This window comes from Diceros bicornis, chromosome 10 (genome assembly GCF_020826845.1).
Source record: "Diceros bicornis minor isolate mBicDic1 chromosome 10, mDicBic1.mat.cur, whole genome shotgun sequence".
Classification (NCBI taxonomy): domain Eukaryota; kingdom Metazoa; phylum Chordata; class Mammalia; order Perissodactyla; family Rhinocerotidae; genus Diceros; species Diceros bicornis.
In genome coordinates, this window is record NC_080749.1 from 13,372,263 (window position 1) to 13,443,156 (window position 70,894).

The window sequence follows — 70,894 nt, forward strand, 5'->3', positions numbered from 1 at the left end:
AGTGCCCTTAGGTTTAAACTTCTCCATGCTCTGTTGAAAATGAACTCAGTTCCTTTGGGAAGAGATTAGGAACTATCTATTTTACAGCCTATTTCTCTACCCAGGAAAAATCTCTGAGCTAGGGCTCTAGAGCTGGGGATGGGGACAATGACAAGCCTCTCTCTGAGTCATACCCCTGCTCTAGGAGCTGAGCGATCACTGGAGGATGGTGGCAGCAGCCTGAAGTCCCTTTGGCTTGCCTCTTCTGGCATGGAACCACCACCTCATGGGCTGGGGCAGGGGTGATTGGGGCCCCAGTATTCTTAGCATGCTGTACCCAAGGTAGAGCCTCTATTCTACAAGAGGGGGCTGAGCAGAAGGGAGTCCCCCTTCTCAACAACACTTGCTTGGAATTAGCCTCAGCAATAGGCAGCTGGAGGCAAGATGAGAAATGCTGCAATTCTGCTTCTCTGGGAAGAAAGCCCTGCAGCTGGTACCGTGGGGAGAGGGAGCCCTGTGTTCTTGGCGGCAGCAGTGGAGTCTTCACCTCACTGAGCTGGGAAGGGGAGGGAGGGAGTGGTCTTGGTTCAAATACCACACACTCTTGCTTCTCTTACCAATTTTGGGGGTAGATTTTCTTAAATATATGTTTCTTCATTTGCTATTTGCCCTTAGGACCATTTCCAGAGGCTTGAAATGTTTATTTTAGAAATAATTCTCACCAGTTTCACCGGGGAGTAGGTCAGTGGACCTCCTCACACTGTCATGCCAGAAGCTGATCTCCCTCTCCTTCATGTTTCAAGGATAGTTTTGTTGGATATAGATTTTTTGGTTAACTGCCTTTATCTTTTAGCCCTTTAAATATATCATCTCTCTGCTTTCTAGCCTGCATGGTTGTCTTAATCAGCTCAGGCTTCCATAACAAATACCATAGACTGGGTGGCAGAAACAACAGAAATTTATTTTTGTATAATTCTAGAGGCTGGACCTTTGGCTTTGTCCATCCTCTCTACTGATCTCTGTTTTCTTTTCTTTCTTTCTTTTTTTTCTTTTCCTGAGGAAGATTCGCCCTGAGCTCACATCTGCTGCCAATCTTCCTCTTTCTGTATGTGAGCTGCCACCACAGCGTGGCTACCAACAGATGGATGGTGTAGGTCCGCACCTGGGAACTGAACCTGGGCCACCGAAGCAGAGCACACCAAACTTAAGCACTAGGCTACTGGGGCTGGCCCCTGATCTTTGTTTTCTATTTCACCAGTTTCTGCTCTTACATTTAGTATATCTTTCTTCTTACTTTTTCTGGGTTAGATTCTTAGTGAATTAATTCATTTTTTTTTTTAACGAGAGAAAAGAATACAAATTTTATTATCATGTGCAGTGTGTACACATGGGAGAACTCAGTGATAAGTAATTCTTAGTGAATTAATTCCTATTGAGACTACTGACTTCCTTCTAAGTAATATTTTTGCTGCATCCTCAAATTTTTAGATATGGAGATATTTACCATTCAGTTCTAAATTTTTGAAAAATTTCCATTATAATATCCTCTGTGATTAATGATTTATTTAGAAATATATATTTTAAATTTCAAAATTTATGAGCATTTAAAATATAGCCTTTTGTTCTTGATTTCTAACTTTTTTTTAAATTTTTTTTTAAATTTTATTTATTTTTTTAAATTTATTTATTTATTTTTTCCCCCAAAGCCCCAGCAGATAGTTGTAGGTCATAGCTGCACATCCTTCTAGTTGCTGTATGTGGGACACGGCCTCAGCATGGCCGGAGAAGCAGTGCGTCGGTGCGCGCCCGGGATCGAACCCGGGCCACCAGCAGCGGAGCGCACGCACTTAACCGCTAAGCTACGGGGCCGGCCCTTGATTTCTAACTTTTTTGCACCAAGTTTAGAGAATGTAGTCTATGTGATATTCATTCTTTGAAATTTGTTGAGATTTGCTCAGGTCTAGTATGTTTTCAATTTGTTTTCTCGAGAAGAATATAATTTCCCTATTTCTTATGATATCAAGCTTGTTGTGTTATCACACACAGACACATGTAATTTTTTGTTTGTTGCACTCTCCCAGTACAATGATGATGTCCACATTTCTTTTTTTTTTTTGCTTTATGTATTTTGAAGCTATATTGTTAAATGCATACAATTCTAGAATATTTAAATCTTCCTTTTATCATTATATAGTGACTCTCTGTATCCCTAATAACGTCCTTTGTGATAAAGTATACTTTATAGATAATAATTTAGCCACCTCAACTTTCATTCGGTTAGTTTTTGCCTAACACATCTTTTACTATACCTTTATTTTTCATCTTCAGGTATGCCACTTATAAATAGCATATGACTATATTGAAAAATCCAGTCTGGCAATCTCTATCTTTTAACTCAAGAGTTTAATCCATTTGTATTTATTGTAATTACTGATAAATGTGGATTTGTTTCTGACATCTGCTGTTTTTTTTTCAATGTGTCCTACATTTTCAATGCTATTTTTCTCTTTCCTTGCTTTTCAAGAATTGAAATTTTTGGTTGTTTTCTTATTTCCTTTTTCCCCTCCTAAGGATTTGGATGTTATATATTTGGCTTTTAAGTGGTTACTCTTGACATTTTCCAGGCTTACTTAACAAAATCTAATTTAGTCCATAATTTGTCCCTACCCCCAAATATAAGGGTCTCAGAACAATTTAACTCAATCTCTTACCCAATCAACTTACATGCCATTTTTGTCTGGTCTTTTAGTGTGTCATTTTTTTTTTAAAAACCCACATAAATAGGTATTATTATTATTATTTTATATAGACAAGGTTTGTTTAGATTTACCGACATGGTCATCATTTCTTTGCTCACCATTCCTTCTTGTTTTTTGGATCCCCCTCTGGGATAATTTTCCTTTCATCTGAAGTGTCCTTTATAGAAGTTCTTTGGATAAGAACTATTGGTAAACTCTCCAAATTTTTGTATATTTGCAATATCCTTATTTTACTTTCTTTATTGCAAATTGGTTTTGCTGGATTTACAGTTCTAAGTTAACAATTATTTCTGCTGTGCACTTTCAAGATATTAAATCACTGTTTTCTGATTTCCATTGATATTGTTAAGTCTGTTATAATTTCACAAATGTAGGTGATATGTCATTTTTCTCCGGCTGCTTTTAGGAGCTTCTTAGTGTGTCTAAGTGTGGTTTTATTTTTAAAATTTGGTTTCCTGCTTTATGATATGCCTCGCACGTTCTGCTTTTTTGCATTTGTCTTTCATTACTTTTGGAAAATCCTCAGCCTTTATCTCTTTAAAATTTGCCTCTCTACCATTTTTTCTTTTTGGAACTCCAGTTATTTGTATGTTAGAATTTTTCATTTTAATCTTTATCTCTTTTAACCTCTCTTTTATATTTTCTATCCAATTTTCTCTTTTTTTGCATTCTGGGTAATTTCTTCAGCTCCATTTTAGAATTCACTAATTTTCTCCAATCTGCTGTTAAATTCATCAAATTAGATTTGTTTCCAACAATTTTTCATTTCTGAAGGCTTTATTTTTTATCTTGCCTGATCTTTTCATAGTGTCTTATTGCTTACTTATTTTTGTGACTCTATTTTGTAATTCTTTAGATGTAGTATATCATTCTATATTTGATAATTCTATTCTTTGAAGTCCTCAGGAGTTGTGTTTCTGCTGATTCTCACCTATGGTTTGTTGATCTTAGATACTGGGCTCCTATTTGGTTGATCTGAACTGAGGTTGCTTTTCTCCAGAAAGAACTTGAATTTGCTTCTGCTAGGAACCAAGGAGAGCATTGTTTTGCTTGTTTGTTTTTGTGTGCATGTGTGCTCCCACTTATTTTCTGCCCTGGTGATTTCCCTTATCTCTTGAGAGTTCAGCAGTGCATTAAAAAGTATGTCTTTCGTCCAGGAGCTAGTTGCTTTGTAGCAGGAAGACTCTTCAGGAAGTGAAACTCCTAATGAATTACCTAGTTAGGGAAAAGTTTTAACTGCTAGGTAAAATTAGATTTTCAAGAGTAGGCTTTGCATATGATGTAAATTATAGAAATAAGCTAGGTTGCTGTTCCAATAAATGAAATCAACACTCAATAAACAAGGGGTTGATTATTCACTTTATGGGAGGATTGGCAGTGGACGCTTTTTGGTTGCTAAGTGCATCAAAGGTTCAATTTGTGACTGTTCATTTCTGAACAGAGAAAACAAAAATGAAGCCAAAGCATTCTGAGTAAATATTAGAGTTCAAACTGAACTAAGATAAACTATCTGGAATTATTACAGAAATTGGTGGGGGAAAACAGAATTTAACTGAACAAAAACTCCACTTTGTACATTTCCCAGGAAACACAATTAGTATATTTCACCCTGGACAAAAAATGTTATAAACAAGTTTTTGTTGTTGTTGTTAACCCCACCATGTTTCTCTGGTCAGTTCCCTTTTGACTTTCTCCAACAATTATTTTTAACCTTTTCCTCCCTTTTCCACCCTCAGAGCCAAACTTTCTCCCTTCTCTGTCACTCTCAGCAGATGGCATTGACTTTTTTTTTTTTTTTTGAGGAAGATTGGCCCTGAGCTCACATCTGTTGCCCATCCTCCTCTTTTTGTTTGTGGAAGATTGTGCCTGAACTAACATCTGTGCCAATCTTCCTCCACTTTACACGCGGGGCGCCATCACAGCATGGCTTGATGAGCAATGTGTAGGTCCGCACTCAGGATCTCAACCCACAAACCCTGGGCCGCCAAAGCAGAGTGTGCGAACCTAACCACTATGCCACCAGGCCAGCCCTGACGTTGACTATTTTTTTTACAAAGGATGTAGACATCATCAGAAGAGAGCTTCCACACCTCACATCACCAAAGCTAAACCCTCCCTTCATTGGCATCTATCCTTTGCTCCTAATTTTAAAAGACAAGCTGCCCCTCCTCCTCACTAAAGCCACCTGTGCTGTGGACCTCATCTCTTCCCACATCCTCTAGGACTTTAATTCCCATTCTCTTTATCTCTCTCTCTCTCTCCCCCCCCTCCCTCTCTCTCTCTGTCTCTTTCATCTTCAACCACTCCTGTTCATCTTGTTCTTTTCCAGAAACATCTAATGCATGTTTAGGGCAGAACCATGGAAAAAAATAACCAATCCTCCTCCTATCCCCTTATAGCTCTCTAATTACCAACCCTCTCTCTCCCCCACTTCACAGCCAGATCTCAAGAGTTGTCCAGAATTAGTCTCCATTTCCTTGCTTCTCACTGATTCCCAATCTTGATTTTACTCCCAACACTCCATTGAAATTCTCACCATAAAGTTTCCAATATTTCCAAATCCAGTGGAAATTTATTGGTCTCCACCCTACTTGACTTCTCCACAGTATTCACCGTTTCAAACACTCACAGTGTGCAGATGCGGGCACTCACACGTGCGTGTGCACAGACACACACACACTTCTTTAGCCCTTATTTTAAAATATAAGTTATAGAGGGTCAATGTCTAGTTGAATATCATTGCATTTCTCTTAAAACCAACTCATTTATTGTAAGATTATTATTTTTAATAATCACTATTCATTTTTAGTATTATACATATGCTTTAGTGTAAATATCTTTCTTTCTACTTTATATTTCAATTAAGACCTTAAATTGATTTAAAAAACTATGTGCATAGGTAGGTTATATTATTTCTGAATTTCATTTCAGGTTAGTAAAAAGGGATTTTTGACATATTTGTTAGAAAAAGTTGGTGCTGGTCTGGTGGGACTGAGAGTGTCTGCTCTAGTGGTGCCAACTTTCTTTGTAAGGAGACCAGGAAGTGACCCAGTGCAAGGAGCCTCTGCCCTTCCAAGGGCCCACTTCATTGTTTTCGGAAGAGAGTCAGCTTGCAAATAGCTGCATGATAATTCTTCTCTTTAACTAATATGATTTTGGTTGCTCCTCAGTTCTTATGTGAGCTGCCTGAATAGTGGGTATTTTTCATCTATTTTACCATTTCTTTTTAAACTTAACTCTCCCAGTGTTGTGTGTGGGAGGACACAGTAGAAAAGCAAACCTCCAAGCACAAGACTTGTTTCTGTTGAGAATTATTTGTAGTGAAGTTGTTTTCTGGCCATGGTTCTTTCTTTGGAAAATCCTTACCACAGATTCAAAATGGCAAGGCCATCTTTTGGTTATTGTTCCCAAGAAATGGTTTCTAGCCACTAGCCTGCTTTCTGCACATGGGTTTCTTTTTTTCTTCCCTATACAGTTAGACAATTCTGGTTGCTTCAGTGGAAGAGCTTGACTGCATGACAGGTGGGTGTTCTCTGAATAGAGTTCCTGTTTCCTGATGGACTCAGGTCCTGATGTATGGGACCACCCGGGGGGCATCCTGTACGGAGCACACAGAGTGCAAGGCTGTGGCTCTGGTGGAGTGTTTCCTCCCTCTGCCTTTAAGAGAACAAGGGGGATGCAGCAGCATTGGCAGTATGCAGGGGCATACCTCCCCAGGGCAGCCAGGGACCAGGGGCCAGGGGAAGGTTAATGGGGCAGAGAGATCTGTGTGTGTTGATTTGGGGGCTGTAGACTACAGCATAGCAGAGACAAAGGACGCCATCTAAGGATGTCTGAGGATCAGCAACTTCCATGTCACCTGGGACCTTAGTAGAAATGCACAGTCTCTAGCCTCACGTGGACCCGTGAATCGGAACCTGTGTTTGAACAAGATCTCTACGTGACTCCCTTGCACATTACAGTTTGAGAAGCCCTGCCGCTCTAGCTACACTCAGGGCCGCAGCCTTCAGACCACAGCGCCGACACCGCTCCCTTCACGAAGCCTTCTCCACCCCTCTGTGGGTCTTGGGTGCTCCTTTCACATCCCCCTGCACTTTGTCACCTGGATCTCGCCTGTGTCCTTACTGGCCTGTCGCTGGAGGTCTGCATGTCTGCCCTTCCTTAGAGGTGCGCTCTACCCCAGATCATTCTATTGCCTGACTCAGAGCAAGCTCCAATCAGAAGGCTCATGGAGGCAATGAACGAAAAAGTGGGCAGGTGATCGACAGGACACAAATAAAAGCCTGAAACTCACTGAAGGTTAGGTGTTTATTTTCGCTGCTTCTTAGACAAGCTCTACAAGGTAAAAACAAAATACAGACTCTTTCAATAGCATAGACTTTAAACGTCAACCTCAGACCGTGGCATTTAGGATTTCCAGAGCATGTTGGTTCAGGCACTTTTGTACCCAGAGGCACAGAGAATTTACCAGGCTCTGAGGGAATTTACTTGCTCTCTGGGGAATTCTGTTGCCGGCTGCCTGGTGAGGTAGGGAAGGGCAGCAGCAGACATAAGATCAAGGTCAGGCACACAGCCCACCCTGACTTTCATGAGCTGATTGTCCAGTTGGTGGGTGGCCAGGTCCTCTACTGCACCTGTTCCGTCCTGTCACCCACCTTGGAATCCCTTCCCTCTTGAGGAGCACCTGCAGCAGGAGGTGGGCGGGAAGGGGAGGGAGCATACTGGACTTTGCTCTGTGTCGGCATCTTTGGTGTGAGGAACCATCTCCAGGCCCAGGGGGGGCCAGAGAAGGAAGGCAGCCGATACCATCTAGGGTTGGCGATCCTTGGGGGGGTACCAGTTGCCCATGTTCTCCCTGCTTCCTATCAGCAGGAAATCGATGGGCCCCCCTTTTGCCTAGCAAATGCTGAAACCTGCTTCACCTGCCTCCTTTTCAGTGAGCCTCTCTGAGGGCCAGGCTGCTGCTCCATCAGGGCCAATTTAGGAGACAAGCCTCTGCTGCTCAGCCTTGGAGCAGCAGATGGAAAACATCTGCAGGAAGCAGACAGCTTCGCCTGTGCTGCCTCCCCTCCATCCGTCACTGGCCTAATGAGATATTCTTGCACTTGGTTTTTTTTTTTCCTTTTCACTAAAGGACCCTAATGTGCTCCACAGACATGAGCTCACGAAGCCTCCCTTGGGGAGCAGGGGCATCCTCTCCTTGTAGCACTATCTGGTCAGCCTTTGCTGGCTGACTCTTTGTTTCACCCTAAGATGCCCTCTGGCCCAGGAGAACTAAGAAATATAAGCATGACCAGCAGCCCCCATTCACAGTAGAGTCAGTGTGCGTCTGACTGATGTCTTCCATCAGGACCTCCACTGCTTTGTGGTCAAAGGGGCTTTTTTGGTGGAGATGGCAGATCACCCTGGTTCTGCCAGAGGTTGGGGGCTCAGCCGAGAACAGCTGTTTCTCCGCAGGGGAAGTAAAAACAGTTTCAGGATGAATCAGTGAAGGATGGCATATGATTCAAGGACACACGTCCTGTGGCCCTGGCTGTCGTCCAGCCTCTCGTGCTTTGGGGCAGCAGCGTTTTGAGTCTGTAGCTTTGGCGGAAAAGACTCTCCTGACTATTTTGAAACGTAGCCCTCCGTTAGGAGGAACTTGGAGCCAGTGTGGTTTTCTGGGTGCTTGGGAGGCAGGTTCTCTGCCCAGAGAGGTAGCAGAGGACATTTGAAGAGGTCTCCAGTGTTTTTCCACAGGACCAATTTAATGAAGGCAATCAGTCCTTCAGCCCCCCAGGATGGTCCTGATAAAGGCTCAGCTGTGACACTGAGCATGCTCTGCGTTCCCCTCCCCCTTGAACTGACTTTTAGAGGGTCTGCTCTAGGCCTTCCTGGAAGACAGTCAAACTAATGATCTAAAAGGTGAGAAGGCACAGTGGTCGAAAGAACGGTCATCACCAACTTAAGGAGGGAAAGAAATTACACTTGTTCTCAAGACGGGGTTCATTAGCGGCTCTGGCAAGGAGGTAACTTCACACTCCTGCAGGAGGATCAATTTGCAGCTGCCGTGGTGACTTCTGACTTTCAGGAAAAAATCTCCCCAGCTCAGGGAGGATTAGGGGGAGCAGCTTCAGCCCCAACCCCTCCCACTCCCCACCTGGCAAAGAACAGACCTTCAGTTGGCTCTCAGGGCACAGATACCAGGCTCAGCCCCTAGTGCCCTCGCTCCCTGGCCTGGCATCCTGCTGCCACTGAAGATGGACGAGGGAGGAGCCATAGCCCCTGCTCACTGGTGACTCTTCAGCCCTGTACACCCAAATCGGGCCCCAGAGCTCCTGTCTGCCCTGGCACCTGAGAGCCCCAGCCCTGCAAAAGCCTTGGGAAAGTAGCAAAGAGGGATGGGGGGGCACAAATGGATCGACTCTACCAAGGAACAAGCCTCTCACTGCCTCTTCTGTGCAAAAAGCGTGTGAATATCTCTGCAAACGTCACAACAGCGTGAGCTGCTGTTCTCCAAACATCTGGCACTTGCTTTTAAATCTACAAGTTGAAATCTCAGGGACTCAACTTTTTAGCTAAGTAAATATAATTGCAAATCCTGTTATACATATGAAATATATATGAACATATATATCACACACACGTGTGTGTCACTCTGAATATTACCACATACATTTGCGTTCCAGGAATTCAGACCTCAAACCACCAATTTGTGCACAATCTCATCATACTGCACGGTCAAGAAAAGAAGCCCTGACAGGCTCAGGGCACCATTCTGCCTGCGTCTGGTTTCTGGAGCTGGGTGCAGACGCCTCACACGTGGCTCGTCTTCTGGGCCAGGGCGTGGTCCATTGGCAGCGTGAACTTGACGGCACCGTCCTTCTCCCAGCCCCTCCGGATCTTGGAGAGTCTGTGGCTCAAGCAGGGCAGGAGGAACAGGCCTTTGGCCAGGATGATGACGCAGGGTACCAGCAGCGTGAGCGTGAAGGTGGGAGGCAGGTAGAACTTGTAGCGGCTCTCCTCGAAGGCGCGGGTCCAGCCGTAGGTGAGTGTGTGCAGCGTGCTCAGCACCAGGGCCACAAAGCCCAGAGTGGACTGCAGAAGAAAAGAAGGCTGGAATGAGGGCCAGGGTGATGAGAGACACAGTGATTCCACAATGGCTCCTCTGCTTGCCTGGCAGAGGGGAAGGAAGGAGGGCGGCTTCAGTAGTCAGGGCTCTGGGTTCAAACCCCAGCCCTGTGCCTCACTCTCTGTGTGATCTTACTACCTAAACTCTCTGAGCCTCAGTTGCCCCAACAGAAAATGGGACTAATGCTTCTACCCTGAAGGTGTATAAGGATTGATTGATTCATGAGGATTCAATAAAATAACAATGCTTTTCCCCAAACTGTGTTATTCATGCCTCTGGTGGCTGTCAGAGGACTTTAGATGGAATTGAGTTCAAAGAAGTTTAAAAACATTTTAATAGTTTTGTGTATATTTTAATGTAGATTAGAGTAACAAGTATCTGCCAGCATACCAAAATCATAATTTCCCAGATAATATTTAGTCTAAGATAAGGCCAGATAAAAAAGTGAATTGATTTTAAGTTGATGTAAAGATAAACACAAAGTAAAAAATTTACTTGGCACACGGATTTGGCACCAACAGTGAAGGTGGCTCATGGGACCTGCTGGCTGGGTGACCTGACACTGAATATAAAGCCCACAGCACCACATAGATGCTGTCTGTGGGTGCTGTTCCATCCCTCCTGCCCACCTATGAAAACCCCAGGTGGAAACCATGCCAGGATTACTCTCCTGCCTCGAAGGAGATTAGTGACTGTGGGGAGATCAAGCCCATCACAAATGCAAAGGAAATGGTCCAGGCCATCTTACAGTGGAGCATCCCACGCCTTGAGCCACGCATGGGCTTTTGTGGGTCACTTCTAGCCAAGGGCAGCTCCTCATCACCCCACATGCTACACCCCACGTGATGTGAGAATAGCTGGAAGTGCTGATCTGAACCTCCAGCCTCCGGGAATCCTTTGCATGTAAGGTTTCTGGTGGACTACAAATGAGGTGTTCCAGATTCGACTGTGGGTGCTAGGCTTGACTGACACTGTGACCCTGGGCAAGTCAATCAGTCTCAATAAGAAGGAAGTGATTCCAGGAGCTAAAGTCAGGTGCGGGGGACGTGCTGTGTGGTGCAGCATTCTCCAGCCCAAGACGAGGCAGCCACGGTGGGGAGCAGAGGGCACCAAGGGTTAGGGCTTTATAGGGGTGGGGAGGAGAGGCACGAGGTGGTTCTGATTGAATTCCCTAAGCACCAAGGAGCCACTGAGAGATGAGGGGAGACCTGTGTTTAGTGCATAAGGAATGAAAATTTCTTTCATTCAAGCAATGAATTTCTCCAAGGAGACAATGCAAGGGTTTAATTGCAATGTGGCAGCACGATGGTACCTCAGGGTGCTCTTTATAGGTTGGTTTTGACTTTCCACAGAGAAGCTGCAACTCGGCCTCCTGGATTTCCTTCCAGCCCAGCCCGTCAGCATTGATCCAGGAGCTCAGCTGAGAGATGCCATCCTGTCTGTACTCCCCTCAGACACGGTTATAAGTGGGTCTGATTCCACCACTGGGCCTCATTCTCACGCCCCACCTAGTGTGGGGACGCTCTGTTTGTACCCACTCCAGGACAAACACCACGATGGTGAACCTCAGGCAGGGGAAGACATGGTTCAGAAGTAATGCTTTTACTCAAAATAATAACAAACATTTTCTAATGTCTATACACTATAAGTTCATAGACAGGTTCCCAAGTACAACATTTTTGACCCCAATGAAATACTAGCTGCCAAAAGATCCTCAGTCTCTATCCTCTCTAGATCCTCTCCATCTAGCCATCTCTGGTTCTTCTTGGCTTTGGGAGCACTTCCAGGATCTTTTTATCTCATCCTTAACAACTTCCTGGCTCAACACAGCCCATTGGGAAAGGTCATGGTTGACTCTGTGCTACCACCCACAGTTACTTCATACGCCATATTAAAATGGCCAGCCCCCAAATGGAAGCCTCCTTGACTGTGAGTCATATGTAACCAAATCCTTGTCACTTCCAGATGTGTCTGTCAAGAATTCCAGTTCTCCTAGCAACGTTTGAACTACATCAACCTTTTCCAAGTTCTGATCTATTGATATTGAAGACGGGTTAAAAGGGTCCCCAGCACTGAGAAAATACTTGGGATTAACATTCAGAATATATAGAGAACTCCTAAACTCTAACAACAAAAAACCAAACAACCTAATTTAAAGATAGGCAAAAGACTTTTAAATAGAAATTTCTCCAAAGAAGATATATGATTGGCGAATAAGCACATGAAGAGATGCTCAACATCACTAACCATTAGGGAAATGCAAATCAAAACCACAATGAGATACCACTTCACACCCGTTAGGATGGCTACTATCAAAAAAAACCAGAAAGCAAGTGTTGGTGAGGATGTGGAGAAACTGGAACCCTTGTGCACTGTTGGTGGGAATGTAAAAGGGTGCAGCTGCTGTGGAAAACAGTATGGCAGTTCCTCAGTAAATTAAAAATACCATTACCATGTGCTCCAGCAATCCCACTTCTGGTATATGCCCAAAAGAACTGAAAGCAGGATCTTGAAGAGATATTTGCACACCCATGTTCACAGCAGCATTATTCACAACAGCCAAATGTGGAAGCAACCCAAGTGTTCATTGACAGATGAATGGATAAGCAAAATGTGGTATTTCTATACAATGGAATATTATTCAGCCTTAAAAAGGAAGGAAATCCTAACATATGCTATGACATGGACCAACTTTGAGGACGTCATGCTGAGTGAAATAAGCCAGTCACACAAAGACAAATACTGTATGATTCCACTTACATGAGGCGCCTGTATGAGGTAGTAAAAATCATAGATACAGAAAGTAGAACGGTGGTTGCCAGGGGCTGGAGGGAGTGTAGAATGGGGAGTTGTTGTTTAATGGGTACAGAGTTTCAGTTTTCAAGATGAAAAGAGCTCTGGAGATGGATGGTGGTGATGGCTGCACAACAATGTGAATGTACTTAATACCACTGAACTGTACACTTAAAAATGGTTAAGATGCGGGGCCGGCCTGGTGGCGCAAGCGGTTAAGTGCGTGTGCTCCATGGTGGTGGCCCGGGGTTCACCTGTTCGGATCCTGGATGTGCACTGACACACTGCTTGTCAAACCATGCTGTTGCGGCGTCCCATATAAAGCAGAGGAAGATGGGCATGGATGTTAGCCCAGGGCCAATCTTCCTCGGCAAAAGGAGGAGGATTGGCATCAGATGTTAGCTCAGTGCTGATCTTTCTCACCAAAAAAAATAAATAAATAAGGTTAAGACGGTAAATTTTGTGTTACGTATATTTTACCACAATAAAAAAAATTGAAGTGGGAGGAAAGGTGCCCAGCACTGACCATCAGGAATAAATCTTGAACAAGCCTGACAACCACCGTGACATTCCCCAACCAAGTGCCCAGCCCCAAAGTGTTGCTCCTCCTGCTCGTGTGGATTTACTGGGCTTTGCTGAGATGCCTGGGGAAGAGCCTTTCATCCCTGAAAGTTTATCCATCTGAAACTGTGGTTTTCAAATCTGGTTACATGGTAAAATCACCTGGAGAGCTTGGGAAAAATATCAACGCCCAAGCCCCAGTCTCACAAATGCAGATTAAATTGGTCTGGGTTGGGGCTCAGGCATCAGTAGCTTTTAGAAGTTCAGCAATGATGCTCATGTGCAGCCAGGACTAAGAACCACTCATTTAGGGGACTCTCATCACCCAAGCCCTTCTAGCTTCAGGCTGAGAAGTCCTCACAGGCTCCTCTGCCCAGGCCATTTGACTGGGGTGGACCTGGTCCTATCTGTTCCTTCAACAAGGACCCACTGAGACCTTGATGGGCCTACACTCTGCATTGTGGGGCTTTCCCAGATGTTGCAGCAATGAGAATCCACCCAGGCCTAGGAACCTAGCCCTGGCAACCCCAGAGGGGCCTTAGCCTCTCCCTTGGTGACATGCCCTGGAGCTCCAGTGTTGGACCCATGTGGGCCACCGTCCCCAGCCCCTAATTTGGAGGGTGATGGATTGTGCTGGATATGTGGGACATGCACTGGGAGAGTATGGAGATGCTGCTCCCTTTCATACATTCTCATTCTTTTGCCATCCGAAATCCCATGGTGACAGATGGCAGGAATCCCCAGCATCAGTCTAATGGTTCAGAGAGGGCTGACAGCCAAAGACCAGCCAATAACAAGGGCCCTTTGAGTTTCCAATCCCTAGAATCATCTAGCAAGTTCCCTAAAATTCTCTCCTTGAAAGAACAATTTAAAAATCCCAGAACAGCCAAAGGAAGCCAAAAGAAAAGGAGGCATCGTTGTGGGGCAATTAATAACCGCCCCCCCCCCGACCCAAGCTAAGGCCATTTTTATTACATGTAAGCTTGTTAGCAAAAAAGAAACAGCCAGGCTGTCGGTGGCTCCTGCTGGTGCTCAATTACTGTGGCATGAAGGGGCTTTGGACGATTTCTCAGGAGGCTGGGGTTAGAGCTGGTCTGTCATTATTTCAGGCAGGCGGCTGGAGTGGGCAAGGTCACAGGAAGTTCTTCTTCTTTTGGGGCAGAACTGAGGTGCTAAGAGCTGAACCCAAATTTCTCCGTCCAGGCGAGCTGCACCAACCTGGGTATTCTGCAATCTAACAATGTTTAACTGGCTTAATTAGGAGCAGTTAGCACAGCCCAAACCAAACCAATAACAACAAAAACACCCAGACAAACAAAAATCAAAGTTAAAAACTTTGAAAACAGCCTCAGGAACAAAAGGAGAAACGTAAGCACAAATTACCTTTGTGGAATCACACTGTTTTGATGGCTTTTAGCTAATAATTCATTGTGACCCAGGGATCAAGCCAGGCCCACTGAGAACCACATCTCTGCAGCAGGTTTCTGCGCCCTGGTGACCTGCTGCAGGCGTGCCTGGCAGGGGAAGGAGATGGGGTCCGGGAAGCTCCTCACTGGCAGTGCTAACCTTATAGGAGAAGGTTGCAGCTTACCTCAAAAATCACGCAGCCACTCCTGGATGCATGTATTGTGCATTGTACATGTCCTCAAATCAAATCCTCCCGATGACCGCAGGAGGTGGACACAGATGTAAGTGAGGACACAGATGCTCTGAGAGGCTAGGAAACTGTCTAATGGTGCAGGGCTGGTAAGTGGTGGTCTTGAGACTGAGACCCAGGTCTGCTGGCTCCACAACCTTGTGTCCCCCACTCCAGAGGTTGCCACACACTGCACCATGTGTGCCTAAGTCAGCCAAAGAGCTTGCAAAAACAGACTTCCAGAGCCATCTGTGGGCATCTGAGTCCATAGGTCAGGGGTGGGCCTGTGTATCTGTATTTCTCCAAGAGAGCTCTGTGACTTCAAACTTTTTGATGGTGGCTCACCCTAAGAATCAGATTTTTCATTACTGCCCAGTACACAACCAGGTATACCACATATGTATATATAACTGCTTGAATCAATACAACTCAAAAAATATCTATGCTTAGAACATGTAGAGCACTCTGACTTTTTTTTGACATTCTATTCTATTTCATTTTTTAAAAGCTGGTGGGGACCCACTAAATTGATGTCATGACCCACCAATGAGTGTCAACTGCAGTTTGCAGACACTGCCCCGGACCATTCTGCTGCTCAGGGCTGGAGTCTCTTGGTGTCTCTCTCTCTGCCTCCCAATGAACTCAGAAGAGGGTGGTTGGTGGCTTTGTCAGAGACAATGGAGATGTGGCCACATACCCTAAGAATCATAGCAATATGCTTTTTATTTTTCTTTCACACATAATCATCTCTCACAGTGGCTCACACACCTCTGTGGGGCATTAACTCCATGTTACAGGAGTGTAAAGTGAGGCTCGGGGAGTGGATATGATCTTCCCGTGATTACAGAGCTGGGACGGGGGCAAGGAGAGCTGGAACCCAGGCTCCGGGCGCTGACAGTCCCTTCTCCTTTGTATCAGCACTGTCAGGAGACAGCATTTGTTTTTGTGGACAGAATGTGGGCATTTGAGTTTCACAAGTAAAACCCTGCCTTTCCACCGCCCTCTCAGCCTTCCACCCCCCTGCTCTGCAGCGGCAGAAGACTTTCATATTTGTTTTTTGACTCTTCAGTATGTAAAGCAGAGTGCGGCTGCTGAGGTCCCAGTCAGCCTTTGCTCACAGAATCAAATCCTCTGGCTTTCCCCGCTGCCAGAGCCGGGGCTGGTAATCTACAGCTGCTTAAGGGAGCTACTTTCTGGTGAGGGGGGCAACCTGCAGTCTGTTTTAATTGTGGATAAACCAGGCATCCTGGGATACACCAGGCAGGGACAGGAAAATCCTAGATTTGGGTGTGCAACACATGAAGATTAGTGGCAAATAAATAAAATTCTTTTCTCCCCCTCTTGTGCCAGCGTGTGTCAGCTGTGAACACTCCTCCAGAGACCTTTCGAGATGAGCAGAGCCAGTGAGATTCAGCAAGAGACACACTTTAAAAAAAAAAACCGCCACAGCTCTGTTTTGTTCTAGGGTACGTAGGTATCCCCAGTCAGCAACAATTAATTTGGATTACATAAGAGCACTGCACTGTCGGTGTCTCTCTTTGAATCCTGTGCTGTGCCCTCACTGCACAGAGAAGATGTGTGACAGATTTTTGTTAACAATGGGGGTGGATATGATAGCTGTTCTCTGCCCTGATACAATATGGATGGCGGAATCCAGGATTAGTCAGCACCCATCCCCGGAAGGGGACGAGTTAATCCGCCAACACTTGGGAGCTGACCACGTACTCTGCATGGGGAACAGTGGGAGATGCCGAAGAAATGTAACAAATGTCCCTGTCTCAGTTGTCCTTATAATCAAAATGTGGCTGTGCCTGTCTTGTTCCCTATCACATGCCAGGCCTAGCACGATGCCTGGCATGCAGTAGGTGCTCAATAAACATTTATTGAATGAATAAATGCACAAAGAAACTTTGCCACCAATAGCGTTTCCCAAAGTGTGTTCTGTGGAGTGTAGAGAGCTGTTACCTGAGAAACAAAGTAGAGGGAGGGCGCTAATGCTCAATAAGTCTGGGTAACAAGGTTTGTTTGTTGTAGACGTTATTAGAATCTTTGATGTGCCAAAGTGCACTGTGAGTCTCTTAGGGGGAAGCAAATCTTTTCTCAAGTTCATTTGACTACAGGCCTCCTTTTCTCTGGATTTTTCATAGAAATGGTGTCCTTTGGGAAATGCTGTGTTTTATCCCCCATAAACTGGTGATCCTAATGCTCACCTCCCATCCACCCTGCACGAATCAAGGGGTTAAAGGGAAGGATAGGGCCGGGCTGAGATGAGGGTGCTGGGGGGTTGGCTAGGCTCCCTCACTGGCTCCCTGACTCCCAGCTAGATCAATGAGATGCCCATGACTGCACGTCACAGAATTTTGTTTGTGAAGCTCAAGAATTGTAGAAACTGAGACTGTTTAGCCCAGGGTTCAGCGTTCTATTGTCTAAGTTTTCCACATTCCTATGTCTGGCTTCCCCAGATGTCATGAGAACGAGCTTGTCCCAGGCGGCCCCTTTATCTGGATCAGCCCTCGAGGCTCGGGAAGGCCCCGGTGTCTGACTGTGCAGCCCCGTTGTGCCCATTAGGAAAGCCGAGGTGGTTTGCAGAGGGGAAGCTGCGTGCACACGAGGCAGGGCCAGGGCCGAGCGGAGGCTCGCTGGCAGGGGCAGACCGAGTTACCTGCACGAAGCTGAACTCCCTCCAGTTGAGCGAGTTTGCAATGGACGGCAGTGAGGTGACGGCTAGCAAGGACAGCGTGCCGAGGGCCAGCACTCCCAGGGAGACGTATATCTCCATCCGCCAGACCTCCTCCTCGACCCAGAGGTGACTCTTGTTGGCCAAGACCTGGTGTGGATGGAAGGAGAACCATGACCACTGTGGCAAAGGTCGGTGCCCTGGAATGTGGGTGGGCGAGGACCTTAGGACGGGAGAGACACAGTGACCACTGACACCTCCACCACATGGAACCTGTGCCAGGCTCTGTTCTAAGCCTGCTTGCCAGGTATCAGCTTGTCTAATTCTCACAACAACCTCATGAGGCAGAGGTCACTATTATCCCCATTTTAACAGACGAGGGAAATGAGGCACAAAGATCAAGTCACTTTCCCATGGTCACAGATGCTAGCCAATGGCAGAGCTGGGATTAGGACCCGGGCAGTCTGGCTCCCAAGACATGGGCTCCCTCCCCGTGGCTTTCACAAATACCCCCGGGGCCAGTCAACCAGAACAGTCACATGAGCCGAGAGTAAGGAGTCAGAGAAGTCAACAACAGTAGAGACTCTTCAAACATGACCACCTCACATGGTTTACTGGTCCCCGAATCCCAGAAAGGAGGGAGGAGCTCTTCTAGCTTGGAATCTCTTCAGCCGATGGGCTCAGGCCTCTGCAGCCTGCCTCCCCTTCCAGCCTGTCTCATCCTGGACCCTTTGCCTTCCTGGTCCCCCAAGCTGCCCCTGTCGCTGGCTCGCACTCAGAACACACAGACATGAAACCCCTCAACATTTCCTGACTCAGAGCCCCCAGCTCCCATATTCCCTCCCAGCTCCTGACGTCTATCTGAGGCATGCAGCTTTGGATCAACCCTTGTCGGCAACAGAGACTGACATCCATTCCCCAAGCGGACCAGTGAGCATTTATGAAGCACCTACTATGTGCTGGGCCCTGGGCTGCAGAGAGCAAGGATACCTGCCCTCACAGAGCTCTGGGGTCCCCCATCAAGCCCCACGGATGCACGAATCGGGGAGCCCCTGCAGGGCCAGAGATTTCTACCCCTCCCTCCCCACCTGGAGTGCCCTTGCAGCTGAGCCCCGCCTCATCCGGCCAACACTCACTTGCCCAGCACATACTGAGGAAGACTTTTATCAAGGTCCTTCCATTAGAACCACCGTTTCCCAACTAGACCAGGTAGCAGAGTTCCTGGAAGTCAAGGCGTTCTCTGAGAAACACCACAAAATGCTGGTACTTTAATTCTACCAGCAAAACAAGGAGCAGGATTTCCATTAGAAAATGCCACTATGCTTTAGTAGGCGGGTCTCTGCTTTGCAAAACAGAATGACTCATACAGGTTTTTGAGAAACTATTTCAGCAGGAAAAAAATAACCCAAGCCCAGTTACCAGATACAATATTAAAAATGAATCTAGTGGGCTGAGCAAAAATGGCTGAAAAGCTTAAGAAAGTTTAAAGAAACTGAGGAAATGCCATCCATTGGGTACTTTTCCTGCAATTTGAGAAAGATGATTGCCTCTGTTCTATTTTAGGATGGGCTGGCTCACTTGGGTGTCTTCAAGCCACAAAAGGACCAGGAGTCTGGGGTCCCAGGGCTCATCCTGACCACCAGTTGTGGGTGGCTCTGGGCAACTTTGGCTCTGGGCCTCCATTTCTCCACTGAGAGGTGGATGAAGTCATGTCTCAAATCCTACGATTTTGCTTGTGTACCCTGCAAGTCAGGATTAGCTAGAAAGGTGCGGCAGATATTACGCTGCAGAGGGCAGAGAGGTCTCCTGTGTAACTGAGCCCAGCAAAGTCTTACTCACACCTTCGCAGTGTTAACAACTGCCACTACATAAGTCATCTCCTTGTGGCAAGTTGTTTGTTCTTCAAATATACTTCATTAGTCATTCCTTTCTACGTTTGGTAAGATCAGGCAGTTAATGTCACAAGTCAGAGTTTGGATGATTACACACGCATACCACATTTGCTTGCAAAATCTCTTGTTTTTTTCCTCTAATATTTCCTCTCTACAGTGACGCTGGGAAGGGGTGGGGTGAGGTGGGCAAGGGAGCCATGGATGGCGAGGAGCCTGCATGAGGATCTGGATCCCGGCCACCTTCAACAGCCAACCCACCGAACCACAGTGCTATACGTAGGGCTCCGCAGTGACCAGTGTCACGCACGGCTACCTGGAACGTAGACTTAACAATCGCCGTTCCCCTAGCAACCCTCCCCTGTCCACAGCTAATCAAGTTGGCCACCTTGAGCACGACAAGGGAAGTGTTTGTTAACAGGGGATGGAGCAGTGGCGTTCGCATGTGGGCTCTCCTTTCCTCTAGGTCGCAGGTTAGACGCTGAAGGACCCAGAGGCAGGAGGACCAGCGAGGCTGCAGCATTGGCCCCCCTCTAGGCCCCAAGGGTGGGCGGGGGGTGGGAAGAGGGTGGTGCTGACCACCAGCCAAACCCAGAGAAGGAGGAGGCAGGATGTGGAAGGGGCCGCCTGTTGGGGTGGGGAGAATGGCCTCACAGTCCCCAGGCCTGGATTCTGATGCCGACGCTGCCACGGTGGGGCAGTTAACGAGACCCTGGGCAGCCCCTTCCCTGGCTAATGGCACCACTGTCTCTTGTGTTATTGCAAGGACTAAAAAGATGAGGTTTGTGAAATGAGTAGCAGGTGACTGGCACACAGTAGGTGATTAATAAATGGCTGGTGCTGTTGTTCTTAAGGGCAGCTGGGCAGTTAGACTAGTTATTGCCCCAAGTTCTAGGTGTACTCCTCTTATGAGACGCCTAGTACTGGCTCTGTGGTGGCTAATTTAACAGTCACTCAATGAACGTGCATTGGGAATCTGTGTTAGTAACCATGGACCTCAAGGGCTGTAAGACCCAGTCATTGGGGGGCTCTGAGTCAGCCAGAAGGCAGACATGCAAATGAGTGATTACAAGTGGGCAGGAGAAAAGTCACACAAGTGTGGACAAAATACACCCGATTACAGAGGGGGTAGGGGAAAGGGGGAGATAGGCTGGGGGAGCTTAACAGAGGGAGGGTTTTGAAGGAGGAATAGGAGTTTGTCAGATTGTCAAGGTGTCCCAGGGTGGGGGAGTATCTGAGAGGAACAAGCTCTGCCCATTCAGAGGACAGTATGGGACCCGAGTGTGACATGTCATAGGAGCAGCGGGGAGATGAGGCGGGGGAGAGAGTACAGCAGGGTCTATCAACCCGAGGACAGTGGGGCGTCCCTGAGTGCTTTTCAGCAGTGACACGGTCAGATGCAAGTTTTAGACGGTTCTCTCTGACAGCCTACACTAGATTTGGGGCGAGGGGGCGAAGAAAACAGTATGTGAGTTAAACATTGTCTTTGATCTTGATCTTTGATTTTGATCTTGAAATGCATTTCTAGGGGACCACACAAGTAAATTAGAAAGCACTATACAAATATTAGTTATTGTCGGTAATAATACTGTCACTAAACGTGGTCTCAGGGGTCTTCTCTACAGCTGGGGTACAGCTCTGCCTCCAAATCTACAGACCCAGGGGCGTGGAGGGAACCGTGGAGAGTGTCCTATGCCCAGGCTAACATGGTCCTTTCCTCAAAACCTCCATAGGGCAGCCAGGGTGGTGAGCGCCTGCCACCTGAAGCCCTGAGGTGAGGGGCCCAAGGGCAGGCTGGGAAAGGCACACATCAGGCATGAGGGGCCCCCAGGCCCTGCTGTTAGGGGCTGAACGCAGACCAGCCTCAGATGCCCAGTGGCAGACCCAAGGGCGTGGCTGACCCGCAGACTATCCAGCATCTGCTCCAACACCTCCAGGTTCTGGCAACTCACCTCTTCGTGGCTGCTCTATTCTGTGTTAACCCCTGCCTCCCTCTAACCATCCCCCTCCCTGACATACCCACGTCAGCCCTGGCTCTGCCCGCCAGAACTCTGCAGAACAAGTTAAGCCCCTTTGCTTGAGGCCTTGGCTGTCTCCCAGTGATCCGTCCTGCGGGAGTGATGGTTGCCTGGCAACCTCCACGGGGGCCTGCAGCCCTGAAGGGCCTTGGAACTCCAGGAAAATTACCTCGCTGCACCCCTCCGTGCCCTGGTATTTGCATCACGGCAAAACTGGGTTAATATAATATCAAGGAGAGCCTCGGCAGGGCAGGATTTAGCGAATGGCAGCTGGAGCACTTGAGGGACGAGGGGCTGCTACCTTCTTCCCCACCTGAAACACCTGCCACCCGGATCTGCCACCCCCTGGGCAGCAGACATTGCGCCAATCCCCGAGGAGCCACGCAGAGGCTCCTGGCGAGTGGGCTGGCTCTTTTTAGAAGTAAGAAAATATCATCAAAGAGCATCAAAAACATTAGCACCAGGAGAGAGCTTGATCTACACATCAGGGCCCTGAGGACAAAAGAGGGGCTGTGACTTGCTCAAGGTCATGGGCTTTGCTCCACTCAGTGTCGCTGGAGGATGAGAGTCAAAGGCTTTGGCGAGGCCTTCTGGCCTCCAAGCCACCCCACACCAGCTAAGGCAAGGGACAAGACTGTCTGCATCTTCCATTCTGTGGCCCCAGGGACTGGCAGAGTAGGGGCTCAGTGAATGAATGAGTGAATGACCTGAGTTCTGGGACCATTTACTCAACTGTTCATTTGCACTTGCTTCCCCTGTAGAAAGCAGTATGGATATGAGCATGTATGTGGAGTAGAATGGCTGGATCTGAATCCCAGCTCTGCCACTTACTGGCTGTGTGACTTTGGTCAAGTTACTTAACCTCTCTGTGCCTCAGTTTTCTCATCTGTAAAATAAGGATAGTATAGCACCTGCCTTATGGGATGAGGTAAGGGTTAAATGAATTCACACTGAGTATGCAAAGCCCTTAGAATGGTACTTGGAACACAGCAAGCTCTTTTTAAGGGTTTGTGACTATTATTTGTTCCCTTCCTCTCATTTCCAGCAAGCATCTTGCTTATTTGCCTGAAGTCTGGGGTTCTTCCTTTCTCTCACGAAAGCCTAAACCCACAGATGCAATAATGCCAGGTGTCTGTGGGTGGGGAAGGACGAGGGCATTTGAGAAGCTGCCAGCAGGGAAGCAGGGGCCGCAAGAGTGAGCAGGGGCTGAGGTTTGTGGTTCCTAGGAAGCGGCCTCGCCTCCCGGTCCTGCCCTGGGAGGTGGCCTGGCCTCCAAGGGGATGGCTGTGCAGTGGGTGTGCTGGGGAGGGCCCATCTTCACCAGGATCCCTGCATCTCAGGCAGGAACAGAAACTGGGGGCCACCTGGGCAGGAGGGCAGGGTGGATGAGCAGTGTCTCACTGGTGCCTGGGCCAAACTCTGCTGGGTGTCTAGTGTCCTGCAGAGAGCAGGACCCTTGCACTAGTCCAGGATGGGGACTGGAGGTGAAATTAAGCAGGTTGGATAAAATAAGGAAAGGCAGTGTTGCTTGCAGACCTGAGCTTGGGACTCTATCAGGCCCTATGATCTTGTAAACCAGTGGGTAGCATCAGGGGCCTGTTTCCGTGGGTACAAGTGCCAGCTGATGCTGCCTGTGTTGCTACCTGGCTTGGTTGAAGGCCCTCCATTGCCCAGAAATCCTGCTGGCAAAAGAGGATGATGTGGGTTTCCTAAATGAATGAATAATTACTCCTCTCCCACCCCCGGAATTTGCTCCTGTTCCCTTCCCCACCCCATCTGATGTCAACTCCATCCCTCCAGGTGCTCAGGCCAAAAACCCAGTCATCCTTGACCACCTGCAGACCCCATGTCCATCAGCAATTCTACTACAGAATTCTGCCTTCCATACCTCTCCGCCCTCCACTGCTCCCCCCCCCCTCCGCGGCCCCGCCCCTCCACTGACCCCACGCCCTCCGTTGCCCCGCCCCCTCCGCTGCCCCCGCCCCTCCGCTGCCCTGCCCCCTCCACTGCCCCGCCCCCTCCGCTGCCCCCGCCCCTCTGCTGCGCCCACCCCTCCACTGCTCCCTCCCCAGTCCCAGCCTCCACCGCCTCTCGTCTGAGTTCCTGCCCAGCCTGCCAACTGGTCTCCGGCTCTGCCTTTGACCTCCTACTGTCTGTTCTCCAGCCGGCAGCCAGAGTGAGCCAGTTAAAACGTCAGGAGGGTCATCAGTCCTCTACTCAAAACCCTTCACTGGCTCCCTATTTCACTCAGTCTAGGGCCAAAACCCTTGGCCTTTAAGGCCTCCCCGGTATGGCTTCAACCTCACAGGCCTCGCCCCCCGCCCCCCCCCCCTCGCTGGGCTCCAGCCACAGGGCCTCCCCGCTGCTCCTCAGATGTGCCCGGCACGCCCACCCGAGGGCCTCCTCTCTGGCCGCTCCCTCGGCTGCCACTGGCTCTCTCACCCCCTTCCCGCCTTGGCTCGCACATCGCCCTCTCAGTAAGGCCTCCCTGACCACCCTTTAAACTGGCCCCCACGGCTCTCCCCTGCTTGATTTTTCTCCTTAACACTCACGACCTTCGAAATACCCTCTGGAACTTACTGCTTTATTTTGTCTAAGTCTCCTCCAGCTGGGCTGGGGATTTTCATGTTTTGTTCACGGATACTCAAAATCTTGGACAGCAGAACATGGGCACTGCCCAGTCCAAGCAGAATCCGCAGAGGACAAGTGGCGGATGCACCCAGGGCAGGCCGTGAGGCAGGGTGAGCAGCGGGTGCGGGCCGTACCTGCTTGACGGCGAGGTTGACCAGGTCGTAGCGGTGCGAGCGGCGCAGCGGCAGGCAGAAGCTGTAGACGGCGTGCAGGGCGGCGCAGAAGAAGCTGAGCAGGCCGATCTGCTTGCGGTGCTGCAGCCAGTGGTCCAGCCAGTCGGGGAAGCGGCGGTACTTGGTGCCGCGCCGCAGCTGCAGGGCGGCCGCCAGCACGCCGGGCAGGTAGACCAGTGACAGCAGCACGTAGGCCACGCACGGCAGCGTCGTGTTGACCACGGAGACGGGGAGCTTGTAGAACTTGTTCTTGCCCTCCTGCAGGTAGGGGTGCAGCACGTCCCGGACGAAGTTGTAGGCATAGAAGAAGACGAGGAGCCCCAGGGCCAGGAGGGCGGGCACCTTCCAGCCCGGGAGGAGGCGCAGGGGCATGGCCTCCACCTCCCGGGCTGAGACCAGGGACCCCATGTCCACAGGTGTGAAGCCCATGGCATGCACCATCTCCGAGACAGTGCGCTTAGCTTCCGGCTGGTCACTGCAGATGGGCACCTGTGGGGACAGGGGGCAGGGGGTAGGAGGAATCAGATGGGGTCACAGGCCACAGGGGTGGGCAGGCCTCAGAGAGCATCTGGGCCAAACTCCTCACTGAGCAGCTGAGGAAACTGAGGCCCAGCGAGCTGCCAGTTAACGTTACAGCTGGGAGCAGAAGGTGGCTCTGACTTCCAGGCCAGAGGTCTTCCCTCGGCCCCCTGTGGCTGCCAAGCCTCTGGCCCAGCATGCCCAGCAATGCCCATTACTCAAGAAGAGCACACGGGGCTCACCTACCAGTGAGCGTTTCACCCACTCCATTACCATCAGTCTCCACAAACAAAACACCCATCTAAGCAGCCCCCATGGGCCGTTGGAATAGCTGCTTCGAGGACTGTGGCCTGCCCTGGGGGTCGCTCAGCAACTGGGTTTTGCGTGTGGCCAGAATGTGCAGCTGTGTCTACGGCTCCATCCCTCAGTCCAGAAGTGTCCCCTTCAACGATGTCCCTTGGCCCCTATGACCTTAGCCAACACACAAGGCCTTCTGCACACCAGCCCCAGCCTCGTAGCCCACTGCTCCCCACATGAGCTCCCAGGCAGGCACCCTGGTGTCCTCAGATCCCCAAACACTCCACGGGACTTGCTGAGTCTACTGTGGTCAGTCCGGTCTACCGACACTGACTCAGCGCCTACTATGTGCTGGGCTTTACATCTTCCATCCCTCAGCCTCGCCACAGCCTCCAGGTAGCCTTTCTCAGGTGAGGAAACAGGTCTGGGAGCATCATTTCTCCCCTCTCTGCCTTTGCAGGGTGTCCCCTCAGCCTGGAATGCCCTGGTGCTCTCTGTGCCTGACAACATGAGGTGGGGCCAGGCCAAGGCCAACCTCAAGTCTTCCCTAGCCAGCTGCTAGCTCTGTTCCCTCCAGGCCCCACCACACAACACCTGTCCATTGTTGCCAGCCTGTCCACACACAGGAGTCTCATGATGCAGGCTGAACATAAGGCCCTGCAGACAGGGGTGGCCAGGCACCTGGGGGCTCTCCCACAGCCTGGCATGGAGCTGGGCAGAGGAGGCATCTGGGCTGGACTCATTGGTGGAAGTTCTCACACACATGAGGAACCTGGCTCCTTCCTCCAGGAAAATGCTTGGCCTCTTGGCATTAAAAATCACCTTGGCAATAATGTACACCTGAAATTTACACAATGTTATACGCCAAAATGACTTCAATAAAATAATTTTTAAAAAATCACCTTGGTAAGACCTCCTTCTGCCAAGAACTGGATGCAGCCCTGGCTGCTCTCTGGAGCCATTTTCCACCCCCAGAAAAACCTGCTGTTGACTATTCTGAGAAATCCACTCAGTTCTCTGAAGCCCTTGGAATAATGAGATAAAGTCTGGGACATGCATGCTTCCTCAGGGCCTAGTACGTATGTGTTACTTTCCCCTTTCTGAGTCCAATTCTAAAAGCAAAGTCTCTTCCCTTCTTGACTCCAAATAGTAGAAAGAAAGCCATCACCCTTTTCCTCCTTGCCTCCTCTAATCAAGTTACCATAGAAGAAAGAATATGGATTTCAGATTCTTATGAACTGTGTTCAAATCCCAGCTTACCAGCTGTGGGACTTGGCATAAGTAAGTTCATTAACATCTCTGAGCCTCAGTTTCCTCCTCCATAAAATGGAACTTTGCGGTGATGTGAGATGAGCTGAGACAATGAACAGAAAAAGCGTGGCACCCTGAGGCCCTCCATGAAAGTTAGCCATTTATATTTATTGTTATCGTGGTTGTTACTTCCCAGGCACCTACCTGCCTGTTCCCATCCCTGGGGCCAGCCTGCAGGGTCCAGGCGGAGATGACATTGAAGGCCTTGACCACCGAGCAGGTGGGGAAGAGGGAGGCCAGGTACTCAGCATTGGACTCACGGTGCTGAAGGTGTTCCTGCTCTGTGGGGTTGCTCACATCTACCAGGATCTTGCCGGCTAGCTGGTCGCTGAGACTACACAGTGAGGAGTAGTGCTCCCGGAACATGGCCACAAAGATGACCTCAGGAGAGCCCACTGCCTCCTCCTGGAAAGTCACTTGTGCTGCTGAGGGAAATAGCCCAGCCGTGCGTTTGGGGTTGCGGCTCCCCACCACCACGCTGAAGCCGGAGCCCACCAGGCGTGTGGCCAGGGAGCGGGCAAAGTCCCCACTGCCCATGATGCCCACTTTGGGGGCCTCACTGGGGACCTCAGCCAGGCTGCCATCACTGTCCACCGGATGGTGGCTGATCAGCGGCTTGTCCATCTCTTCTGACATTTTGGTGGCTGGAAGAGAAAACAGGAACCCGGTCAGTGGAGGGCTCCCAGGCTGCCCCTCCTATCACCTTCTTCTCTTGTCCAGTGTAACTACATGGCCGTCAAACGTTCACCCCACAGGCCTTCATGAGTGCTAACGTGCCAGCACCTGGGGACAAGCTGAGCAAGACCCGGCCCTTCCCGGGGAGGGCACAGATGCAGGAAGAGGCGGGGGAAGGACCTCTGCCTCCACCCTTTGTCCTTCCTGCTGAGTTATTTCCTTGGGACAAATCTGCAAGAGTGACAGTGCTGGGAAAGATAGGTGTGGAATTTTCATGATCAATGCCATGCAGTGCCACACTTATTTCCCGAAGGCTTATGCGATGGACAGTGTTACTATCCAGTAACGACGGTTTAACTCTAAGCTCATCATTACTGGGTGTTATCTTTGATTACCAGGAAGGGTGGACATGTTCCTCTGCTTGTTTACGTTTTGCAATTTCACATTGTTTACATTTTGCAATTTCTGATGCTTTTCCTTACACAGATGTTGAGCAGCTTGAAGGCAGGGACCTCATCTTATTTGACTTTGGATCTTGCCATTTGTCATGGGGCCTAGCAAAGAGCTGGTACTCAGTGTTTGCTGAATGAATGAATGAACACTGAAACTCTACTCTCTGAGGGTAGGACTGGGGTGGGACATGACATTGAATGGGACCCTGAGATTGGGTGGGTACCTGGGATCTCCTTCATTGAGCCTGAGGTAGGAGTGGATGTGGAGGAAACTGTGGACTCGGGCCAGGAGGTTACGGTAAACCTGGATGGTAGAAATTATATTTTTAATTGTCACCAAGTTCTAATGGAAATGTGCTCTTTCCTTCATGTATGAAATGTGAGCAACAGACCACAGTTGTATTAGCAGTGTCTGTGAGTTTGTCACCAATACTGACCAATGTCACATCACAAGTTTACATTAAGAAACAAGATCTCAAACAACCTAACTTTACACCTCAAGGAACTAGAAAAAGAACAACAAACTAAGTATAAAGCTAACAGAAGAAAGGAAATAACAAAGCTCAGAGTGGAAATAAATGAAATAGAGGCTAGAAAAACAACAGAAAAAAAATCAACAAAACTAAGACTTGGTTTCTTGAAAAGATTAACAAAATTGACAAACCTTTAGTTAGGCTAAGAAAAAAAAAAGAGAAAAGACTCAAATAAAATAAAAAATGAAAGAGGAGAAATTACAACTGATATCACAGAAATACAAAAAATCATAAGACACTATTATGAACAATTATCTGCCAACATATTGGATAATGCAGAAGAAATGGATAAGTTCCTAAAAACATACAGCCTACCAAGACTGGATCATGAAGAAATAGAAAATCTGAACAGGCCAATAATAAGTAAGGAGATTGAATCAGTAATTAAAAAATCTCCCAACAAAGAAAAAGCCTACGACCAGATGGCTTCACTGGTGAATTCTACCAAACATTTAGAGAAGAATTAATGCCCATCCTTCTCCAACTCTTCCAAAAAATTGAAGAGGAGGGAACACTCCAAGCTCATTTTATGAGGTGAGCATTACCTTGATACCAAAGCCAAAAAAGGACACTACAAAAAAAGAAAATTACAGGGCAATACCCCTGATGAACATAGATCCCAAAACCCTCAACAAAATACTAGCAACTGAGTTCAACATTCCCGTTAAAAGGATCATACACTATGATCAAGTGGGATTTATTCCAGGGATGCAAAGATGGTTCATTATATGGAAACCAATAAATGTGATACGCCACATTAACAAAATGAGGGATAAAAATCATATTACTATCTCAATAGATGCAGAAGAAGCATTTGACAAAATTGAACATCTTTTCATGATAAACTAGGTATGGAGGGAATGTACCTCAACATAATAAAGACCACATGTGACAAGCCCACAGCTAACATCATCCTCAATGGTGAAGAAAAAAGCTTTCCTCTAAGATCAGGAATAAGACAAGGAGGCCCACTCCCACCACTTCCATTCAACATAATACTAGAAGTCCTAGCCAGAGCAATCAGTCAAGAAAAAGAAATAAAAGGCATCCAAATTGGAAAGGAAGAAGTAAAACTGTCTCTAGACGTGATCTTATATATATAGAAAACCCTAAAGACTCCACCACAAACTGTTAAAACTAAGAAACTGGGCCAGCCCCAGTGGCCTAGTGGTTAGATTTGGCACACTCTGCTTCGGGGTCTGGGTTTGGTTCCCAGGCGCAGACCTACACTGCTGGTCGGTGGCCATGCTGTGGTGGCAGCCCACATACAAAATAGAGGAAGATTTGCCACAGATGTTAGCTCAGGGCAAATCTTCCTCAAGCAAAAAAGGAAGATTGGAGACAGATGTTAGCTCAGGGAGAGTCTTCCTCAGCAAAAAAAAAAAAAAACCAAACAACAAAAAAAACTAAGAAACTAATTCAGTAGGGCTGCAGGATACAAAGTCAACATAAAAATCAGTTGTGTTTCTATATACTAACAATGAACTATCTGAAAAAATTAAGAAAACAATCCCATTTATAATACCATCAAAAAGAATAAAATACTTAGGAATAAATTTAACCAAGGAGGTGAAAGATCTGCACACTGAAAACTATGAAGATTTAATATTGTTAAAATATCCATACTACTCAAAGTGATCTACCATTTCAAAGCAATCTCTATCAAAATTCCAATGGCATTTTTCACAGATACAGAAAAAATAATCCTACGATTCATATGAAATCACAAAAGACCCCAAATAGCTAAAGCAATCTTGAGAGAGAAGAACAAAGCTGGAGGCATCACACTTTCTGATTTCAAAGTATATTACAAAGCTATGTTAATCAAAACAGTATGGTATTAGCATAAAAACAGACACATAGACTAATGGAACAGAATAGAGAGTCCAGAAATAAATCCATGCATATAAGGTGAACTAATCTTCAACAAAGGTGCCAAGAATACACAACAGGGAAAGGACAGTCTCTTCAATAAATGGTGTTGGGAAAATTGGATTTTCTCATACACAAAAATCAACTACAAATGGATTAAAGACTTAAAAGTAAAACCTGAAACTGTATAACTCCTAGAAGAAAACATAGTTGGTAAGCTTCTTGACATTGGACTTGGCAATGATTTTTTGGATGTGACGCCAAAAGCACAGGTAACAAAAGCAAAAATAAATAATTGAGATAACATTGAACTAAAAAGTTTCTGCACAGCAAAGGAAACAATCAACAAAATGAAAAGGCAACCTATGCAATGGGAGAAAATATTAATAAACCATATATCTGATAAGGGGTTAATATCTAAAATACATATGGAATTTATTCAACTCACTAGTAGAAAAAACAAATAATCCAATTAAAAAATGGGCAAAGGACCTGAATAGACATTTTTCCAAATAAGACATACAAATGGCCTACAGGCACATGAAAAGATGTTCAACATCACTAATCATTAGGGAAATGCAAATCAAAACCACCATGACATATCACCTCACACATGTTAGGATAACTATTATCAAAAAGTCAGAAGATTCTAAGTGTTGGTGAAGATGTGGAAAAAAGGGAACCCTCATCACTGTTGGTGGGAATGTAAATTGGTACAGCTATTATGGAAAACAGTAAGGAGGCTTCTCAAAATATTAAAAATAGAACTACCATATGATCCAGCAAGCCCTCTTCTGGGTATGTATCCAAAGGAAATAAAATCACTATCTTGAAGAGATAGCTGTACCCCATGTTTATTTCAGCATTATTCACAGTAGACAAGATATGGAAACAACCTAAGTATCCTTTGACAGATGAATGGATAGAGAAACTGTGGTGTATATATATGTGTATACACACACACACACACAATGGAATATTATTTAACCTAAAAAAGAAGGAAATCCTGACATTTGTGTCAACATGGATGAACCTGGAGGACATTATGCTAAGTGAAATAAGCCAAACAAATACTGCATGATCTCACTTATATGTAGAATCTAAAAAGTCAGACTTAGAAGCAGAGAGTAGAATGGTTGCCAGGGGGAGGTGGGGAAATAGGGAGATGTTGGTCAAAGGGTACAAGCTTGCACTTATAAGATGAATAAGTTTGGGAGAGCTAATGTACAGCATGGTGACTGTAGTTAATAATACTGTTTTATATACTTGAAATTTGCTAAGAGAGTAATCTCAAGTGTTCTCACCACACACGCAAAAATGGTAACTGTGAGGTGATGGATATGTTAATTAGCTTGATTGTGGTAATCATTTCACGACGTATATGTATATCAAAACATCACCTGTACACCTTAAATATATACAATTTCATTTGTCAATCATATTTCAATAAAGGTGGAGGAAAATTAAAAGATAAAATTATAGTAGATATTAGACTGCCACTTGATCTTGTTACTTAATGGACTAATAAAGAAGCATGCATATTACTATAGCACATCTTGGTTTTTTAAAAAAATATTTTAGAACTGTGTTTCACTATAATTGATTTCCTACATAACCCTATGTTGTTTCATTTTATGCATGAAGAGCATTATTCTGAGCCAGACTATGGGTCCACAGGGGTCCTGGGCATTGAAGGGTTAAGAACCCCCGCCCGGAACCAGTGGAGCAGCAGGGATGGCTTTTAATACCCTCTTCCCACTTTCCACAGGGGGACCAACTCAACACCAGGTGAGGGGGGGGAGGGTCCAGGGTCTAATGCAAGGGGGAGCAGCGGCCCCAGGAGGCGGGGGCCTGGCTCTGCCATGGATCGGCTGTGTGTCCTTGGACAAGCCCCTGTGCCTCTCTGGGCCCCAGCTTCCACCTTTGTAAATGGGGGTCACAATCTCTGCTCTGAGATGACCGACAATGCAACCTTCAAAGGCTCTGAAAACTGTGACCATCTCTATTTATGAGATGCCTACTATGTGCCAGATACTGCTCTCACGCCTTTCCACGGGTGATGGTCATTTAGTCCTCACAGAACCTCATGAAGTAGGTGCCATTACTATCCTCAACTTAAAGAGGAGGCAACTGGGGCTCAGAGAGGTTGAGGAACTTGCTCCAGGTGGCACAGAGGGTAAGCCTGGGAGGGAAGAACGGGATGCAGGTCTGTTGGCCTCTGCAGTCTGAGCTTCACCAAGAGTCTTATTGCCCAGACAGAGGACGGTGACCTGTGCAGAGACACCCCAGTGAGTGGCAGAGCTGGGACCACACTGGCTGAGAAGAGGGGGTCAGCATGGAAAGGGACACACACTGACTGTCCATTCCGAGAATCAGGGACATGCGTTGCTGTCCTGCCTCTGCCAAGTGAAGGCAACTCCCTTAGCCTCTCGCTCCTCTGAAGTGGTTTTGAAGCATCACCCTGTCTCTCTCACAGGATACCAGGGACCAGCTGAGCCAAGCCCCTTCGGGTCATCTTTGTGGGCACCCACAAATGGAGGGGCCATGCCCACACAGACATCAAGCATCAGCCGGACGCCCCACCCTGCTCACGCCAGACCTGACTGTGAGCTCTCAAGGGGACAGCCCTGCCCTGCAAAATGAGAGAGGGTGTTTTCTGGCTGGTTCTGGGGGCAGGGATGTTTTTCCAAGTGGTGATGAGCTGCCCTTTGTAGAGGCAAACAGGCCTCCTGTTGATCCCCAGAGCTGGGCTGGGAGTCCTGTGTCCATGGGCGAGGAGGGCCTCCCCAGGCACCCAACTTATGGCTGCCCGGGCAAGAGCCAGGCTCTAGAGCCAGACTGCCTGGGTTCTAATTCTGACCCCGGCTCTTGCTAGCTGTGACCTTGGGCCTGTCAGTGCCTCAGTTTCCCCAAGAGACAATCATAGTACCTTCCTCATGGGGAGGTTGCAGAAATAAATGTCAATGTGTGTAAAGCACTTAGAACAGCGCTCACTCGGCACATCATAGGCACTCGGCAGATGCGGGTCGGTGATTATTGAGCAAATGCTGGTTGCCAGCACTGTACCAGCAGTGTGGACGAGGCGGAGGAAGGATGCAGAAGACTCTGGCAGTCCCTCCTCAGCCCTGGGCAAGAGGGGCGGGTCACGACAGGGCTCTGCAGGCGGCCTCAGCTGCCAGGCCAGCATCGGGGACTTGGGCCAAGGTGAATGTAAATCCTCCCCACCCCCCAGGACCCCCGCGTTCCCTGTGATCAGTCAAGGCTAGGGCAGATACACTGGGCCTTTCCCAGGCGCCGCCTCAGCCACCTGGAGAAACCAGCCCTGGGGTGGGTTTTGCCTATGGGGAGGGAGAGTAGCCACACTGAGGCCGCCAGATCATCTTCTCCACATTTGCTAGCAATTTGGAAGAGCCCCTCCTGGACAGACGCCTCTCCTCTGTCTTTGCTCTCTCTCCTCTCTCCCTCCCATCTCCCGAGTAATTACCATGTGCTGAACACTCTTAAGAGTATAAAGATGAAGACGTGTCCCCACTCTTGGATGGTTTACAGTCGGGTGTGTGTATGTATGTGTGCATGTTGGGTGGTGTGTTAGATAAGACGTGTCTACCCACGACTGGACACAGGGTAGCAAGGGAGGGGTCCAGGAGTGGCCTGGGCATGCCGGGGTTCTTGTGCAGGAGGCAGACACCTCTTCCAAAGCAGGGGCCAGGGAGGGCTTCAGGGCACACATGGCATCTGCCGGTCCTTGAAGAACCCCAAATGGTTTACAACTTCACAGCAAAACGGAACCAACCAAAGAGAAAAAATCAGTGAGACCAAGACTTTGAATCCTGTCCAGGTCTATCCCCAGACTTGGCATCAGGAAGTGGAAAGGAATTACCCGGGGCTGGCTCTCGAGGCTCAGTGCTCAGAAGCCGACTCGGTACTTGCTTCCTTTCGAGGAGCTGAGACGGAGGCAGCTGAGGCAAAGGGAAGGCATGGGCGGGCACTGGGGGACCAGGGCTGGTCCCAGCTTTGTTCCAAACTGGCCCTGGGACATCAGAGCAACACTGAGCCCCTCTGGATGGCTTCTCTAACGTGCCGCTGCACCAGATCATCTCCGAGCCCCTCCCAGCCCCGGCAGTCCAGGCATCTATTAAAAGTCCCAGACTTAGGGTCCTAAGGAGCCCTGCTTTCAGCCGCGGGATGAATGGAAACTAAACATAAAGCACCTCTACAGTGCTTCTTGCCACCAAAATTCCCTCCTTGGGACAGGAAAAGGCCAGGTTGTAACGCCTCCTTGTGGGGCCTCCCACCCCCCGGGGCGGCTCCTTCCTGTACAGCTCTGACGCAGGGACAGAACCACCTGGGCCTGGTGCTGGGGTCAAGTCACAGGCACTAGCTGGGTGTTTGTGCCTTAGTCCCCTCACCTTTAAAATGGGGGAAGCTAACTGTACCTTTCTCCAAGGGTGGTTGTGAGGATGAAATGAGTTAACAGTGCAAGAGCTCAGAGCCATCTTTTCTGACTGGTGCTTGTGAGTATGTGTGCGTGTGTGTGCATGCATGCGTGCACGTGTATATGTGTACTATTCTCTGAAATGCTTCATGGGCCGTGGTATGTGTGTGTGTGTATGTGTACTAGTCTCTGAAGTGCTTCATGGGTCGTGGTCACCTCTCAAAGTTCTTCTGACCTCCCAGTGCCCAGCACAGCCCTGCTGCTGGAGTGAAGGCCGATGGGGGTAGACCGAGTGGGACACATCCTGGGGGCCCCAGAGGTCCAGCGGAGCCCCTGTTGCCGGCCTATTAGGCCTGAAGGTGAGAAAGTGACTAATCCTGTCTGGGCTCTGACTCCCTGGTTGTTCTATTTACAGATCTGGGGGAGGGAGGAGGGAAGGGATCAAATTGCAGCTAGGTGCAGGGACTGGGGCCTGCAGCCTGCACACAGACCTGCCCAACCACCCCCCACCAGGCCCCTAAGCTGCAGACAAAACAGCATTGAGGCCCGGGTGTGCAGGAACTGGCACAAACCACAGGTCCCAGTCCCCTCTGGGTCTCAGTCCAGGCTCATCCAGCCCCTCCCACTTCCCAGCAGGGCCATGACATGGGCTGTGTTTGTGGCTGGGAGCCACGCCTGGCCCACGTGGCTGCCAGCTCCTGCCTGCTCTTGGGCAGGACACTAATGCTGGGCAGTCACATGGACAGCCCTGCAGCCTCTCCTGTGCGGGCAGCAGACTCAAGTGGCTTCAGACTCAAGTGGCTGGGGCAGGTGTGGCCACGGAGGGGTCACCATGGGGCCAGATGTGGATGGGGGCAGGGGGTGGCTGGCTGTGGCACCCAGCAGCTGGATGGAGGAGGGGTGGCCTGCAGGCCAGCTGGGGTGCCCTCCACCCCCTCCCCACAGAGGCCGACTGAGCTAACGTGTCCAGCCCCGGCTCCCCTCGGGGACTGAGAGAGGAATCTGGCCCAGTCCTCAGGCGGCCCATGGTTATCTTCAAACTATTTTTACATTTTATCTGGGCAGTAAAATTGAATTTGGGGGGACATATTCCTATTACTGCTATACTACTTATAAGTAAAATATATTTAAAACATTGTAATTTGTGCACTATAATGTTATATACAGAATAAATCATATATAAACAAATATAAAGGGATGAGGCTAAAATTTAAATACAAATGAAAGCTCTTAAGTTTTCTTCCTACCCCCAGGGAATGATCCTCTGTAATCCCTGGGGAGGTTCATACCCATCCTGGAGACCTGTGCCCAAAGGGAGTGACAGGCACAAGATGAAACTAAACGAGGTCTTCTGAGAGGAGGACACTGACTTGAGACGGGGGAGCTGGGCTTCCTGGAGGAGGTGGCCTGAGCTGAGCCTTGAAGGATCTGAGAATGAGCCAGGAAAAGCATTCCAGAAAGAGGGGCCTGAGTGAGCAAAGGCCTGGGGACCAGAAACAGCAGTGTGCAGGGACCCGCCAACAGCCCACGTTCCTGGGGCAAACTGGTGTGTGCCCACAGCAGCACCAGGGTCTTACCAAGCCATAAATGAAAACACAAAAGCTTGTGAAGTGTCGACACAAAAAGAATACGGATCTGAGAGGCTAAAACTCTGGGTTTTGTCCTGATGATTTCCTCCTGGGAGACACTGGATGAGTCACGTCCTCTCTCTGGCCTCGGTTTGCTCATTGTAAAGTGAGAATACACCAGCCGCTCAGCTTCCCGCAATGCGCAGGGGGGAGGTGAGGACCGTCCACTCCTGGGCGTTGCTCTGTGGTTGGGGACTTCCCTGGGAGTCCTTGCCTGGCGGCCCCTGTTCTCATTGCTCATCCCCACCCTCCTGTCAGCTTTAGGGGGCAGAGATGGCCGTGTTTTGCTCCCCGGCTGTAACTAGCACCCAGCACTGAGCCTGGCACATTGGAAAGGTTCAGTGCATCTTTCTGACTGAAGGTGCACGTCACGGGAGCTCACAGCTTCAAAACTTACTCCATGTGTCCTTTGGGGGCAGAAATCCTCCCCACATGCAGTGCATATTTCAAGAGAAGGCAGTCAGATCCTCACCCAGAACGCAGGCATCACCCCGAGCTGCAAGAGGCAATGATCTTGGGTCTCATCGTCTGTTTTTATAAAACTGTTTTATAGGTTTAGATCCTCTCTCATCGTCAGGACATTTATCACAACTGTCTGTCTGCCTGTTTGCCCATTAAAGCCCCCCCAGGTCCTGCTAATTTGCTGTGAACAAGAAATACGGACAACACACCATGCAGAAAGTAAAAAGAGAACCCACAGAATGGGAGAAAACTATTGTAAATCATATATCTGATAAGGGACTTGTTTCTAAATATATAAAGAACTCTTACAACTCAATATTAAAAAGACAACCTACGTGAAAATGGGCAAAGGATTTGAGTAGACATTTCTCCAAAGAAGATATACTAATTGTCGATAAGTACACAAAAAGATGCTCAACATCATTAGCCCCCGGGGAAATGTAAATTAAAACCATGAGATACCACTTTACACCCACTAGGATGGCTTCATCGAAAAAGACAGATAACAAGTGTTGGTGAGGATGTAGAGAAATCAGAACGCTCATCCACAGCTAGGGGGGATGTAAAATGGCACAGCTACTCTGGAAAACAGTCTGGCAGTTCCTCAAAAGGTTAAACGTAGAGTTTCCATATGAACCAGCAACTCCACTCCTAGGTATAAACCCAAGAGAAATGAAAACATATGTCCACACAAAAATGTGTACACCGATATTCCTAGTAGCATTATTCATAATACCCAAAAAGTGGTAACAACCCAATGTCCATCAACTGATGAATGGATAAACAAAATGAGTTCTATCCATAAAATGGAACAATATTCACCAATAAAGAGGAGTGAAGTACTGATACACGCTAAAACATGGATGAACCTTGAAATCATTATGTTAAACGCAGGAAAGCCAGTCGCCAAAGGCCACATATTGTATGATTCCATTTATAGGAAGTGCCTAGAACAGGCAAATCCATAGAGACAGAAAGTAGATTAGTGGTGCCAGGGACTGGGTGGGGAGGATTCAGGGAAAATAGAGAGTGACTGCTCATTGGTACAGGGTTTCTTTTGGGAGTGATGAAAATGTTCTAAAAGTGATTGAAGTGATGGTTGTACAACTCTGTGAATATACTAAAAACTGTGGGATTGTATACTTTAAATGGGTGAATTATATGGTATGTGAATTACAGATAAATAAAGTTGTTATAAAAAAAGGAAGCTGAGATCCCACAGCCTGTTTTAATGTTTGCAAACTAAGAGTAAACGTGCTTTGGGTGAGAGCTTAAGGTGTCTTCATGAGCTTAATGCATGGATCGTGTGACATCACTATTGGTGGTTCTGTAACTTTCCAAAGTTATTTTCTAGTTGTTTTCCACATACTTGAGGTTTCTAAGGCCCATGACCTGTGGATAAGTGAGGCTTATGTTATCAACACTAACTTGTTGCAGGGGAGATGGTACCATGGGCTAAACAGTCCTCCTGGCTTCGGAGTGAGCCCTGTAGCTTTCGCTCACATAACTGCTTCTCTGTACTCCAGCCCATGCAAGCCGTCCCCCATTCCAGGGCCACGTGGGCTGGCATGCAGGAGAGGGTGCCAAAGTCTGAAGCCCACCCCACCAGCTCCCGAGGTGGGTCCATGAACAAGGCAGATGTGTTCTGGTGAGAGGGGGCGGGAGGCAGCATCTGCTACTCGCCCAAATGGCTGAGGGTTTATATAAGGACATGTGGCTGGGAGCCAGCACACAGCTGCAAATCTGCTGGCATCCGGTCCGATTCATTCCCCTTTCCCACCAAACTCAGCTCCTCCTTAATTAGGCAGAGGATCAGCCCCTAAGAGCCCACTGGTCACTGGCAGCTTGCCCAGCCAAGCCTGCTTCCCCAGGAAAACATCTGGATGCTCTGGAGTTACTCAGGATCAGTCGCCTCAATAAATTGCAGGGTACCAGCAAGAGTCCAGGCTTGGAGGCAGCTGGGGCCACATTTCAGCCCCAGAACTCATTAGCTGGGTGGCCTCAGCGAGTCACTTTACCTTTCTGAGCCTCAGGTTCCTCATCTGTACAATGGAGTGATATTACTTACTTTAATGAGTGCTAGTTACTTACTTTAATGAGATAAGTAAATTGCCACTGTCTGAGCCTGTCAAATTCACCCATTTTTCATTTTGTTTGCCTCCCTCTAGGATTTTTGTAAATCTTCTGTTTGTGTAAAGCAGAAATAGATGCACCTAGATCAATACACCGTGCTCTCTGCTGAATGGAAAAATTTACTCCAAAATTTTCTAAACTGTCCAAGTGCTCTGGGATAATGGCCTGGAGGTACGCACACATTCCCCACCAAGACAGCTGGAGGAAAAGACTTGCTGCCCTTTGGGACTCACGGTGGAACAGAAAGGGAGTAGGGATAGGCTGGTGGCGAGGGCTTGGGCACCAGGGTGGTTTGGGACTGGACAGTGGACTCCTGAGCCCTCCAGGGGCTGCTAGCCCCAAGATCCAGCTCCCTGCTAGGGACGGTCCTCGTGCCGTTGGGGTCCCCAGGCCACCCTTCCTCACCAGGATCCCCAGCTCCTGGGTCAAACCCACACCAGCTGCCTCTCTGCCCCCACACCCCTCGAGAGACGCCCCTCTCCCACTGACAGTATTTCTCTTTCCTGTCTGTCTCCTCCCCAGGCTCCAAGTTCCTCAAGGGCAGGAACTGAGTCAAACTCACTCTTGCAACCCCAGCACTGAGCCCAGTGCCGGCACATAGTAGGTCAAACCAGGGCTGCACTGGAGTCACCTGGAGGGCTTGTTAAGACGTATTGCTGGGCTCCAGCCCCAGACTTTCTGATGCTGCTGGGCCCAGGACCACACTTTGAAAACCACTGCAGCAGATGCTCAGTAAAGGTCTGTGCGAAGGGTGAATGAATTAACGAATCACTTGCATGTAAGAAGCACTCCGGATTCGACTTGTTTCCTGGGTCCTTACAGTCGGGCCCAGCTCTTGGCCTGCCTCCTCCATAAAGCTCTCCCTGAACCCGGCGGGTATCCATTCTCCCTCTCTATGCTGCTCTCTGTCTTGAGGGTCAGGTACACGTGCCCCATCCCTGCATAGCCCTTGGCCTCCCAGAGCCGGCTCTTTCTGGTGAGGAGAAGGCGGTCAAGGCCATGGCGGCATTGTTCACTGAGCCCAGGAGGCAAACTCCACAGTGACCGCTCCCATGGACCCCTCCCCACCCACGCGTAGGTCACCAGGCCCAGTGCGGGCTGATGGAGAAGACAGGAGTAGTACCAGGAGACCACACAGATCCTGGGCGCCCAGAAGCCCCCAACACCCCAACTGGGGAGATCTTACCAGAGGACGTGTCCTGGATGACCAAGAATTCACACGGCCTGACTCCACGTCCAGAACTCTCTTTCACTACCACAAATGGACAGCCGGGCCTGGAAGAATTGCTCACTGGAACAGTTCATCATTACCCACTGCCTGAAGTGGTCAGTGCTGGGGGGGAGGGGGGAGGAGGAAGGCCCAGTGGTCAGCACCAAGGCCAGGGGTTCGAAGCAGGGAGGATGCTCGCGCCCCAGAGTCCCCCCTCTGCACATCCCCAGGGCACCATTTACATTGTGATCCATACGAACGGTACCCTCTGGAGTTGTACAGGGCACAGCCTGCGCAGTTTTACACAATAGTTGGTCCTGCTAATCCTCATCTGAAAAATCTCCTCATTCGTTATTTCCTGAATACCTACTGTGTACAAAGTAGTTATTCTGGCAGGTGGCTCTTGGGGCTCTTAGGGGAAAGGCTGGCTACACCCTGTGGCAAGGAGAAAAGTGCTTGAATGAGGGCATACCCAGGCACTGTGGGAGCCAGGGGGGAGTGGCTTATCTCTGCCCAGCGAGGTCAGGGCGCTGGCATGTCTGGCAGCCAGCTCCCTGTGGGCCGGTTAATCCAGCCGGGCTGGAGGCTGTCAGGCGGCGGCAGCTGAATCTGCAGCCTCAGCACCTGGGGGTGGGTGGCTTCTTGCTTTCCAGGGACACTTGGAGCTGCAAACCTGGGGCCAGATGGGTCTTGTGGGCTGTGACTGCCCCCCACCCCCTCCTCCTGCCACGGTGTAGGTCTGCAGAATCAGGGATCAGACCTTCTACTCCTGGGCAGGGAGGCATGGAGGCAGAGAAACGGGCAGAGGCAGCCAAGACACACAGAGGCAGCTCCAGGGGCTGCTGCCAAGCTCAGCCTGCCTCACGTGGGCCCATTCCTGGGCCTCCTGAGGACGCATGCTTCCCCTGCTTGGCCCAGCTGATGGGCCACCTTTTCCAAGAAGGCTCTGAGGGGACCTCCCCCGACTCTCAGCAGCCTCTTCCTCTGGACTCCCGGGGACACCGGAAGTCAGCCTCCACTCTCCAACTGCTCTGTGTGGGGAGGGTGATGCAGTTACTTCCCAACCACCCGCCAGGGGCCAGCTCCATGCAGACCTCTGACTTTTTCAAGAGTCCCTGAGAGCTTAAAAGGCTGGTCCAGGCAGCCCTGGGAGACCTCCTGGCTTCCTCCCAGGCCCTTAAGGACAGAGAGACTCATTCAGCACTTCTGTCACGTTACCATTGACTGCACACAATGGTTCGCATGTCTCTCACTCCACCAGACTAGGGGCCACTTCCTACCCATTCCTGTGTCTCTAGCACCTGGCCTGGGGCCTGGCACCAAGTAGGTGCTCAATTAATGTCTGTGGCTTGAATGACTTAACCGCTAGATTCTGTGCCTGAAGGCAAAGTATGCTTGTGAATTCTGGCTGTTTCCCCCAGTACCTAGCTAGGCCCTCCTGTACCCGGTGGTGATTAAATAACACCCCGAGTTTCTCATCCCTACAGCCTGAACATAGTGTTAGACCTGGCCAGGCATTTCACTATTTCAGAAACTCAATAACACAGAAGACTAATGCACAGATGTGTTTAAACACTGCAAATAAAAACACAAATAGACTCATGCAGCTCTGGCCAAAATGGAAAATCAAACACCACATCTCAGGCCCATCAGGGTGCAGCCTGGCATGTGGGTGCCCATGGAAGGAGGCTTCAGGGATGCTGGGTCAGTGGCTCCAGGGCCCGTGGGAGTGGTCTGCCCTCTCTCCATTAGGCAGGGGTGTCCATTGGCAGGCGACGCCCAGCTGTGGCCACTAGCAGATGGCCTTTTCCTTTCCTTGGCTTTTCTTAGCCCGATGCCTGCCCGGTCTATGGGCTCATGTCTGGTCATCCCACCCGACCTCATGCTTTTTTCTGCTCAGGTCATAGATTTAATCTTTTTGCCTGGAAAGTCCCTTCCCTCCAAATGATGAAATTCAAGGTCCAGCAGAAAGGCCACCTCCTCTGTGAAGCCTTCACCCTACCTCCTCTTTGAGGCAGGATTAATCCTCCCTTCTCCGGTCCCCTTGGCTCTCTGTAGCACAGGTAACGGGGTGGAACCAGCATACAATGGTAGGTCTTTTCCCTTAGAGGTTCAAGGGGTAGGTGGTGGTGGGGTGCCTAGCCCCCCATAATCTCCATCACCCTTCCTCGTGTGCTAATGTTAATATCAATACTAATACTCTTTGATATGAATAATTCACATTTCCCCATCAGGTAAAATGAATAACAGCTTCTGTACAATCTTTCCATCTTATGGATCTGAAATCAACTCAGTAAAAAGCTGGCTACTTGCTATGCAAATAGAAGCAGCTTTCAGGGAAGTTCCCTAGTTCCCCCTTCCCTCCTCTGACTGTCCCTGAAGCCACTTCATGTCGAAATCCTGGGCATCTCCGGGGCTGTGAGGCCCACCCTTTCAGCTAGGAAGTCTCATCCCCACACCCAGCAAGTGTCTGGCACGTGGCACGTCTACAATAATCAGGAGTCAAATGAAGGGAAGGTACTGTGAGGCGAGGCCAGACTCACACTGGGGAGAGACCCTGATCGTGGACTTGTACATTCGGGTTGAACATGTGGAAGGCTATCATTACTTCCATTTTGTAGATGAGAAAACCGAGGCCTAGTCAGGACTTCCTCCAGGCCCCAAAGATGGCTCCTGCCCTAGTCCCATCCAGTCCCTGCACTCAGGCTGCCTCCAGGGGGGTGAAGGCGGGCAGCTCGTTGCCATGCGCAAGAGTAATAGCCGGTCACCTGGTCCACATCAGGCTCTGCAGTGGTCTGCTCCCTTCCTCTCGGCTTTCCCTCCGCCCTGCTGAGCCACCAACTCATACTTTCCAGCCTCTCCTCCTCAGGCTGTTTCTGCAAATCCAGGGCTGCCCTCTATCCTCGATTCCAAACCACGGCAGCGCAGGTCCCAGGCCCTCCCTCCCTCTCAGGCTGAGGGGTCCAGGGGGCAAGAAGGAAGGTCCACACGAGTCCAGGTCCTCCCTCCCCAGACCCCACAGAGACCACAGGGGAGACAGGATAGAGGATGCTAGTCTCAAATCAGGGTTTAAAAGCTGGGTTATAGCCACACACATCTTAATTGCTGCATTTCTATTTTCTCTGTGGACATTTTTCCCTTTCTGATGGCCTCTTACAAACATTTTACTGTTACATTTCTTGTAATACTCCCTGGAATCGTTATTTAGACATCATAAAAAAAATCATTATATTTTTAAAAGGAAGGCCGAGAATTCCTACAAAAGAGAATACAAAAGCTCAGGCACACACACAAACACACACACAAGCCGATCCACATACAAATACACGTAGGTGCAAGTTTCGTCTGACAGAAAAGAGAGGGTTATCACCACACCACTTTGCAAAATAGAAGTGAATGAATAATTTATAGGGCTTTTTACAAACATCTAGATTTTCGAATCATTCTAGAAAAATCCAGTTTGCTTACTTACAGCAACAGTTCTGTGATAAACCAACCCAGAAATGGTTACCCATAAGTAAAATTTACAATTCCCAATGGGCCTGCTTTCCACAGAAATGCATCATAAACACCAACATCATTTTTTTTTTTTAACACACCAGAGCCCATGAAGCCTTGGCTCTCACTAACTGAAGGCACTGTGTGTGATAAATCCTTGAACCCTTTACTTTGAAAGGTGCCTGACTTAACGTGCAGATGATCAAATTTCCTATTTTATTTTGGCAGGAACTTCATTATTCTGCGCTCTTTGCTGCCAGTTCCAAACAGTGGCACCTGAATCGAGGCTGTGCAGCTCCCTCTGACTCCCCGAGATGCCGTGCACCCTTGAGCAGGTCAGGGGGTGCTGGGGCTGGGGGGAAGGACCCGCACACTCCTATGTCACCGTGGATCTGTGCCCTCACCAGACTTACCAACAACAGGCTGGTGGGACATCTGGCCAGCACGAGGGTCTGAAACTCTCGGGTCTCCCTCCGACCAGCGGGCAGCCTGACTTGGGTTTTGAAGTCAGGACTCAAGCTGACCCTCCGAGGGCGAGGACCTGCCAGGGGCTTAGACAGCCCGGCTGCCGCCCCCTCTGCCTGCACTCCAGCTCCTGACCGCACGACTGGCCTGGGAGCGGTGACTGATGCTTGGTTACAGAGTGCACTGTGAGAGCAGTGCTGGCTTAATACTTCCTGTTTGGGGAGGAAACCTCACTGGGGATCATTAGCGGCTCAGACTCAAGTCTCTTTGCCACAGGAACTGAGGTAGGACAGCCAGCAGAACCCAGGATGCATAAGATGAGTAAGTGTCATCCAGTGCAGGGCAGACTGCCTCACCACGAGTGTGTTTGAGAGAGAGAGACAGAGACAGAGAGGTGTGTTTACTCTTCAGGATACAAAGCCAAACATAACGGCTGCAGAAAGTGGCTATTTATCACTTGCTGTGGGGGTAATTTATTGCAATCACCGTGGCTGTCATGAGCTTGGTGATAATTCTCTCAGCATTTTGTGCCAACAAAGGCTTCGTGGCCGTCTTTACTTGCTAGTCAGTGCCTATGGGAAGAAAGACAGACAGACAGAAGGACCCACTGACAGATGACAGCAGTGTCATGAAGGCAAAGCATGGATGAGTGTGTGCCTGCCTGTGCCAACGGCATTTCCAGTTCACCCCGGAGGCCACACTGACAGCCCAGAGGGAGGCCAGAGGTTTGGAGGCTTATGTATCATTGAGGTAAATTATGCTAATTCCAGTCTTAGGACAAGTATATTCCATTGTTTTCAACTTGTTTGAAAACTAGTGATCTTGGAAAATGGTGGCTCTGAGTAACCCTGGGCATTTGATAACCAGAATACACACCACAGGTTACTCTATTATTTCCAGCAACAGAAAAGGGCCCGCATGGTTCTCTGTCTGCTGTGACCCATGTCTTGTCTCGCATACTACAGTGAAACCTCCTGTGGGCGGGGGTATTCTTGAATCTCCCAGAGTTCAGCACAGGCCTGCATGCCTGGACTGACTTTCCCTACTTAGTTCATCATCACTACCCATCCTTCTAGTCCTGATGTCCCCCATGTCTGCCAATGCTGTTACCTCCACCTTACGCCTTGACATCCTCCCGGCCATCCAAATCCCCCTTCCCCCACCTGAGCCCCTGGGCACTTAAGGCACCTCTCAGGCCCTACAGCCCCACAACATCTCTCCCTGCTCTGAATTCAGAGGCAGCTGTGTCATCAGTGAATCTAGTTAAGCAGAGCTGGGTGTGAATTCAGGTTCAGCCCGTACCAGCAGTGTGACCCTGGGCAGGTTACTTTCCTTCTCTGTTCTGATGATTAAGTAAAACAGTGAGCGTGAAACCCCCAAACCCACATCTTAGAACTGCTCTGGTTACACGTTTCCTGTGCTCTGCTGTGGGCCACTCACCACAAGCAGCCTGGACTCTCCTCTCTCTGCTGCCTGGTGGTGTTCTGCATCATCACTGGCTTCCCAACTAGGCCGTAAGCTCACCGAGGGCGGGGACCTGCATGCCCCCTACCCCTGCGCATCCACACGCCCCGCACATTACGCTCTGCTTGCTGTGAGGCTGGTGGGTGCCTGTGGGACCAACGGGGCTCAGGCAGTACTTTCAGACATTAGTGAACACCAAATGATGCGGTGGGGGTGATGGTGGCGTAGGTTGGGCCACAGGTTTCTGGGCAGCCCCAGGCCCAGGGCCCCTGATTCAGTAGATGGGGGGCGCAGTACTCTCTGTTCCTGTCAAAGCTCGTGGGTGGTCTCTGATCCCCCTGGAGAAGTTGCACAGGAAACCACACTTCCTTATGAAAGGAAAGCAAACCCTCCAGGTACGAGTGGACAGGGCTCCAATGGCTCCCAGAGGGGTCCAGGCCAGCTGCGATTCCCTGTCCCCTGGGGTCCTCACTGAGCCCTCAGCTGTGCCCTGCGCTCCCCCCAATCTTGGGAACCCCTTCTCCCATCACCACACACAGCCATGCCAGGTCAGAATGTTCAAGAATTGTAGCAAAGGTTATGGAGGACAAAAGCAGCTGTGCCAGACTCACAACAGCAGAGCACCGTCACATCTCCCACTTCCGGCCTTGTACTCCAGGAACACTGGGAGGGTGGGGCTTTCTGGATGGAAGTCTCCAGCTCCCACCCCAATCCTCGGCTCCTCGGCCCAACACCATCTTGTTTCCCTCCCTTCTAGGTCCAGGCGCCACCTTATTTCTGGCCCGTCTGGAGCCATCTCCATGGACTAGCCACAAAAGGTCTGGTCTCACCTCTCACCGCTGCTCAGCCACTCATCCAGGTCGTGGCTGATTCACTGGACAGTGGTGACAGACCCTCCCGCCCCGCTGTGTCCCATGTACTCCTGACCCACATACAGGTCCAGCCAGTCACCCAGAAAGCCTCAGCACAGGCCCCTCACATTTTACAAGGCCCACTCTGGTGACTGCAGGCCCTGCATTTGGTCATCCTGTCTTTGCGCAGACTCCCCCTGGAGGGCCCCCATCACAGCCTCCTGCAGCTCCCCGACATCCTCCAGCTGTGTGCCCCGAGTGACTCACCTCCAGAGAGCCCCCACCCCAACTGCAGAGCATGCTGTCACCCTCCCAGGCCCACCAGTGAAATCACAAGCCTCCCCTCCCCACAGCCTGTTGGCCACACCACGAGCGTCGGCTGCTACAGGAACGGGAAGGGTCATTCCATCACAGACCCCAGCACACGGGCTCTGGGAACCTGCTGTCCACACGTGAACCGAGACGGCCCACTCTGCCATGGAAAGCTGAGCAGACCCATTCGCTGGTCCCCAAATTCCTTTACATTTACCTGTGATTGATTTTATTATCTTGGGACTGTAACTTTTGCAGTTTAATCTTCCAATCTGATAGCTCTAGGTTTGTAAATGTGCTGTTTGCTTAGATTTCACCTGGCTCTCATAAGCGGAAGAGGGAGATAGGAATAAATTACTGCCTGATTGCAGGACAATTAGTGCTCAGCTGGTGCAGGTTCTGCCAGGTGGCGACGGTGATTTGTGAGCACAGACTGATTGGGAAGAGCTGAGCATCAGGTCATTCTCTAATGACAGTGTTCTTACATGGCTGAAGCAACTGAACCCTGGTCCACTCAGAGCAGTGTTTACAGAGAGCCAGCCACGCCGGAGGAGGAGAGAGCCGTTCTGCCCGGGTGGAAGGGCAATCCAGGAGTTTAGGATGCACCAGCAGTCGTCCTGACAGCAGGCACTGTGGTCCGTACCTCCAACCCAGGGGGAAACGTCTTTAGCTTTGAATCCTGGCTTCCACTAGCTGTGGCACCTGGGCCTCAAGGATGCTGAATTTCCTCATTTCTTCATTCAGAAATAAATGAAGGAAATAGTATGGAGGTTCCTCAAAAAATTAAAAATACAACTACCATAGGATCCAGGAATTCCACTTCTGGGTATGTATCTGAAGGAAATGAAAACACTAACTCACAAAGATATCTACACCCCCATGTTCATTGCAGCATTATCTACAACAGCCAAGCCATGGAAGCAACCTAACTGTTCACTGATGGAAGAATGTATAAAGAAACTGTGAGATATATATATCACATATATTAAGGGGAATATTATTCAGCCATAAAAAAGAAGGAAATCCTGCCATTTGTGACAACACAGATGGAGGGCATTATGCTAAGTGAAATAAATCAGACACAGAAAGACAAATACAGTATGATCTTACTTATATGTGGAATCTAAAAAAAAAAAAAAACCAAAAAACTGAACTCACAGATACAGAGAACAGATTGGTGGCTACCAGAGACCAGGGGGTGAAATGGGTGAAGGTGATCAAAAGTTACAAACTTCCAGTTATAAAATAAATAAGCCCTGGGGATGTAATCTACAGCATGGTGATTACAGTGAATAATACTATATTGTAGATTTGAAAGTTGTTAAGAGAGTAGATCTTAAAAGTTCTCATCACAAGAAAAAAAATTTGTAACTACGTGTGGTGATGGATGTTAACAAGACTTTTCGTGGTGATCATTTCACAATATATACATATATGGAATCATTACGCTGCACAACTGAAACTAATATGCTGTTATATGTCAATTATATCTCAATAAAAAAAGAAAAAAGAAAGAAGCAGAAGGTGTGGGTTTCTTGGGATGGTAAATGACTACTCATCCTGCCGGAAGTGGGACTCAGATAGGTCTTGAAAGCCTGGCACAAAGTTAATGCCTGGTAAGTGTTTACTGAATGAATAAACAGTGAGGTGGAATTTGGACAAGAATATATATGGTGGTTAGGAGCCTCAAGTTTGGGGTTGAAAGAACAGATTGGAATCTCATGTGTTCCTGGGAAAGTTACATGGTTGAGAGAATAACATTACTGACCTCATAAGAGAGTTGGGAGGTTCAAAGGGGCTCACAGATGGAGCATGCTTGGCCCAGGGGCTGGCACGTGGGAAGCAGAATGTTCAGTGACCATGAGGACTGTCATTTTGGGTGTGATGGACACGGCGCCCACGTCATGCCAAGGATGTGAAGGGCTGACACGCAGAGGTTGAGAACGGTAGCAGGTAAGGTTGGACAGGGAGGTGGCCCCTGCACCTGGGCCAACAGGAGGAAGTGAGATTTCTGTGCTGAACATTTGAAGACTACCTGCTCCCCGCCCCCCCTGCCTTTCCGTCTCCAAGTTCCATCATCTTCCCAGCCTCCTGGATTGGGACTGGGTTGGTGAGGGTAGGACAGGGGTGGAAGAAGAGGCAGACAGCCCTCCAAGCCCAGGAGGGAGGAAAAGAACCAGCTTGGCCTTAAGGTTTAATAACTGCTTCAACTGGCAAACTTCCTTGTTTCAAGTCCACAGGCCCATTCCTGGGCCAGATGCTAGAAAGCAATCTCATGGAGTGCTTAACTTACTCAGCTTTGGCTGCCCAGCTCAGGAAGACCTGGCCACTATGCATGCTGGCGAGGGCAGGCAGGGGTGGATCCAGCCTCAGCCAGAGGTCCGGGAGCCTGGACATCACTGCATAGCCTGCTTCTCTCCCCCACTCCTACTTTCCTGAAAATCACTCCAGCCTGCTGAGGTTTTTGTTTGCAGGCTGGACAGGGAATGAGGCAGGAGGCACAGACTTCTCCTCCCAGGCTGGGAGGCATCCACCAGGGCGCTGAGCAGGGAGCCCAGAGGCCTGGGCCCCAGGCCAGCTCTGTCACAGAGAAAGGCACCATGGAGGCCACCCTCTGGGCCTTAGTTACCTTCTCTAGTGAACTGAGGGGGTTGGGACTAGAAGAGAAATGGGCCTGGAAGCTCCCCAGCTGATTAACACTCAAACCTTGGCAGGGGGTTGGGATCTGATATTACTGCACTCCTAAAACTTGGCACCTCCCACACTGAAGCCCCCAGGCAGGCATCAGTGTCCCTGTTTTATAGGGACAGCAATGCAGAGCCTTGAGCAAGATTTTACAGATGAAGAAAGTTTCAGAGAGCTGAGGACTCAGCCAAGGTCACATGGCACAGAGCTGCGACTCAGACTTGGGTCTATCTGACTCCAAGCCAGGTGCTCTCCCCTGCGGTCAGTCCACTGCCTCCCCCCTCCACTGCTCAGGTGTGCAGCTTTGGACTTCAGTCATTAACTTTCACTTTTTAACTGCCTGAAGCCCTGCCCAATACTCTGGTCTCTGATAAGTCGAAGGAGGGAAGGGCCATGGAGCAAGGACAGGACACCTGAAAGAGAGAGGAATCTACCTGTTTGGCATCTCTAGGCTGAGGGCATACCTGTGGCCTAGCATGACCAGGCCAGGTCCTGGGGAGCTCAGGCTTGGGTGTGGCTGTCCAACCCTCTAGTGAACAGGTGACCCGGCCGGAGCTCCCTGCCAGGTCTGAGGCCAGCGTCACCCCTTGCCAACCCCAGGCCTTCCTCCCAGGTTGCCTGGCTGAGGCCACCTGTCCACCACTCAAGGCCTCCTTCAGGAAACCTTCTCTACCCCAGTGACACCCTCTGCCCCACTAAGTCCATTCATCCATTAGACATTGATTTAGCACCTGCTCCATGCCGGCCCCTCTGCAGGCCACTGGGGATAGAGATGGGCATAGAGATGAGTAAGACACAGTCTCAGCCCTCCACGTGCTGCTGGCTTGGTGCAGGGGGGTCACCCTGTGGTGAGACCCTTTGGTTTTATAGTCATTCTGGCCCCCAGCACTGCATTCTCTGGGCTGCCAGAATCCTCTGAGAACATGGTCTGTCTCCCCCACTAGTAGGCTTCTCTGGGCTCCCAGATCAGATGAACCTGTGTACAAATCCTACTTCTGCAACTTGCTACCTATGTATCCTTGCAAAATACCCACGTTCTCTGGGGCTCAGTTTCTCCAACTACAAGAAGATAATAATGGTGCCTTCCCGTCCTGAGGATTAACTGGGATACTATGTGCAAGGCAAGCTGCCCTGCACAGATAAACGCACAATGAATGTCTGCTATTAATTATATCATCACTGCACTCTGACAGACAGAAATACTGCCCTCGGGGTTTTTCCAGAACCCCCCACTCCCGGAGCTTGTCTCAGGAGCGGCCCTGGACACCTGGGAGGCCTCTCCATGCCCTCTGCCAGGGCTCCAGCAGGACCTGCCTGCCTTTTCCCCAGGGATCCAGCCTCCTGGCCCCCAAACCACATAGCTCAGAGTACTCTCCCCTTCATCTACCCACAGTGACCAAAGCTCCAGCCACATCTCTTTAGGCAGCTTGCCCCTAAATTTCGGGGAAACGGGCAGGAGGAGTATGTTGGCCAGGCAAGAGCTCCGCGGGAGAGGCGGGCACCGGTCAGCCCAGCCTCTTCCTGACCAAGGTCGGGCGCCCCCGCCCTGCCGCCTGCCCTGCTCGGGTTGCGAAGGGGCTGGGAGGCCTGGCGAGGAAGATCTCGCCCACTGCTCCCGGTCCTGCGCTGAGACCGGCGGGCCACAGCTGCGGGCACGTGGGACCTGTAGACTCGGCGTGGTCCGCTGGGAGCGGCGCGCAAGGCCACAGTCGGGGTCGGAACTCCTGCTCCCTCCAGTCCCGCCGCCCGCGCAGAGCGCCCCCGGCCCTGCCCACCCCGGCCGACGCCCGCGACCTGCGGCCCTTGGGGAGGAAGGCGCGCGGAGTAGGGGACCCAGGACCCGGGTTCCCGGCCGCCTGGCGCACGTGGCTCAGTCCCAGAGGTCCGGGTCGCCTGCAGACATGTGGCGGCGCCTGGCCTCCGCGCGGCGATGGCGCAAGGTGCAAAGGGGCAGTCGCCGGGGCTGGGTCCCGGGGCAGGGCGCAGCCCACAGCCCCGCGGCGACCCGGGGGAGGGGTCACTCACCTCTCCAGCCAGCCGCTCGGAGGAGCGGCGGCGGCTGAAGGTCCGTGGCTGAAGGCGGCTCGGCCCCGAGGCTCCTCCTCTCCCTGCGCCCCGCCCGCCCGCGGGGCCGGACCTGCGGGGGAGGTGGCCGCCAGCCAGCCCGCCGCTGCTTATCCGGCTCGGCCACCTCCCCCGGGGCCGCAAGGTCCTCGATTCCTGCCTGGCTCTGCAGCCCCGGCGGAGGCGGCAACCTGCGACGTTCTGCCCCGGGTCAGAGGTTGGGAGCCAGCCCCGCAGCTTCCTGATCGGCGGCCCCCCCCCCCCCCCCCCCCAGTTAAAGTGTGCAGAACTCCGGAGGGCCTGGAGGCCAGGATGATTTCTGGGTGCCCCCCTTAACCTGAGGGACACCTCAAATCCACGTGCACTTTATAACCGAGGTTAAGTGGAAGGCCAAGGTTGCACAGATGGTGAGAGACCAGGGTGCCAGATTGGATTTGGCTTCCTTCTTTCGTGCAATGGAAGCAGGCAGCACAGGCCCCTCCTCAGCAAGGCTGAGTCCAGGTCTTTGGGGTCCTGGCACATCTGTCCCCTGTCCACCCTGAGGGCAAACCTTTGAGCCTTCCCAGTAGTCCTCAGGTTTCAAGACCTGGTTGCTGGTGGAGGCCCTGTGGCCTCCAGGAGCTGCTGGAGACGCTGGAGCTTGCCTCCCTGTCTAGATTCCCTGGGCTCCAAACTGCCCCTGCTCCCGAGAAGGTGCTCCCAGCACTGCCCGGTGCCCCCCACCCCTCATGCCGATGGCGTCCCAGCCCAGCAGTGAGGTGGGTATAGGGCGAGGATATCTTTGGGGTACCTTCCTAGAGGTGTGTGCGCTTTTCTGAAGCCCTTTCTCACCTACGACCTCACATCCTGCTGACACTTATTACCCTCCCTTTGCAGGTGAGGATGTGGGGACTCTGACCATTAAGTAGGGCACCAATGTCACTCATCTTCTGGGAGACTGACAGGGGGTTACCTGACCCTGGGACTCTTTCTAGAATATTCCTAGGGGGCATATTCCACCAGCCCCTGATAAGGAGCTCAGGAAGCCAACCTGTGCTGGGGAGATAAGACTGAGGGAGGGGTTATCCGAACCCTGAGGCAGAGGCAGGGGGATGGGGCCTCAGGAGTGGCCCCGGGACTGGACCCCAAAGAGCACAGTGAGGGTGAAGAGGCAGATTTATGACCTCCCCATGGTGGGAATGCTGCTGTCAGGGCCCCCCCACCCGCCCCCGCTCCCACCCTGCCAAAACCCACTGTGAATACTGTGTGCTTTCTCCCCTCCATAGATCTCCTCCTGCTTAAAATATCTTTCCTCCCCAGCTCTCTGCTCTGCCAGGACCCAAGGCCCAAATCTTCTCCAGACCCACCCTGCCCTAGGACAATGCCCTCTCTGAACTCCTGTGGCAGTTCTCATAGATCCCTCATCCATTCAACACTCAAGGAGTCCTGCCATGCCATGCAATGGTCCAAGTGCAAGGACACAGGTGCCTGAGGCTTGTTCCCAGCCCTGGAATGGTGAGTTACCTCTGCAGTGTGTTCCAAACCTGCATGGTGCTCTGCAGACAATAGGTGCTCTTTAAATATCTGCTCTGGCTGATGGGGACCTCTGAGCATCCTTCCTGCAGCCCCAATGGGAGGCACAAGGAGATGGAGCTGGAGAAATGGAAGTGCTGAGAGGTCTGCCAGCATTCTTGGAAGGACCCCTGGATCTGTCTAGCATCCTTCCAAAGAGCCCTGGTGGGCCTCTGGGTGGGGCTCCCCACGAGTTGGAGAGAGAGAGAGAGAGAGTGAGCTGAAGGCTGGACTGGCAGAGGTCTACAGAGGAATGTCCTCAGAGGAGCGTGAACTGCAAGAGAACATGGAGCGACCTGAAAGGCAGGGGAGGGAGGGAGGCGAACGCCGGCTGAGACTCTAGAACCTTGGAGGACAGAGCACCAGCCACGCAGCTGGCCTTTGGTGCTTTGCTGTCTGTCTCCCCCTGGAACGGGAATGTCCTGAGTGTAGGCTTGTCTCACCTGGCAGAGGGTCTGGTGGGGTAAGAGCTCTATAAATGTTTCCTGAATGTGTTTGGGGCCAAACTCCAGGAAGCAGATGAGCCGTCTGCTGATCCAGGAGGGAGGACGATGCACTGACATTGGTCGGGCACCTCCTCTGTGCCAGGCTCGTGGCTGTGGCCAGGCTAAGGGCAGAGCAATCAGAGCTGTCCTTTCCAGACAACCATCAGATCTGGTTACTCCTCTGCCAAAACCCTCCCCTGGCTCCCTGGTCTCTCAGAGTCAAAGCGAAGTCCTTTGTGTGATCTGTCCTGCTCTCCCACCCCGTCTCCGGTTCCCCTCTCTCTGCTCTCACTCAGTCCTGCTGTGCTGGCCTTCTCCCTTCTCCTCAAGTGGATTAGGCAGGGTCCTCAGGCAGGCCACCGCCCTGGCTGTTGCCTCTGCCTGGACCCCAGGCGTCCCTATGGCCCTCCTCCTTCAGGTCCTTGCTGAAATATCATCGTCTCCATGAGGCCCACCCACATCATTCCCCATCCCTCATCTATGTACTCTGCCCTGTTTCTTTTTTTTTTTTTTTAACATAGCCTTTATTTCCTCTAACATGCTATAAAACATACTTTTCCTGTCTGTTGTTTATTGACTGTCTGCTCCCACGGAAGTGTGAGCTCTCCCAGGATGGGGAGTTCCATCTGTCACCCACTCTGTATCCTTGGTGCCTAGAGCAGTGCCTGGCACACAGTCGATGCTCAGTAGTGTTGAATGGACGCCCTCCCATTTTCAGCCTTCTTCACCTCCTCAGCATCTCTGGGCAGCCTCCCCGTGGCTCCCGCCCTCCTCTGGTCTCCTTCCTTGCCGGCCCCAGAGCTGGTGTGGTGGTGGTGCAGGGGAGTGCTCGGTACACGCACTGAGGGATGTCTGGACCTGGAGTTGCTACATATTCTCTTTACGGAGCCCCTGGGTGTCAGTCTCCTGAGATTGCCCTTTTCCCTGAGGACAAGGCTACCCCTCCGGCTAAGAGGACGAGAGTGTCCAGGGAGGGAATCTAGAGTCATCTCCTCCTTGGGCCAGAGAGGGGAGGGACATTGTTCGTATTCAGCCTCTTGGATTGATCCAGCATTTATAGACTGGGACAGAGCACATCCATTTCACAAAATAAGTACTCTAATTGACTATTAAAATGAGGTGGCCACGAGAAGCTGTATGCCCCATTACTCCGATAGCCCTGGCTGGGAGCCAGGCCACCTGGATCTAGTCCTGCCACGGCGGCGGGGACTGCGGACTGGGGAGGGTGCTCCTCACCGATGCTCTCCTCTCCACTCGCCCGGGCGCCGCGAGACTCCTCCAGGCCTCGGCGCAGAAAGCTGCTCCCTTATGTGAGGGAGGGAGTGGGGCTGCAATTCGGGGTGGGGATTCTGAGGGTGATATGGGAAAATGGAGGGATTGTCTCTGCCTCCGTGGTGCCGCAGTGGGTAAGGCCATGTCAGACCACCCAGAGCTGAGGCAGCGGTGGGCGATGGGAATGCTCTGGCAGGGAGAAGCCCTGAATGGGGAGGCGAGCTGGCAAAAGCGTGCTGGGGGCCCGGGATTTAAGCTTACAGACTGTGTTCACGTGGCACCTTATTTCAAGCCAATATTGTATGCCATTATAACGTGTAGTTTACAGGGCATTGGGACTCCCCCCGCCACCATCACCACCAAATCTCCCTGCCCCCCAGAGCTTGGTACTCTACTTTGGCATACGGCTTGCCTTCCTTCCAGTCCTCTGTTGAAACATGAGCTCTCTCAAGTGGAAAAGCTCTCTGAGCTCAGTGGAATGAGAAGCCGTATCCACAGGAGAGTTAACTGTGGCGAGCACACGAGTGTGGAGAAGGTTCAAGGGCAGGTGCTAAAAGGGGAGGGAGGATGAAGGACTGGGAGTGGGGTGGGCAGGAGCAACCATTTTTCTAAGGGAGCTCCCTGGCACACAGTAGGTACTTAATAAACCTTGGTGTAAGATCAAGTGTCTTGGCTTGTGACTAGACCATCAGCGGCCAACAGGAATGTGGGAAGCTGGCCCAGCACCTCCGGGGAGCATTTAGCGAGCCCGGGAGCGGGTTCTGCTCTGTCTCTGGTAGCAGTGCATGTCTTTCCGTTGGGGAGATTGCAAAGGCACACAACTAGAGAAGTTTGGACTTTAGCCCCTTGCTCCAAACGTGCGGCATGTGACGGCCTGGGTGGTTTTAGAATTGCAGAGTCTCAGGCCCGCTCCAGACCTCCTGAATCTGAACCACATTTTCACAAGACCCATCAGAGATAGTGTGCACATTAGAGTTGGAGAAACGCTGGTCTACACGACAAACAAGGAACCCAACAACTCCTTGAACACCCGGGCCAAGGCACATGATCAGGAACCTACACTGGACTGCACTCCCCTTCACTGGGCGGCACTGTAATGTCACACCCTTTGCTTGCTCAAAGGTCCTCGTGAGCCAAATAGCCTGATTTAATCTGCTTCTGAATTTCTGTAAATATGGAGTAAACGACTCTGTCCTTCACGACACTCAATGCCTATTACACAAAGCTCCAAGAAAGAAACAGAAGACGAGGAAGCTTACTCTTTTCCAATAACTGATCTTGTTTCTCTTTTTACTGTGGTGGCTAGATACTCAGACCCACATCCATCACTACATTCCCTATTAAACATATTTAAGTTCTATTTTATTTTCCCCTAGTCCATGATTTTCTCTGTCTAGTTTACTATTCGTCTTATTGTTAAGCTTTCCGTCGTAAGCTGTCTTAAGTTGCTTTTGGAAAAAGACAACTGTGTAGGCGAAACAAATAGGAAATATCTATGTGCTGCAGCTGCAAATCCTCTTTCCTCTCGGCAGCCATCACCCTTTGTGGCAAGAGGAGGGTCATGGCATATCCTCTGCTGGATTGTTGAGAAGAGGACGGAGGGGCTGGGAGAAGGGTGAGTCCTTGGACTTCTGCCAGCAGTTACTGAGACAAGAAAACCCAGCCAGCGGGGTCGCTTGGGGGGAGCCATGCCAGCATGCCCACACTGTACCCCCCCTGCTTCCCCCAGCCCAGCAGCGCCCATCTCACCTGATGGGTGGTGCATGATACTGTCCCCCATGTCAGGAGACTCTCTGCAGCCCGGGCCAGGGGCTCTGCTCACCAGGGTCCCCAGCTGCTCTCTCTCCACGTGCTGCTGCTCCTTCTGCCTGGGGCCTGCAGGCAAGGGGGCCGAGCTCACTCAGCCCAGTGCAGGAGGTGGAGAGAGTGTGGGCGGAGGCTGCTCAAGGGCAAGAGGGTCACAGCCAAGCCCAGCACAGGTGGGGTCACTGGCCTCGGGGTCATCCGCAAACACTGTGGTCAGCGGCTAAGATAAGCTCTCTCTCCAGGCTTGCCCAATTCTGTTTCCTAGGTCTTGGCTCCCAAGGGGAGGTGAGGGGAAGGAAGCGACATTTGCCGAGTCCCACTTGGAGGCAAGCCCTGTGCTAGGTTTAGATCGGGCCCTTTAAACAGATCGGGACAGTGACTTACTCAGCCTCATGCAGTGATGAAATGGCGGAGCTGGGATTTCAACCAGGTTTGCCTGACACTCTGATCTTTCCATTACCTCTGCCTGACTAGGTGGAGGGCTCCTGGGGCAGTGGCCAGCACCCCTTTGGTGACCGCCTTAGTGTCAAGGACTGGGGCCATCTCCGTGCGAGGGTAGAGCAGGGGCAGCCCATGTAGTGTGACCGAGGGGGGGTGAACTAGGGAGGGCCTTCTCCCACATGCTCCTCACGATGCACCCCTGCCCCGCCTAGGTGAGAGCCCACCAGTCATCCCCAGGGTCTCAGAGGGCTGACGGCGCCACGAGTTTGTCCACCTGAGATTTGCACACCCGGAAGCAGGTCTGTGGAGTGTCAGGTAGGTCTTCAAGAGTCTGGTTCCATCTGGTGAACTGCCTGGTTTCATCGACACGTGCACAAGTGGGCCATTGTCCTCAGAGCCGTCTTCAGACATTCGCTGGCAGCATGCGAGAGCCCAGGTCCCTGCAGGAAAAGATACGGGAGATAGTGGCCCAAGACCTGCTCTCTGTGCCAAGGGCCACAGGCCATAATCAGCCAGGTACAGTGGCCTCCGTGGAGGGAGGACCAGGCTTGGTCTCTGGAGGCATCTGTAGGGTAGAGGAACACACGGTCCTGCATTCACATGTGGTCTCCCCACTGACTTGGTTTTTCAGCTGCAAGATGAGAGCATATACCTCCTCAGGTGGTTCTGAGAAATAAGTGAGAAATTGACAGGAAACTGCCTGGCAGGTAGTAGGTGTTCATTAAAGAGCAGTCAGCCCCAACCTGAGAGGAAAAGAAACGGTGCTCAGGGAGCGGAAGGCAGACCACTGAAAAGGTCAGTTCCACAAGAAATGCGCCTCCTGGCAGGCCCCTCTCTTCGCTTGGAAAAGTCTGTGTCCTCATCTAAACCTCCTCCTCTGAGAAGCCCTCAGGGAACTCGCTCTCCTCTGACCTCCCCTTGCCCCCGCAGCACAGAACCCCAGGTGGGCAATGAATGCAGCTGCCCCTCCGCCCTCTCCTCCTATCCGAATATTCAGCCGGCACTGTGGGCACCCTAGTCTGGGGATCAGGAGACCTGGCTGTGCCTCGCCTTGGGGCTGAGCTTCCCTTCTTGCTGGGCCTTGGCTCCTGCTCGCTCAAGGCGTCTGAGATCTTAGGATTTGAAACCTACCCCACTGCTTTGAGAGTCACTGGGAACAGGCCCTGCCCTGTGCACGTTTGGGGGGCCCTGAAGGATGCTGCAGCAGATGGGGCTGGGGAGGGCGGGGGTAGATGAAGAGAGGCCTGGTTTGCCTTTGGGTGAGAAGCAAGGCTTTATCCTGCTAGCGGTGGGGGCCTAGGAAGGTTTTAAGAGGCACATGTGTGTGTGGTAGTAATAGCTGACATTTTTTCAGGCTTGCAGTGTCCCAGGCACTGTTCTAAGTATTTTAACTATGTTAACTCATTTTATCCTCATAGTACATTTTCCCCATTTTCAAATAAGGAAACAGAGGTACGGGGAGGTTAAGTCACCTGTTCAATGTGATATAGCTCAAAAAGTGGTAGAGCCAGGACTGCGACCCCCAGCTCTGTTTGGGTGTCCACCCCAACACCAGATTCCTGTTGCCTGGATACTGTTCATTTCTCAAGAGCCTCTCTCTCTGGCAGCCAAGGGGGATGGATCAAAACAGAAAGATGGGAGGCTGGGATGGGCTGTGTTCTGAAGGCTACTTAGGGTTCACAATGTGTCTTATAAGTCTTGTGTGTCAGGATCGCCTCTCTCAGGCCCAGGGGCTGCATGTTTAATCAGAGTTCAGAGTAACTGCCTGCAGCAGGCCTCTGGCCAGGGCTGAAAAGGCTGCAGAAGGGCCAGTTCGCCAAGGTTGAATCTCTTGTGTGCGAAGTCCAGGAAGGAGCTGACTGCAGGATCCGTGGCCCATCTTCTGGCTTTGAGACCTGGAAAGAACAGGGCTTCTGAAGTTACATGGACCAAGGTTTGAATCCTGAGCCTGTTTTCTTATCTGTAAAATGGGGAGGATGCCAGCAGGAGTAAACTAAGTGCAGGGGTATAATTTGGCCCGGAATGCATGTTAATTCCCCACCTCCCCTCACTTGGACTCCCTTGGCCCCTTGTCCTTCTCCTCCACAATCAGTCCTCCGCCTTGGATTCCAGAAGCCTGGGGGGATGCAAGGAGAGTGCTGGGATCCAGGATGTACTCTGTCCTCGGCACCAGCCCTGGCTGGAGGGCCTGATTTGGGTGGCTGCAAGGCCCAGTCTTCCCTCAGCTCTCCACCTCACAATCTATCCTGAAGTTCCAGAAACCCTCATCCTCCCAGGGGAATAGGACCCCCTTCTTCCCTTTCTGCTCCAGGCCCATCTGGCTGTTCTGACTCTGAAAGCTGCTCTGTGAGGCCTGGAGCCTCCTGGGCATGCTGTCTACCCCTGCGGGGTCCACAGGCGCACCAGCTCCTCCGGGTTCTGGTTCCAGCTCTGCTGTAGCCACTGTGACCTCGGCTGAGACCCTTGCCCTTCTTGGGCCTCTGTTTCCCCAGATGTAAAATAAAGGGGGTTTCAAACGCTCTGAGGAGCCTGAGGTCCCTGCAGATGCCTTTGTGGGGCCAAGGCCTAGACCAAGGGTCGGACTCCAGGCCTCGCCCACCCCTCTTGTCTGTCTGTAGGTGGGATCAGGTTGACTGCCCCTGCGTTAGACATCTACATCTAAGATTCTAATCTGGTTGAATTAGGGCTGCAGAGGAGGGGGATAGGATTGGAGTTGCCAAGACCCTGCCTTCCCAGGAAACTTCTGGTGGTTGCAGCCAAAGGCAGTGGGCAGTAGCCCCTGGGGGGGTTCAGCAGGGGCAGCAGGTATGGGGGCAAGGGGAGGTGCCTTTTTCCCTGGAGGTGGGGCAGGGGCTCTGGGTGCCCTCTTGACACAAAGCTCAGGGGCCACATCTCTGCTGGTGCCCTTTCCTGGAATACAGAGATGTCTAAATAAAATAATTGGCTACAAGACACACCAATACAACGCTTATGCAAATTTTATGCAAATAGAATACAAATGCAGTTGGCCTGAGGCCAGGTGCCTGGGATCCCCACCCCCACCCCTTTGTACTTCTGACTGTGCCTTAGGCCTCTGGGGGGACTTCACAGGAGGGGCCCACCAACTTCCCTCTGCACAGTCCCTCTTCTCAGCAGGCTTAAGCAGGAGATAAGCAACTATGGAGCATTTACCATAGGTAGGTCCCACTGGACAGGAAGGCACTGGGCACTGAGGGGACACCAGAGAGGAAGATTCCAGACGCAGACTGTCTGATTGGGACAACGTCCTTATTCCATAGACAAGGACAGTGAGGCCTGGGGGTGGGGAGGGTGCGATGGATTTCCCTGTCACACAGCTAGAGGTGACAGGACTGGAATTCAGTCCAAGGCTGCCTGATTTGATTTCACGCCCTTCACCTTGACCCTTGTCTACAGTGCCACCTGTGCTACTTGATAACTAACACTGTGCTGTGTGTGTACATGTGGACATGGGGTCACAGAGAGTCTCCAGACACTCACAGCAGGACCCGGGACCACCCAGCGTGGTAGCCCTGGGCCGCCTCTCCATTCCCAGACCCGGTGCCTGGCACTCATAGTGCTCAGTGAATGTTTCCATGAAAGCACATCTTTAAGGAAGGTACTTAAAGTCTATTTCAGCTACTGGGGGTCTTTGTTGCCCATTTTTTAAGTCAGCCTTGTCCAGGCCAGACCACACCCTGTAGGTAGCTGGGGGTGGGGTTTTCTTGCTGCAGAGAATGGATGTTCTATTATCCAGTCATTGGGGAAAGAAGCTAACCCTGGGGTGGGAAATTAGGGAGCCTTAGAATTGGGCAAGGAGGTCCCACTGGGCCTGGAGAGCGTTGGCCTGAATGCTCAGGTACAGAGGGGCAAGAGTTCCTGCTGGAGAGGTTGAGCAGCAACTTCCTTCCTCCCCTCCCTGCCCCTGCCCCCTTCTACCCTCCAATTCTAGGGATTCGCGTGGGCACAGGCATGACTTGAGTGGAGTTATAAGGTCAGGCTGAGGTCTGTGGGCTCAGTGCTGGACTTGGGTCAACTCCAAGCCTTAAAAGCTATTTTGCTCTGAGTCATAGTTGGGCCTAGTTGTGCTGTGGGCAATCAGGGATCCCACTCCCTCTCCAAAGCAAGTGGGGACATCAGTGGTCGCCAGTGGAGACAGGTGTGCCCACACAGGTGGTCATGTGGCCATCTCATGTGGTCATTGGCAACATGGTGGACAGACCAGAGGCTGGAGGAAGGGCCTCACTTGGGAGCCCTTGGAGGCAGTTTTCTGGGCAATACGCAGAAATAATGGTGGTGGGGCTGGGGCAGGTATACTCTGAGAGAGGATAACTTTCTGGGTAGATGGTGGTAGGCTTGTGTTATAATGATTTCAGCCTAAAAAGTAGGGCACTCTCTTTTTGGGGTCACAGGCCAATGGGCTCAGAGAGCCACATATCCCATCCTGGTCTCTGGCCTGGGGACTGGCCAGGCACAGAGTGGAGGAACAACGGCCACTGAGGCCATTGTGGTGGCGACAGAAGGAATGGCCAGAGCTGTCAGGGACTGGAGAATCCTGGTGCCGCTGGTGGCTGTGCAGGGTCTCCAGGCCAGCAGCCACGTTCCTTCTACCATCAACCTCGGAGCACTGGGATTTCTTCCCAAGGAACATTTCCTTCAGAATTTGACAGGTTCCCCAAGGGAAATAAGACACAGCTTTTCACTTCCCCAGGCCTATCACGCAGGGACCAGGTACAATTACGGGTAAAATAAGATGCAGAACCCACAGGAGAGGCCCAAGTCCTTGGCAGAGGGCAAACGGCAGCTGATGGCAGTGTGGCAAGCCTGGCTGTGGGGGCAGCGCTGGGCTTCTTGCCCAAGCAGGGCAGAGGTGGGGAAGGCCTGAGTACTTAGGCAGAGGTGGAGGCCCAGGCTGTTTCCCAGACCATTAGTGAGGCGAGCGGCTGCTGAAAAATTAACCACAGGCCTCAGTAATGCACTTTGAGAGGAGCGTCCTTCGGTGCTCAGACGTATGATGTGGACCCGAGAGGTGGGCTGGAGGTGGGAGGGCTGTGTGCCTTTTGAAACAAGAGAGAGAGGAGAAAGACAGGGAGCCTGCCCCACTCAGCCTTCCTCAGGAATGTGTTTGAGGCAGTGACCCTGAGGACAGGGGTGTCTCTTGCATGGTCCCCACTTGAGTCTCTCAGGTCTGGCAAGCCATCCTTGACCTGACCCCAAGGCTCTGCCCTTGCATCTCGAGGGCGTCCCACCATGGCACATGCTCTGAAGACAGGCCTGCATTCCCAGTCAGCCCCCAAAGGCACTTTCTTGGGGCAGAAGCATGTTCTTCAACACTCCTGGGCAGAGGTCCTACATGAGCAGGGGCAGGAGAGCACACTGGACAAGGGGCCGGAAGACCCAGGTGCACCCTCTGCCTGACACTGGGCCTCCTCACCTCCAATCGGCCGTCCTCCTGCCATGATTCCTCATGGCCTCCTATTTGCTGCAAATACACTTTACTTTGTGAGACAACTTCCACTGGTGGAGAGTCTTATTTAACTCGCCAGGAGGCGAACCCACTTGGTTTGGTAACAGTCCCAGGTCCTTATGTGAGCACTGAGAAGGTTGTAGTTGATAATGTCCACAAGCCTTTCCAGCTTGGGAAAGGGATTGCCCCAACTTGAAGCTCCCTGGTGCCGGGCGCTCCACTTTCATTGTCTTTATCGTCTTCAGTACCCTTGTTGGAAGGCCCTCTGTCTGCCCATATCTCAGTTGAGAACACTGATCCTCAGCAGTGAGAATCAAGTGAAGTCGTGTGGTGGACGGTGCCAGCTCAGTGCAGTGTTGAGTGTGAATCCGCCTCCACTCCTGCCTTGCCGTGGGAGATAGCATCTGAGTCGCGGAGTTCCTTCGAGGCTCAAGGTCTCTCCTTCTGGTTGGCAGATATTCATATTTGAAAGCTTTTGGTGGGTGATTGATTTGTCAAATGGGTATAAGGCAATGGCTTTCAAGCTTTCTCACCGCTTGTTCAACTTGACCCAGTATATATATACTCAAAAATAGGTGATGGATCCATCACTGAAACAAAAGCGTTATGAGACAAAACTTACCCTGAGGATCTGTGATAAGATCTGTTATTTTTAATTTTATTCTATTCCACTTCACTAAAGAGAAAGCTTGTTGACCCAACCCTCTAATAAAGCTGTAAACTGAAACGTGCAAACACTGGCTGGCGGCCACGTGCGTAGGGTCAGGATGTGGTGCCGCCAGCGCGTCGTGGTTGCTGTGGTGCTGAGTTGTGGCCTCTCAGTATCCATAAACTGGGGCCTGTGTAAGTGAGAAACAGATGGAAGACTGTTGCAGCCACACAGCCCCTCAAGCACGTACCCTGCAGCCTGCGGGGACCCAGCGTTCCCTAATGGGCCTGAGTGCCTTTGACGTAGTCACCCTCGCTGGTCCCAGCTCCTTATCTGAGCACTGAGAAGGTTGTAGTTGATAACGTCCATGGGCCTTTCCAGCTTGGAAAGGGATTGCCCCAACTTGAACTTGACTTCCTAGCCTATAAAATCTTGCCCAGCGGCCAGAGCCACGGAGGGAGGAGCCACCAGAGGCCGAATGGCGGTGGCAGCACTGCAGGGGGAGCTGGGCAAAGGAGGAAGAGGGGGAAGGAGGGTGGTGGTGGTAGGGGCACGTAGTCCTGAGGCTTCCTATTGTTGCTCTGGGCTCGGGAAGCTTGGCAGGGGTGGAGCCTGGCTGCTGAGGACAGGTCTCCACCCTGCCTGTCATGCCCCTGTTTGCTGGGCCTTCTCTAGCCATTCAGAATGCCGGACTGCAGAGGCCCCGCCTCAGCCACAATCACACACCCGTAAGCCGCAGCCCGGCTCACCCTGTTCTTCTCAGAGCGCTTCACCACTTAGCGGGTGATTCCATCTCTTGTGTATTGGTCCGTGTGGATGTTTCTTTAATGAGGAGAACAATTCTATTATTTTTTAAAGACAGGCTACAATTTGAGCCACTTGGGCCAGGAGGAAGGCAGAATTCCTCTCAGAGAGGGAAAGAGAGAGAGAGATCTGTTCCTTTGGGACACCACCTTTAAGGACCCAGTTTGCCATGAAAAGCAAAGTCCCCTCTAATCCCTCACCCCAGAGCTGGGGGCAGAGGGACCAGACTCATGGGAGATAAATTGTCCTGAATTGTAAACAACAGGAATTTTAAATTTCAGCCACCCTGGGAGAGAAGAGTGAGGAGCTGGAGCTCAAAGCCAGATAGAAGGAAGACCTGGAGAGAAAGGGGTCCCTGACACAGGGTGACATCCAGGAGCTTCTTTCTAGAAACCCTGCTGTGGGACATTCTGCTAGAAGCTGTTCCAGCCCCACGTGTCAATCATGAGCCAGTGTTCCCAGACTTTGGTGAGCGTGTGTCCTCTAGTTAGCATGCTTGGGGGGCTGAGGAAAAGGGAGCAGGCTATGTCCATGCCAGGGGCCTGGGGACATGGAGACTGAGCCATGTAAGCTCCAGCAACAGCTGGGAGCTGGCTGCTGTGTGGACCAGCCGGGAAAACATGAGCCCCTGAACATCCAAGAAGCTGGTCGTCAAGCGTTTGGACGGCCCACCACTGGGTTTCCTGGCTGTTGCTCCAGCCAGACTTGCAGGAAGTTGTGCCTCTTGCTCCTTCACCACACTAACTTGCCGTTGCTCTTTGTTGAGTGTTTGCTAACTCTGCCTCCATATTTTTCTTTAGGCTGGGAAATCAGTAAGGAAAAACCAAGATCCCCCCAAAGAAATTGCCCACTTGCCTATTTCTCCTTAGGGTCCCTTCTTCTTGAGAGACAGACAGATAATGACAGGTCACATGTACATGGCCTTTACATGTGCCAGGGTCTGTCATGTGTGTCCTAACATAGATTATCTCATCGAGTCCTTATGGCCAACCCGTTAGGTGGGTTCCATTACCATCACCCCCCTTTTATAGATGAGGAACCTGAGGCACTCCCCGATTCCAGAGGCTTAACCGCTCTCTCTAGTGAATAGCTCTGACTGCCCACTGGGCAGTGTTTTTTGAACCATCTCTGATTAACCCAGTGGTTCTCCTCTGGGCCAATTTTGCCCCCCAGGGGATATTTAGCAATGTCTGGAGCCATTTTTGTTTGTCACAACTGGGAGGGTGCTACTGACACTGGTGGGTAGGGACCAGAGATGCTGCAGTACACAGGACAGCCCCTCCACAACGAAGGATTGTCCTGCCCAAGACGTCAAGAGATTGAGAAACCCCGATTCACCAAAGCCCCTCTAAAGCTGTCTGAGAGAAACCCTCTAGTTTGCTTGTTCCTGACTTGGCATTTCTTCTCCTTGCTCCCCCTCTCTCCTGCCTGAGCTCCTACTCAGCACCCAGGAAGCCCTCTGATGGGGTTCAGGGCAGGCCACCCCGAAATATGCCACTTTGGCATATTGATTATTTTGAATTAAAGTTACTTGAGAAATAGCCGGTGCGAGAAGGACACCCTGACTCTGCTCTCTGTCCCCCTGAAAACAGGAAATCAATCTGTTGATTTCTACCTCCTGCACCAGGAGGTAGAAAAGACACGTCTTGATCCCCAGACTTGGGAATTCAGGGCCAAGAAGGCTGTGTAAACAAACTCTGCTTAGTTTCTCCACTAATTAGTACCCAAGCCTAAGTTTCTTTGTCTTGTCAGTTCTTCATAAATTTATTGTTTCTTTGTCTAAAAGGTATATAAACAGCCTACTTTGGTTACTTCTTAAGTCCCATATCTAGGGGCCTCTGGAGGTAAGAAATTAAATTCATTTTTTTCTCCTGTTAATCTATCTCGTGTCAATTATTAGATCAGCCAAAAGAACCAATTTTCCCCTCCCCGACACCTCCTTGGCTGCAGCCCGCAGCCTGAGCCCTGCACACTCCTACCTTCTCCTGGTTTTGGCTCAGATCCCTGGGGCATGAGTCTTGGCCTGGAGTCCCACTAAGGGCAGAGCCTTGGGTTGGGCGTGTGGTCATGTAGTTTGTTTGGGAGGAGAGCTCAGAGAGCAGAGTGAGGGAGAAATGGAGGAGGAAAAGCCAAATCAAGGGTACATTGTTGACTTGATCTCCATCCTCTTGGAAGCTTCTGGGGAATATATTCTGCCCACCCCCATCCCCCTGATCCCCACCCCACGGCCAAGGGCTGCTCTGAGGGTCCTCAATTGTTCTACACTTCTGAGCTGTGCATGCCTGTGTCACATGACACAGTGTCGGAGAAGCCCTGGGACAGCAGAGGGAGTGAAAGCCTGCAGGGGGCAGGCCGCGCATGGCTGTGGTCAGAGGGGAGGCCGAGGGGGTGTGAGATGGGTCACTAGAGGCATCTGGAACAGCAAGAGACAGACCCAGACACAATCCACAGACACTGGTGAACATGTACCTGATGAGTGTTGGCACAATCCCTGCCCTCCGGCACATCATTCCACAGTTGGGGAAAAAGACAGCAGCATGCCAAAAAGTCCGGAGGACCTTACATAATCCAGCTTCACAACCACTTAACAACGGATGACGATGTCAGAGCTGGGAGGAACTTCAAGGAGCCTCTTGTTAATTCTAGTCCAACCTTCTCGCTTAGAGATGAGAAAATTGACGTTCATTTATTCATTGGCACAATAACTATGCCCATTATATTATAGTAAAAAGGGAGAGATGTTAAGTGACTTCTTAAGGTGGCCCGTGGGTTGCGTGATTCACCATTAGGTCCTGGAGGGGTTCAGGGAGGGGTCATAGAGAACTGGACGGGGCGGGGGATGGGCGGATATGGCCAGCTTCCAACACCTCTGCTGACTTACCGTACCACCCTACCACCCGGAGGGTGATTCCCAGCTATTTTGGACACATCTAGGAAGACCTGGGGCCTTTGCTAGAGTCTTTGCTCTTCTCCCAATACCAATAATGGGTATTGATCTGCAAACAAATGCTTAAGTGCAAGAGATGTGGGCTCTGTTTAAAGAACGGGCATCAGTTCTTGTAGAATTCTGAGTCCTGCAGCAATATGAATACTCCTTCCCTTCTCTGCAATTCTGGTTTAATCTTGGGCAGTTTGTCTTTCCTTTCTCTGGGCCTCAGTTTCCCCATGTTTTTAACATAGCTGGAGCCTTTCAGGAAGGCATGCCTGATGACTGATTGGTCAAATGTATGAACCAACCCATAAAACCATCAGTGGAGGCAGCCTTAGAGATAATCTTATCCAATCTCTTGTTTAAAAATAGGGAAACTGAGTTTCAGAGAGAGGAAGTACGAATTGCCCTTCAAACACCCACAAGCAAGTGAGGGAGGCAGATGTTTAACCAACGAAAGGTGACAAGTGTCAGAGCAGAGGCGTGTGCCAGGAACACAGGCATTCACCAGAGAGGCCTGAAGAGATCTGTCCAGGCTGCTTCTGATGGTGGGAACTAGGCTGGGAACAGCCTTAAATCCCCTAGATGCCACAGAGGGGTCTACCAGCATCATATTTCCCTCTTCTTTCCCTCCCTCCCTCTCCTCCTCCTTCCCTCTCCTTCTGTGACCATCAGGGTTCTCGTTGCCCACAACAGACTTGGGCTCTGACTGTCTGAGGCACGATATGGGCCCTCACAGAATCTAGGGAGGCTGGAGGGAAACGGGCAGGAACCACAGGCCACCAGAGAGACAGCAGAGGTCATGTGACAAGACACCATGGACATCAGCATGGACACCAGATGCCACCACTGGCCCCGCTGCTTCTGTCACCTCAGCCAGCAGGATTTCTGACCTGCCCTGCTTCTAAGTGTCCCTCCCTCTAGACCTAAATCCCTGGTGGGAGCATCCATTGTCTGAAATTAGGGCTCCTGCTGCAGTCCAGCTGCCCAGGCCAGGCGGAGCAAGTCAGGGCCTTTTAGGCTTTCCTGCAGAAGGCAGGACCTACCCTTCCCCAAGTCTGACCCAATGGCCCATTCCTGAAACATGGAGAGCGGGTCCAGATACTGGGCCCATCCTACTGTGTGTTCTATACACTCCTGGCCTCACCATATCCACCCCGTGTAAGACGTGCTCCAGGCCTCAAAGAGCTCAGCCCACGAAAAGACAGCTTGAGACTGAGTCCCAGGAGACCTCAGCCTGGGCCCAGGGCTGGCCTCCTTCATCCTGGGAATGCTGGAGAGGTGAAGGTGGCCCAGTGCCACCCAGCGTCTCCAGAGAGTGTCTCAGAGGGCATTCTGACCTTTGTGCTCTGAGGCATCCTAAAGAAGCCAGGACCAAAAAGAACTTCCTCAGGAGAGAAGGACGCTGCTGCAAAGTGGCTGGGGCTTACTCTACCCACAAACTCTGCAGTGAGTGACCGAGGACCCCAAGACAGCACGAGGACTGAACAAGAGTGCTGCCCCTCCCTCCCTCTTCCTCCGTAAGTGACAGCAGCTCCCCGCTGTCCTCTGTGCTAGACAAGACCATCACAAAGGACAGCAAATGATACACATGGATCTGCACCTTGCTTCCCCCTGGAGCGATGTATCCTGGAGAGCGCTCCAGATCAGAGCGCTCCAGATCAGAGCACGTAGAACTCTCATTCTTGGTGATGGCTGCAGAATACACCTTATTTATTCACTCAGTCCCCTTTTGATGGACAGTTCGATGGTTTCCATTCTGTGCTTTTACAAACAGTGTTTATGTTTCATGGGTACACACATGTGACTGTATTTGCAGGATAAATTCCTAGGAGGAGAATGCCTGGATCAAGTGGTAAGCACATTTACAATGTTATCAAATATTGCCAAATTGCTCTTGAGTAGAGGTGGTATCACCGTGCACTCCCAAGAGCAATGTCAGAGGATGAGAGCGCTTTTCCGCACATAGGGGCATTTGGGATGTGGGGGAGGCAGGACAGGCAAGCTTGCGGGCTCGTTAGACTCCACCAAGATGGCATTGCCCAGTGCTCCAGTGCTCAGCTGGGGAGATATTTTCATAGTTCTCTGGCTGTGTTATAAATGTTAATTTTCTGAATGCAAAGTGTTCTGTCAGGGCTCTTCCTTCCTGATGGCAGAACTGCTCTTGAGGGCCTCTGTTAGCCCTCAGGGTGATGGCTGTCAGGGGGAAGGAAAGGCAGCGGGAACTTTCCTCTGGCCACACACTCCCTTGCATTTCAAGCTGATTGGCCCTGTGGCATGCTCATTGCTCAGCCAACGGGAAATGGCAGTGGCCCAAATAGATCACTCTGGAGCACGCATTCCTTCACTTGCTCACTAGCCCCATCTGTCAGTCCATGCATCCATCCATCCAACCATCCATCCATCATCCATCCATCCCTTCTTTCATGCAATATTTATAAGCACCTGCTCTGGGTTAGGCACTGCTCTATCTGCTTGGAGAGCTGCGAGGTGAGGGGAAGAGGGAGGGGACGTAGAAATGCAAATGACTGACAATACTGTGATGTCTTATGTGCTGATGTAGAGGAAGGTTGGTTACAATAGATTCCATTCGTCGCAGACCCACAGTGTGCTGGGCCCTTGCTAGGAACACAGGGTTTAGAAATGGTGAAAAAACCATCATGTCTCCCCTAAGGAGATCAGGGTTTCCTAGGGAGGAAGGACAGTCATGGAAAGAAGCAGTATCAGGGAAATGTACTCCACGTTGTAGGAGCACTGAAGGAAGCGATTAGTTCTTGCTGGGCATGAAAGAATGTCATATTATTCTATTTGCTTTAAATCAAATTAAACTGGCTGCAAGCCCCCATTTGTCAAGATAGATGAGAAATCCCTATCTGTCAAGTTTTGGGCTGGGCTCACCCAGGGTGAACCTTCCGAGAAAAGCCCTGTGGGCTTCAGCTCTCATTGGTTACTTGGATTAGTTTCCATCCCAGCAGGTGCGGTCCCGCTGCTTCCATGCTGAGCTGAAGCTTGGGGGTCTTGACTAAAGTTAGGAGCCTCAGGATTTAAGGTCAGCCTCCTCAGACACCTCCTGTATGAGGTTTGCTATCTGTTTGGGAAGGTGTGCAGATGAACCGACAGGTTCCTGCCGCCTCAGAGACCCCACCCCCGGAATCTCTAACTTTCAATTTCTAAGCCCTGGAAAGGACTAAATCCTTCTTTCCTCCCTGGATTTCAAACTTTCCAAACATCAGTGTCCTTTCCTTCTAAGGAAATCAGCTCTATCAACTTCATGAGCCCAGACTTGGAAAACAAAAGCCGTGGTGGGCCTGTCTCCCTGGGTGCCTCGGCAGCTTCTGATTTTAGCTGGCTGAGCAACACAGAACAGTTAACGACCCAAGGAACCAAAGGCTTGGTACCTTCTCCCTAATGGGGAGGCAAAAATACCTACAGCAGCAGAGGTACTCTGCTCTGATCCCCTCGGGTCCCCTGTACTGTGTCTGCATGCCCATGCCCCGGTTTCTGAGTGCTTGGTGTCTAACGCCTGCACCTGCCGCTCTTCGGCCCCTGCCTTCGGCTGCTGGAGCCACCCTGCCTGCATGCAGGCACCGATGGCCCAGTGCTGCGGTGGCCCTCCCGTGGGGCCGCCCTCAGACAGTGACTGACAAGGCTGGGGTGTGGAAGCCCAGCTAGTTTGGTGTAATTTATATCAAGCTGAGGCTGGGACTTTGCCCGAAGCATAATCTTAGTTTCTTCTCTTTCTCCGTCCTGCTTCCCCATTTCCTTACTAGTTTCTCCTGGGAGCACTTCCTTAATCAGCCTCCTGAAGACCTCATCTTAGGGTCTGCTTCTGGGGAACCTAACCTATGACAACCAGTGAGCACAAAACACAAATTGTGGTCTGTTCCTGATGCCTCCCGAGTGAATGCAATGAATGTGTTGTCTCAAAGCAGAGTTTCACATCAGAAGGGACCCCGGAGCCCATCCAGTCTCCTTTGTCTCAGTTGGGCAGACCAAAAGACCAGCACAGGCTGAGGAGAGGCGTCTTTTCAGGGCCCAGGTGAGAATGACATAATAGTTTTTTGCTGACCACAAGCTCAGGGAGTCCCCAGTGAGGCTCAGCTGCCCTAGATTAATGAAAGCCATCACGGGGATGCCAGCAGAGCTGGAGTCCAGAAGAACGGAAGTGAAATCCCATTTAAACCAGCAAGGCCACATGTTCCTGAACTTGTAGGCTCAGCTGGAGGCTGCAGTTAAAGAGGGAAATTCACCATCTGGATGGAACCTCCTAGGTGACCTTGTCCTGGGTGGTGAAGGGGCTAGAAACCAAGTGTGTGGCCCAGGGCTGCTTGCTCTCCAGAGATCAGGTGCGGGGACTTGATTCTCCTGAGAGGAATGAAGAAGGCTTGATAGAGCAAGTG

The 70,894-nt window shown here is 50.7% G+C and overlaps 1 protein-coding gene across 5 annotated transcripts; it reads right to left on the reverse strand.

The window, feature by feature from the left end:
* Nucleotides 1–6,772: 6,772 nt before the first annotated feature.
* Nucleotides 6,773–56,281, reverse strand: STEAP3 (STEAP3 metalloreductase). Of its 5 annotated transcripts, none has more exons than XM_058548829.1 (5): nucleotides 27,706–27,783; nucleotides 26,499–26,998; nucleotides 24,189–24,716; nucleotides 17,502–17,666; nucleotides 6,773–9,815 (listed from the first exon to the last, which is right to left on the reverse strand). In XM_058548829.1, exons 1-5 carry the CDS (start codon nucleotides 27,719–27,721, stop codon nucleotides 9,534–9,536), a joined length of 1,491 nt encoding a protein of 496 aa, XP_058404812.1. In that variant the 5' UTR covers nucleotides 27,722–27,783; the 3' UTR covers nucleotides 6,773–9,533. The 5 variants fall into 5 exon arrangements, with proteins under 5 accessions (XP_058404812.1, XP_058404811.1, XP_058404815.1 ...); XM_058548828.1 differs by lacking the exon at nucleotides 27,706–27,783 and adding an exon at nucleotides 56,151–56,270 and having other exon boundaries at nucleotides 6,774–9,815; XM_058548832.1 differs by lacking the exon at nucleotides 27,706–27,783 and adding an exon at nucleotides 51,055–51,132 and having other exon boundaries at nucleotides 6,774–9,815.
* Between the last annotated feature and the right edge of the window lie 14,613 nt (nucleotides 56,282–70,894).

What these genes read in the sequence shown, in the direction of transcription:
- STEAP3 (XM_058548828.1), bottom strand. Translation starts at nt 56,181, where the DNA reads ATGGGGGACAGTATCATGCACCACCCATCAG. An exon ending in TATCATGCACCACCCATCAG is followed by an intron (nt 26,999 to 56,150) that starts GTGAGATGGGCG and finishes TTTCTCTTCCAG; the next exon opens with CCACCAAAATGTCAGAAGAG. An exon ending in GGGAGTTCAGCTTCGTGCAG is followed by an intron (nt 9,816 to 17,501) that starts GTAACTCGGTCT and finishes TTTCTTCTGCAG; the next exon opens with TCCACTCTGGGCTTTGTGGC.